Genomic DNA, 61,373 nt, shown 5'->3' with positions numbered 1-61,373 from the left:
TGTCTCTGTTTCCCCCTGTAGGAGGCAGCGGCAGACTGTATCTGATGTCTCTGTTTCCCCCTGTAGGAGGCAGCCAGTATCTGATGTCTCTGTTTCCCCCTGTAGGAGGCAGCGGCAGACTGTATCTGATGTCTCTGTTTCCCCCTGTAGGAGGCAGCCAGTATCTGATGTCTCTGTTTCCCCCTGTAGGAGGCAGCGGCAGACTGTATCTGATGTCTCTGTTTCCCCCTGTAGGAGGCAGCCAGTATCTGATGTCTCTGTTTCCCCCTGTAGGAGGCAGCGGCAGACTGTATCTGATGTCTCTGTTTCCCCCTGTAGGAGGCAGCGGCAGACTGTATCTGATGTCTCTGTTTCCCCCTGTAGGAGGCAGCGGCAGACTGTATCTGATGTCTCTGTTTCCCCCTGTAGGAGGCAGCCAGTATCTGATGTCTCTGTTTCCCCCTGTAGGAGGCAGCGGCAGACTGTCTCTGTTTCCCCCTGTAGGAGGCAGCGGCAGACTGTCTCTGTTTCCCCCTGTAGGAGGCAGCGGCAGACTGTATCTGATGTCTCTGTTTCCCCCTGTAGGAGGCAGCGGCAGACTGTATCTGATGTCTCTGTTTCCCCCTGTAGGAGGCAGCGGCAGACTGTATCTGATGTCTCTGTTTCCCCCTGTAGGAGGCAGCGGCAGACTGTATCTGATGTCTCTGTTTCCCCCTGTAGGAGGCAGCCAGTATCTGATGTCTCTGTTTCCCCCTGTAGGGGGCAGCCAGTATCTGATGTCTCTGTTTCCCCCTGTAGGGGGCAGCCAGTATCTGATGTCTCTGTTTCCCCCTGTAGGAGGCATCGGCAGACTGCGAGACCCAGAACCAAGAGCTGAGCAGAGCAGTGGAGGAGCTCAGCAAACTGGTCAAAGACACTGGGGAGGGTAAGACTCACTCTTTGGTTTGCAATTTTATTTTAGATTTGAATAATATTCCACCTCTAAACCACCAGTGATTTGTTTTCATTCAGAACAATGTAGCATACGGGGCGGCTGTAGCTCAGGAGGTAGAGCGGGTCGTCACTAATCGCTTTGGATGAAAGAGGTCGGTGGTTCGATTCCCGGCTCCTCCAGTCTGCATGTCGAAGTGTCCTTGGGCAAGATACTGAACCCCAAATTGCTCCTGATGGTGTGCCAGCACGCTGCGTGGCACCCTGCCACCATCGGTGTGTGAATGGGTGAATGTACCTACTGATTGTAAAGCGCTTTGGATAAAAGCGCTATATAAATGCAGGCCATTTACCATTTACCATACATGCAAAATATGCACCACCAACCCATTCAGCAAATCTATCAAAGATCAGATGATTCTGTTGAAAGTTACCGGCAGTTTTATCGGACTCTTAAAACCAGGTATCTGGCCTTTAGTTTGAAAACATGATTATATACATGATTGATGATGTCACTGGCCTTGCAGCGAATAAAGCACTGGAGAAGAAGGTGTCTGAAGGGTAGGAGCTAAAGGCACGTTTGGAGGCGGATCTTAGAGAGAAGATCAAGAAGATGGAGAAGGAGCTGGAGAGCGCCACGATGAAGGCTGCTGACAAACGCTGCTGTGAGAAAATACTCAGACACACACTCTCTCACACACACACACTCACTCTCTCTCACACACACACACACACACATACACACACACACACACACACACACACACACACACACACACACACACATACACATACCTAGACATATTTATGTTGTGTGCGGGTTGGGTATATGTTCTTGTATGTTTGTGTGTGTGTGTGTGTGTGTGTGTATTGACTGTATGCACCCTGGACTTTAACTAAATGTCTATCTTCTCGTCTAGGTGTGCCTTCTCTGACTGAGGAGCAGTTGGACTCCATGTGTCCCTCAGCAGCTGCCATAGCGGAGATTGTGAAGCCTGGTATGAAGTTCTTTGAGGTGAGTTTGCTTGGACTTGCTCTGTCCATAAAAGTCTGAAAATGCTTTAAATTATATATAAAAAAAAGTATTACCGTAAATTCCGGACTATAAGCCGCACCTTTTTTCCCGTTTTTTGGCCTTTTTTGGCCCCTGCGGCTTATATAACGGTGCGGCTTATCTATGGATTTAAAAAAAAAAAAAAAAAAAAAAAAAAAATCTCTTTTTTAGCACTCTTTCTAACTATAAATCCACTTCTGTTTTAATTTCCTCTCTTGCCCTCTTTTCACCACACTGTATGACACTGTATGACACTGTATGACACTGTATGACACTGTGTGCACTGTAAAAAACAACACAGGTGGTGTTGTGTTATGTTGTTTTGTTGAAATGTTAATAAATGGGAGCTTCCTCAAACATACATACGGTAATTAAACATTAAAACACAAAAAATAAATTAAAAAAAATACCGGCTTATAGTCCGGTGCGGCTTATATAAGAAAAAAATAGTCAACTTTGCAGGTGCGGCTTATACACCGGTGCGGCTTATAGTCCGGAATTTACGGTAGTTAGTTTCTTACATACATTTAATAAATGCACCCCCCCCTTTTTTTTAACCAATGTTTAATGCAGGTTTATTATCACTGGAGTTTCCTCGTAATGCAACTATAACAGTAGGCAGTGGTTTTGACAGATTCTGGACATTCTGTGATTGTGGTTAAAGCAGAGTTATGTAGTTTCATCAAAAGGTGTGACTGAGCAGCATCACATCTGCTTAAAGAAACGCAGTGGAAATCGCTTATTGATTTTTCAATGTTTCATATTGTGCCCATTCATAGTTTCAGAACATGTATAAGGAAAATAAGCCGCTTTCTATATTTTGCTGTTCAAGTGGTCTTAAATCCAATTCAAGGTGCTAAAAGGGTATTGACCTGCAGATGCCCTATATAATGGACAGGGAACTGTCCTTTGCTATATCACTACGCAGCTATGATAGTGTCCTAATTGTAAGCTAGGTAGGTACTTTGATTAATTCCCGAGGGGAACTTCTTTTGTTACAGCAGCAATACAGCACACAAGCAATAAAATAAGAATAGAAGTAAGAAATAAAGTATGAATAGCATTTAGCTGAATTATACATCCATAAATGTATCTGACAAATACATATTTATGTAACAAATTTACATATTATGTAATAAATACACATTTATGCAACAGATTTACATATTACACAATTATATACAGTATGGACATAGTTATACACAAGTGAATAATATAATACTAATAAGTAATAGGTGAGCCAGTCCGTGTGGGGTGGTGGGGGTGGTTAGCTCAGGGAGGCATTGCAGAGTCTGATGGCTGTGGGCAGGAAGGACCTCCTGTGGTGCACCGGGGCAGAATGAGCCTGGTGCTGAACGTGCTCCTGGCCAGAGTGTGATGGAGTGGATGAGAGGCGTTGTCCATGATGGTCAGCAGTTTGGACAACATTCTCCTCTCAGCCACCACACTCACAGGCTCCAGGCTGGTCCCCAGGACAGACCACCACCACACTCACAGGCTCCAGGCTGGTCCCCAGGACAGACCACCACCACACTCACAGGCTCCAGGCTGGTCCCCAGGACAGACCACCACCACACTCACAGGCTCCAGGCTGGTCCCCAGGACAGACCACCACCACACTCACAGGCTCCAGGCTGGTCCCCAGGACAGACCACCACCACACTCACAGGCTCCAGGCTGGTCCCCAGGACAGACCACCACCACACTCACAGGCTCCAGGCTGGTCCCCAGGACAGACCACCACCGCACTCACAGGCTCCAGGCTGGTCCCCAGGACAGACCACCACCGCACTCACAGGCTCCAGGCTGGTCCCCAGGACAGACCACCACCGCACTCACAGTCTCCAGGCTGGTCCCCAGGACAGACCACCACCACACTCACAGGCTCCAGGCTGGTCCCCAGGACAGACCACCACACTCACACAGGCTCCAGGCTGGTCCCCAGGACAGACCACCACCACACTCACAGGCTCCAGGCTGGTCCCCAGGACAGACCACCACACTCACAGGCTCCAAGCTGGTCCCCAGGACAGACCACCACACTCACAGGCTCCAGGCTGGTCCCCAGCTATCAGTGGATATCTGCTGTGATTGAGTCCTCACCGTCCTCATCATCGTAAAGTCGCCTTTGAAGCATGATGTTCGATTATAACAAACTAGTTGTGTGGCTTAGCCTTCCCAAATGTTGAGGGTCGTTTTTTAGAATTTAATACATAGAATTGGGAACGTTACATTCAATTTCATTCAGACTGCCTGGCACTAATCGCCACCATTTTCCCCTGGAGCTTCCACAGGAGGAGGGGGGTGGGAGGAGCGAGCTGCGCACTGAGTATGTTCTGTTTTGGCCCGCGCAGAGTGTGCGCGCCCTCCTCGGAGCCCCGCCTCCAGCGCGTGCGCGAAGAGTATGCCAGAAGCTTTAGAGCCCACTTTACACTGTTTACACAGCCTGTGATGCTTGTTAAAGCCGTGATCATTGTGGGATTATTACACCTGAGAGACAGACAGACCTGGACTCTGTACTGCACTCACTGTCATTGGCTGCTGCTATAATCGTATACGGTTATTGTTAATTTATTTTTGTCTTGAGATGACAAGTTTTGCACTGTGTTTCGAAGTGATAATAATAATAATTTCTCATGTCATCAGTGATGTCATCAGTGATGATGTCATCAGTGATGTCATCAGTCTGAGAGAGGGAGAGACATTATATTTGCCACAACACACTGGCTCTCATGCTATATTGCTTAATTATAAAACGGCTCTCTCAAATCAAGCAATCTGTTTGGTTCACAGCCATTGTATAAATCCAATAACCCACTCCAATAACCCATGGCCATGGGTTATTGGTTGCCATGGCAACTCTCTTACTAAAAGCCTTTGGTTACCTCAAAAAAAACAAATGGCGGAGACAGCTGTCAGATCCTTGTGAATCGATCTTCGCTTATAACTTTACTAATACTTCGCAGAAAATTATGTTTTGTACAAGAATAGACGCGGGCTAATGTCTTCTTTGCAAAAAAAAGGCTGTTAACCCCGCATTTAACCCCGTAACGTTAGTTGGTGTCGGGCTTTGCAGAAAGCACTCAGCTTCTCAGCAAGCGCCAGGATTGGCCAATGTCAACTTCAGTCTCCAGAACGATCCAATCAAATCACCCGCACGTTCTTGCGGTCCCGCCTTACAGTAGTGTTTCAACTGACTCTATCAGAATGCCATGCCAGTCGGACTTATAGTATTGTAACAGCCCGCTCCCGGGACTGTTAAGTGAGGAGGAGAAGAGGCAATACTTGGTACAGTCTTTATTCACGGTTCACACTCATAGCCCCTAGCTACACACACACAGCTCCTAGCTACACACACGTCCAGTCGGCTTCCTCGTATCTTCAGACTGGCTCCCCACCCGAGACCGGAAGTCCCCTACACACTGGCTGGTCCACTGCCTTCACGTAACGTCGTAATCGCCACCGACATGTCAAACTCTGGGTCGCTACAGTATTATTATTATTATTATTATATTATCATACTTGGAAACCGTTTTATAAAAGCAATATAGCACTCGAGCAGCGTGTGTTGTGGCATATATCCCGCTGCTCAGCATTTATATATATATATATTTTTTTTTGCATTTTTCCCCCCAAATCCGTGGCGGGCCAAAACAAACAGAGCCAAGTTTGGCCCGCGGGCCCCAAATTGGTCACCACTGCTATAAAGTGTTTGCGGCGGGGCAGGCGGTCAGACAGTATGGCATTAGCATTGTAGCTTGTAGCATAGCATTACAGTATATGACATCTTATATCGTTATCTGCAAGCTCTTTTTGCATTCTGTCTCTACAGGTCTGGCAGTGGATTACTTCAACGAGCGTCTGTACTGGGCCGACGCTAAACTCTCGGTCATCGGTAGCGTTCGTCTGGACGGCTCCGATCCCGTCATCGCCGTCTCCGGCCTCAAAAACAGTTGAGTTCTCTCCACGCTTGTGTCTGGGATCTGTTATAGGGTTTGAAAACATGATTTGGGACATGGATGTTAACACTTTCCCTGTGTTTATCTTTTCTCCTCTTTCATTTCATTTATTTAATGTGACTCATTGACCATGATCACATGGTATGGAGCACAAACAAAACATACAAAAACAATAGGCTACAATGGCACAAGGCATGGCTGCATATGTCATTTGAACAGAGGCAGGACATTCTTCAAAAAAGCACCTAATTTACACATTACTTTTTGTCTGTCTGATTGTAGTAGTAAGATCAGTTTAAACATAGATGGACAAGTTAAATAATATCTGGGTAAATATAACTCTCTGAAATTCAAAATAATTGCATTCTTGCATTCAAACAAAACATGATACTCGTCTCCCACACAGTTGTCACTACAGAGGTTACAGATCCTCATACTTCTATGCAGTCCTTTATATCTACCAACAACCTTGGGGATTCTGGTGTTATTAACCCTGAAGTTACAGATTGCATGTCTATGCCTTTGGTTTACATACAGCAGATAATTTTCCAGTTTGAGTTATTTTTTTAATTCTACGTACAAGTCACATGATTTCATGCTTCTGAGCTCACTTTGCCATTTCTGCATAAACTGATCCTTAAGACTTTGCTCAACAATTGTAGCTTCAACCAGTCAATCTCACACAGCTCACGCGAGATCAGGGTTTTCCCACAGAGCCGGCTGCTATTGGTCCGTGATCGGCGAGCTGCGCGATCACTGGACAGGCCACCTGTCAATCACTCCCAAACAGTGTTGGGACTAACGCGTTATTAAGTAACGCGTTACAGTAACTAAGTTACTTTTTGCGGTAACGAGTACTGTAACAAATTACTTCATCAGTAACGTAACGTACTTACAATTATTGCGGTTTAAACAGGCTCGTTACTCTTACTTCACAATTCTGTGCGGGACCTACAGCAGCGAGGGTAGAGAGGAAAATGCCTGGAGTCTGACGGCGGTCTGATGAGGAAGTAGGCTAATCGTGCGGCACTTCTATACTTTCTAATGTTACTGGACCAAATTCTGATAGTGAAATGGGTCATTTTGCGCGAGCTGTGTTGTGTACGGTAGCGGTGTTCACTTCACACAGCTCTGCGAGTCAGCAGCATGGAGCCCTCTCCTCCTCGCTTCTCTCAGGCTGTCTGTCACCAGTGCCCTGCTGCACCCAGGCAAGCACAGCACTCGTCTCTCACTCACAGATTCCCCTCGCGTTGGAGGGTGTTCACGGTGTGTTTTGCGTTGTCATGAAATGGCAAAAAAAATGCCTGCAAGTCTGCTGCCTTTTGGAGATGAACTGCTATTAAAGGCAGCCGCGACGAGCGGCTGCTTTGGGGCTCTGCTCTGTCCCTATCTGCAGGCAGCGCTGGGCTCTGCTGCTGAGTGTCACTCCGCTGTTACCCACAGTGTTTATGTTGTTCAGCAGCCAGGATATTATAGACTACTACTTATACAATTGTTAATTATACACTGCCAAAAGTGTACTGGCTACTTTTTGAAGGCAATAATAAATATGCCTCAATGCCTAAATGTTGTGTTTTCTTGTTCCACTACTTTTCGTCATAGTGATAATGGGTACAATGATCAAATTTGACAGTTGTGTTGTCCCACACTGTGCTACAGCAACCCCAAAATAATGTGTCTGCATTACTAAGAGAATTGAGTTAAAAAAAAGTAACTCAAAAGTAACTTTCCTAGTAACTAGTTACCTGGAAAGTAACGAGTAACTTAAAGTAACTGAGTTACTTTTCAGAGCAGTAACTAGTAACTGTAACTAAGTTACTAATGTAAAGTAACACTGCTCCCAAAACAGTATTTTTTTATCGGTTATTTAGGTTGAGTTACATAGAAATTCACCCCAAAATTGTCTTTTGAACCAGGCTGTAAACATGTTTATTTCTATACATACATACATACATACATAAATACATACATACTGTACCTACATACCTAGTACTACAATCTAAATTGTTGGCATGAAAGTGAGCCACTATGCTGCCTGCTCATCACTTAGTATTTGGGTGGGAAAAGATTTAAAGTTTAAATGACAATGAAATAAGTGCTAATTAGTGGATTCCATGTGTGCTGAATTGAGGAGTGGTTCCTAACAGATCATAATAAAGGTCTGAAGTGATGTTCATCACCATGTATGTTACCTTGTTGCTGAGCAAGTGCAGCTTTAAACTGCCAGATTTTTGAATGGAGTTTGGTGCGATGCAAGAGAGAACAGCTTATATTGGGGGGGCGGGTCAAGTCTCCTGCTGTAGTGAATCCTATTTGTTGATGGTGGTTTCCCCCCTCACTAGGAGCCAGAAGAAGGAGGCTGACCTGGCTAATGCATTGGTCCAGTGGAGGAATATAGAGGCGGCCGAGGTTGCTGACCTCCAGGGCCAGTGGAAAATGTATGATAAACCATACATTTGGTGGCTAACTTTCCTACCTCACAATAAGTCTGTCTTAATATTTCTGTCAAGTCAAATCAAATCAACTTTATTTATCCACCTCCGCTGTAAAATAATTCTGGGAGCAATATCCGGTCTAGAACATGAGCAGCTGTGTGTTTACGTTAAAAAATTACGATACCAGCACCTACCGGACCGGTCCCCTTACACTGATACCGATACCAATAGAGAACTCGATTCGATACCTTTTTCGGCGCCAAACTACCAACTCTCTGTCACATGTGACACACTCGACTTCACCACCACAGACCTTATGAGTTGTAGCTGCTGTGGGAGTGGGCCAATCACACGTTGCATTACATCTAAGAAGACTTGTGGTGATTGGCTGTGAGCAAAACCAAATAAAGAGTTTTTTTTTCTAGATCCGTGTACAAAATGATTGAATGCAGGTATTTGACTGAAGAAGTTTTGATACTACTTGCTACTGTGAAATTATATATATATATATATATATATATATATATATATATATATATATATATATATATATATATATATATATATATATTAATTAAATGATGGATTCCCAGATTTCCCAGCCCTAGACGCAATCTATTGGCAGTTGGCCAACAGCATTATTATTACTAACCATATGCACATTAGTGTTCATGACTTGGAGTCAAAGAGGCCATTTACACCTGGCGTTAACATGCGTTTTCTGCAATCTGATTGCAGAAATGGTTGTCCTCTCAATCTGCATAAAGATGCTGTATCCAGATTGAGAGGACACATTGCATTTACACTTGAGTTCAATGTGTACACAATGCATCCCTGACCACCTCCGGAGGTGGTTTGGCCGATCAGATTGGAATCCTTCTTCAATGCGTTTTGGGGGTGTTTACACCTGGCATTTCAAGTCATAAAACACAATCTGATTGCAATCTGATCACAGAAAACGCATGTTAACGCCAGGTGTAAATGGCCTCAAAGATTCACATGATAAATCCCTGTGTGTGGTGTCCTTTCTCCAGGGCCCAAGGTGGTGTCCAAAGATATCACAGTGGAGTCTATTGAGGAGGTGACTAAGATCCTGAGAAGATCCCCGGTGATCTGGGACAACATCCACGCCAACGATTATGACCAGAAGAGGCTCTTCCTGGGTCCGTACAAGGGCCGCACCACCGAGCTCATCCCTAGGTTGAAGGGAGTCCTCACCAACCCCAACTGCGAGTTTGAGTCCAACTTTGTTCCCATCCACACCCTGGCCACCTGGTACAAGTCCAACATGAACGGGGTGCGCAAGGATGTGGTCATGAGTAAGTATGATGGGAACGTTTACAAACCCATATTATAATTAATATGTGTGTGTGTATATATATATATAATATAATATATATATATGTGTGTGTGTGTGTGTGTGTATATATATATATATATATATATATATATATATATATATATATATATATATATATATATATAAATAAATAGTGGTTTGTTCAAACAGTATGAGGTTGTGCCACACATCATCTGGTATAGTAATAGGACTGTATATTAATGCTGTCATTTTTTCTCTCTCTCCTCCTCCTCTGTCCTCTTCCCAGCGGATGGTGAGGACAGCACAGTGTCCATCCAGATTGGGATACATAAGTTGGAGAACGAGGGCAGCGATGAGGAACTGGAGACAGACCTGCTGTACAGTCCTCAGCTCGCCCTTAAACTGGCCCTCACAGAGTGGCTCGTGGAGTTTGGCGTGCCTCACCAATACAACAGTAAGAGTAGCCCCCATTGTTACCTCCCATACGGCCTGTGTTGTGTCTGTGTGTTGTGCAGTGAGTGTCACAGCTCCATGCTTATGGCTTTTCTGGCATCTTGAAAACAGGCTCATAATATTTCATGGATCGTCTTAAAATGCTATTTTTTACGTTAGGTGAGGGAACACCGTGCCATGAGGCTCTGCTCTTGTCTTCCAGGTCGACAGGTGCCTCACAGCGGTGCCCAAAACTCAACCATAGACGTGTTGTCCCTGAGTGCCCCCCCTCTCTGCTCCCCTACGACAGTCACCACTGTGTTCCAGCAGCCCGTCATGTCTCCAGCCCTGCCCTCCCTCTGCCCCGACCCAGACGCACACCCCATGGCCAAAAGAGGGCAGCTGTCAGGATCGGTGTCAGACATGTGGATCTATTCGCGGGTAGTTGAGGGGCAAGACACTCTCCAAGAGTAGGGGAGTTGTGGAACTTGATAGCTTGATAGCTGGAGCTGCACTGTTCGAGGTTTTGGGAACGGTCGCAGAGATTGCAGAAGTTGCTGGTTGCAGAAGTTGCAGGTTGCAGACGTTGCAGAGATTGGTATGATCCTTGATGTGAATTTATGAATCACTCGCGAGAGCCTGCCGGAACAGGCCCTTATAGATGTGAATATGACATCACCTGTGTTATGACATCACCAGCGAAAGGCATGAAAGAAGCTTATGAATCATGACATCATCAGTGATCGATGACATCATAGTAGGAATGACGACTGTGAATATGACATCACCTGTGTTATGACATCACCAGCGAAAGGCATGAAAGAAGCTTATGAATCATGACATCATCAGTGATCGATGACATCATAGTAGGAATGACGACGTCAAGGTAGGAATGATGACGTCATCCTAACAGTACCCTCCCCTCAACGGACGTCACCTGGCGTCCAATGAGGCCATCAAGGATGGCATCTGGGAGACAAAAAATCCGTAGGTTCTGGTGGAGGTGCTCTTCCGCAGGTGGTTAAACGCAGGTGGTTAGGCCCCAAAGGGGGTGTAAGAGAGTGAGGTGCTCTTCAGCAGGTGGTTAGATGCAGGTGGTCAGACCCCAAAGGGGGTGTAGGACAGTGGAGGTGCTCCTCCCTAATACAGGATATCGAAGCCATAGATGGACCGATACGTAGCCAGAACTTCCACCGGGTCCGGTGGATCCTCTGGGGCCGGCCATCCCCCGGGGCACGATCCAAACACGGGAGGCTGGAGACCATCAAAAGGGTCAAATGCCGCCGTCACCGAAGGCAGAGCCGCAGGGGGATCTGACACAGCGAGGCCTGCCCTCCCGACCTGTAGTTTGGGGGGGTCACCCACCGTCTCCTCCTTTAAACGCCTCTTATTTCTTCTTGCTCTTGACCGAGGGCTGGCGACACTACGGGAGCCTCCCAGCATGAGGCTGGAACCTACGTGTTGGTCAGGGACAGGAATTGGCTGCTGCTGGGGTACGGGTTCAGACTCGGCGAGGGGAAGGTCCACAGGTTGTGCCTCAGGTACGGGTTCAGACTCGGCGAGGGGCAGGTCCATAGGTTGTGCCTCAGGGCCAGCAGACTCGGAGGCCCCCTGCGGGGGGACGGAGCCGATCTGCAGGCAGCGATTGAACTTCCCCATGAGACGATCGACAGTCCTCTCCAACTCCCTAACCCTCTTGGAGACACACTGCCACTCCTGGGTCCTGCAGGGAACGCTACCCAACCGTACAGATTTCTTGGCTGGACACGTAGAGTCTTGATCCACTGAGAGTACCACGGGCCGGCGAGCGGTGGGACCACTTACTGGACGCCGGGGGCAGGCGGAGAGGTAATGCCCGGCTCGACCACAGTACAGGCAGCTCCGGGTGTCCAAACGGCGCTGCCTCTCCTCTGGTGTGATGCGAACCCTGCCGGTCAGATCACGGTACAGATGGCTGCTGGGACTCAAATGTGGCTGCCCCTGCTCTGGGATGACGCGAACTCCCCCCCAGAATATGCCCTTAGCAGCTGGAGGCGGCCGAGAGGCAGAGCTAGAAGCAACGGCCGCAGTAGCGAGGGGGGGGGTAGCAGGTCTGGAAACCTCCGGGACGACAGTGCCCTCGGAAGCTGGGGCAGGAGGAGCGGAAGTCTGCAGAATGACACCCTCAGGGGGGTTTAGTCCGTCGAGACGATCTAGCCGTTTTACCAGGAGGGCGTACCGATCCTCGGCCTTGGAAGCCTGAACTTTCTGGGTGTCAAGCAGGTCTGACATCATGGTAACCACGGCTTGTAAGATCTCCTCGATGACAAGACCCTTCGTTGAGTCGCCTGGTAGGCCACCTGGAGCGGGCGGCGGGGGAACTGGCGTCTGACGAGGAACCCCCCAAGAGGTCGAGGCGGAAACGCCGGGGGGGAAAGCAAACGAGGGGGGCAACAGCCATTCACTCCGGCGCTGCTTCGACTGGTCGCCTAGTGGGTCCTCCTTGATCGCTAAACGGCTAAATTTGCCTGCTAAATCCACTTTGGAGTGATTCATACTGTCAGGATCGGTGTCAGACATGTGGATCTATTCGCGGGTAGTTGAGGGGCAAGACACTCTCCAAGAGTAGGGGAGTTGTGGAACTTGATAGCTTGATAGCTGGAGCTGCACTGTTCGAGGTTTTGGGAACGGTCGCAGAGATTGCAGAAGTTGCTGGTTGCAGAAGTTGCAGGTTGCAGACGTTGCAGAGATTGGTATGATCCTTGATGTGAATTTATGAATCACTCGCGAGAGCCTGCCGGAACAGGCCCTTATAGATGTGAATATGACATCACCTGTGTTATGACATCACCAGCGAAAGGCATGAAAGAAGCTTATGAATCATGACATCATCAGTGATCGATGACATCATAGTAGGAATGACGACTGTGAATATGACATCACCTGTGTTATGACATCACCAGCGAAAGGCATGAAAGAAGCTTATGAATCATGACATCATCAGTGATCGATGACATCATAGTAGGAATGACGACGTCAAGGTAGGAATGATGACGTCATCCTAACAGCAGCAGCAGGAGGAGGAGGAGGAGGTGAGCTTTACACACCCCATTAGAGCTGCCACCATTCATTGATTAGTCGATCGACAGAAAATTAATCGACAACTATTTTGATAATCGTTTTGAGTACAATTTTAACACGTTCACTGCCAATGGCGAGTTGACTCGTCAAAAAAATCCAACGGTTGACTGCCATTGACGAGTCAAGTCGTCAAAAAAAAAAAAAAAAAAAAAATTGACGGTGGGACGTGGATCAACGCCCCCCACGTCTCCTATAAAAATATGGGAGCCACCGAACGTGTACAACCCATTCCACCGACCCACTAAGGGGCGACAGTGCTCTCCAGACTAGAAAAAGCAGAGCCAAAACTGCAGGGGAACGCGCGAGGAAACCATTCTCATACTGTAAAATGGATTGGCGGAAACGCTTTCGCTTTCACGCTGAGAGCTGGCGGTGGGGGATTGCAAATTTGCATAATAGATTATGGGTGCAACACACTTTGAAACACCGGCAGAAAGCCCACAATCGCACGCAGCTTCATTCCAGCTGAGCTCAACCGAAAACCCAGAAACGAACGAGCCTCATTCTCATACTGTAGGCGAAAACGCTTTCACGCTGGTGCACAACGGTGGCGCACAACGGTGGGGGGTTCCAAAAATAGACTCGGTGCAAAACACACTTTGAAACACGCAGCATAAAGCCTAGAATCGCACAAAGCTTCATCAAAGCTCTCAACCGAAAACCCAAGAAACGAGCAAGCCCCATCCAGACTCGCCAGGGAGGGAGGCTGCTCACTGCTCAGACAGGCAGCAGAAACTCGCTTGTGACAAACGCTGCTGAAAGCCACCAGAGACACGCCCACGGAGGGAGGAGTTTGAAGGAGAGGGGGTGCGGGTGCTGATATGGAGGAAATTACTGTTCAGAACTATATTGTTTAGATGTCTTATGTGTTACTGATGCCAAAAATAAATGGTTAAAGTGACTGTTTGATTGAATTTCACAAAACTGCGATTATCTCAGCTTTCTGTCTCAGACGCTGAAACCATGCTGTACTCAACGGCTAATATCTACATAACTACTAACTCTACAAACTAACTCTTTTAGACAGAGAAAGCACACATTCTATTAGTACTTTTTAGATATTTTGTGTTCACAAAGTCCAAGCAGAAAATAATCCTCGGCTCTTGTAAGATGAGCCAGAATCCTCAAAAAAAACCTTTGGCAGAAGCTACCTACAGTAAAAAAAAAATGGCTGGCAGTGAATGTGTTAAGAGAAAAGGTCTAAATTCTCTGATTCCAGGTTCTTAACTCATTCTCTGCCAGGGTCATTTCGGTCTGTGTGCTCCCAGTGCCAGGATTTTGAGCATATTTCCTGATCTTCCAGGACCCACAGAATATTCTGTGCTAGGAATAAAATTACACAACATATCTCACAATAAAGCAGAGACTCTCTTCTTACCCCTTGTAAAAAACTGAAACTCTACCATGTTTCCTTGTTTAGTTACAAGCAGTGGAAGTTAGCTTGTTTTCACTAAAAATGCCCTCCTCGGAAGAGAAATAGGAGAAAAAGAGGTTTTTAGTGAAGGACACCGTTTCAAGCAGAATTCTCTTTTGAGCCTTTTATTTTTTGCCTCAGTGACACATCAGACATATACAGTATTTGTTTTCCCAAATAAAAAAATAAAAAATAAGAGAATGTATTTGAGGGAGCTGTGTCGGTCCATCCCGCCCAGTGAGCGGCTACAGAGAGAAGGCTCTTTCACACACAGATCGCGCAAAAATTGCCGTTTAGGAGTCCCGCAAAGCTCGCACCCTCGCCACAGAAATTGCTTTCACACAGCGCCAAGCAGCACGGCCACTTTCCCGTGCTGTGGTGTACTTTCAGGTGAAATCCCCTGCTCCCGGATTGAAAGGCGAGCGGAGGGATTTCCAGCTCCTCCTAGCCCAAATAAATATTTTCATAGGTTAGTGTAGCCTAGGCTACTGTATGATGAACGAATTAATTCAACAACAATACTTCCCTCCCTTCTCCTAGTCCGCTGAGCTGGGAGAGGATAGGTGCACTCGCATGGTGGGCGGACTCGCCAAAACGGGCTCCGCCGCCGCACTCGCAAGGTGGGCGGGCAGATCGATATGGTGTCCTACTAAAATTGAAACGATACACGACCGCCCGCATATCAAACAGCTGCAGTCTGCATAACGTTCGTCGGGGGAATAGTATGGGCTATAAATGCACATGACTAATAACGTTAGTAGTTTTTGTAAGGGAATGCACAGAGCTGATTTCGAGAGGGAATAACCTGGTCTGAGTCAGACCAACTCGCCACAGACAGCTATAGCCCTCTGAAGCTTATTATTATATCCGTTAATTGTAGCCTACCTACTAATGTCAACATCGTTTGAGCATAAAGCCTAACCGCACGGAGCATTCCTCCTGGCGTCCCTGCAGTCATGATTGTATAGGCTACTTTTTTTACTTTCACTCCTGCACTTTTCTTGATCACATGAGGTGATTTCCCCTGTAATTTTTTTATGAATGAGCTGACCATTCCCACCTTTTCCGGCTCGCTGCGACGACCTTTCAAGTGGAGGCGGGTTGCCAGGTAACCCGGCACTGTTACTACCTCCCGTCGCGGGACAAAAGGCGTAAAACAATTGTCCACCAAAGCGCATTCACGACTTTCACATCGGAGGCGCGAATCCTATTTTCCGTGCATTTTTCGGCTTTCAAGGCCGGTGTGAAAGAGCCTAGAGAGAGAGAGAGAGAGAGAGAGTCTGGCCCCTGGGGTTTCTTGACAAATGAGGCTTGGCCGCAGCCTCCTTGCTACAGTATTGTCAGTAAAATGGAAGAACCTCAGAATAAGTTGGAACCTATTTCGAGACATGGTCTTTCCGAAATAGGTGGTGTAGGACTACACACAGGACTGGGACTAGGACTGGACTGCGCCTCCATCGACTCAGAGTCTGAAAACACAAAATATCAAAGTATGATAAATATGTGCACAAAATCAAATAAATAATTTACTTTTACAGTTGCCATGTGGATTTTTAGCTTAGCTTGATAAAAGCATAAACAAATGGAACCAATGAACCCTTATGTGGTCACACTCACACACTCTCTCTCTCTCTCTCTCACACACACACACACACACACACAGGAATAACGAGTGCTGTAACGTTACCTGCTGTCACGTTACCTCTCATAACTAACGTTACTTAGCACAGAAGATCACACAATAGCTACGTTAGTGCTGTAAACTTTGAAATGTTTATGTGACACAGACGGCTGTGTGTGATCATTTCATCTCAAACGCGATACAAAAAATAGGCTATTTCTTACCATCGTCATCGCTCTCTCGAAGTGGCACCCATTCCCTCCTCCTCCGATTCATCTGTGTCAGACGGATCAGAACGCTGTGAAGGGGAGCCTTCGTCGCCCTGACGCTCCGTCGTGGAGCAACAACAAAATAAACACTGGCGTCTTCCTCGCCATCGTCGCCATCCGAGAACTCTGGGTCGGACTCTGTTTCGACCACAGGCTCCATCTGGACCCTGGGCAGGGGCACGGGACGACGAAGCCCCATGGTCTCTTCGATTGTCCGCTGGCGTGGACCGCGGTGCGTGCTGGAACTGGGCCCAGGGGAATCCAAGTGTGGGCCTTGAGGACGCCCAGCAGTGCTGCGGCTGCGGCCACGCCGGCGACCGCCTCTCTTCATCTAGCTACTGCTAAATAGATTACTGCTAAATGGGTGACTATACTATAAATACTAAACTAGCGGGTTCCTTTTATCAGTTTGACTTGAAACAATGTCACAGGCTGGGAAAGTGTCTGATGTAATGTAAACAACCAAAATATGAAAGTACGTCCGAGTACGTCCTTGGCACAGAACGCCATTGTTAAAAGTACGTCCGGGTACGTCCTTGGCAGAGAATGAGTTAAATGTGAATATTTTCTGATTTCTTTACTCCTGTATGACAGTAAACTGATATTATCTTTGAGTTGTGGACAAAACAAGACATTTGAGGATGTCATCTTGGACTTTGGGAAACACTGATCGTCATTTGCTACCATTTTCTGACATTTTATAGACCAAACAACTAATCGATTAATCGGGAAAATAATCGTCAGATTAATCGATTATGAAAATAATCGTTAGTTGCAGCCCTACACCCCATAGAGAGTCACTGCACTGTGCTCACCAAGAGGCAACTTCTGCTTACTCAGACAGGTGTGACATTGTTCACTCTGTCCCTGTGTGATATTACACTTGAGAAAACATATGGCTACAAATAATGTCTGTTCTTTATTGGGTAGTATGTAATTAATAATAGGAAATAAATAAAAGAGACTTTCTCCCCCCAATTTCTGGATCCCCTCCCCACCCCACATGCGCTGTGGGTCTCGACAAAATCTTTTCTGTGTGCATCTGTGGAAAAGGTTATGAGAATTATTTTTGACATTGTTCCCGTCTGTTGTGGAGGTGGAGAAGAAAGATTCCGATGAGGAACCCATGGAGATGGTGGTGGAGAAGCTGGACGAGACAGAAGCCGAGGCTGACGCAGAGGGCAAACACGTTGTCATCCTGGCCGACAAGATGGCTGAGGACCTCAAGCCCATGGATACAGACAAGGAGAGCCTGGCAGAGTTCAAGTCTCCTGAGGAGTGCATCCAGGAAGACTGTGGAAGTGATATCGCTCCCATGCAAACAGATGAGCTGCTCAAACAGCCTCAAACAGCATACTTAGTGACTTCATCCTCTTCGTGCATGATAGCACAGAACGCCAATGCTTCCTTTCTCCTGCCCAATGCTGCACTTGGGCCCCAGGTCCAACCCATCGATACAGCATAGTATCGTGATATTTTGTGCTGCAATATATTGTATCGCACGAATGCCAAGTATTGCAATATTTTATCATTTAAATTATCAGGTGCATGCAACATTTATGACGTGTTGGTCAGTCTGTCTGCATGGCAATTTTGTTGCAATAACAATGATTGAAGTGAGATGAACAGACTGGAAACTTTATCTTAGATAAAAGAGATGTTGACACAAGGTTTTCCTTTCGTGACATAATTTGCAGTCGACAAAAGATAATAAATCACAATATATCACAATATTGCAGTACTCAGTATCGTGATAATATCGTGTTGTTGGACACCTGGTGATTCCCCACCCATGTGTGCATCCACTGCAGTTGAATACAAAAACGCCTTTCTGCTAGAAAGTCCCACGATGGCTTGTTTTTTTAGTTTCCTCAGGATCTGTTTGTTCCTGGGCCCGATGAGAAGCCCCTGTTCACAGCAGAGCCCCTCACGCTGGAGGACCTGGGTCTGCTGGCGGAGCTCTTCTACCTGCCCTACGAGCACGGACCCAAGGCCGTGCACATGTTGAAGGAGTTCAACTGGCTGAGGGCCAACAGCAGCATCGTCAGTGTCAACTGTGAGGGCGAGGAGCCAGAGAAGGTGGGTTTGAGCCTCATCCCTCCCTGAGAGAACTGTTACATTATTTTAGAACACGGCTCTCTTGAATACTCGATTCTGATTGGTCAATCAGACAATCAACAAGATTCACCGGTCATTATTTCTCAACAAACGACCGCTGCTCTGCCACACCTGGATTAATCAGTTAATAAGAGCTTTTTGTCAGCAAACACTACTAATTAGGCCAACCAGTTGCAGCTGTGGTGTCTTGTGTGCCAATTACGAATGAAACCGCTTTGTCGTTGAAAACGCTATTAAAAAATCTATTTGAATAATTATTTTTGTCAGAAATAATGACCTTCAGGTGAATATTAAGCCCTCCGCTGCGCGTCGGGCTCAATCATCACCTGTCGGTCATTATTTCCCCCGTAATCACCGCCTCAATATACATTATCCCTTACATATATATTTTTTTAATATTTTATTTTGCAATTTTCAAAACGTGAAGAACAAAAGGCTCAGACACAGAAAGAAAGAAAAACAAACATATAATTCACATTCCAATACTACAGCTTGGCACTACCAGCCGCGTAAGGTGCCTATGTGCCTGCAAGATCCGTGGGATCCCACGTAAAGGGTCCATGAGAGGTCAGTTAGGCGAGTCACGTATCGCTATTAACCTCGACCAAATAGGCCAGAAACGGGTCCCAGATAACCAAGAACTTCCCAAGCGAATTGCTAGAACTGTTCCATTATTGACAAGGAACTTATTCAGGCCTGGGGATGGTGCTAGGCACTACAATATACTGCCCATTGGGTGGTGTGCTTGTGGCGGGAGATGAAACATAACGAGCTTCATGTTGTAGTAACTGTGTATTGGGTAAATAGATTAGCCCAGCCATTAAGCCCAGCCACGTAAGAATGCCACGGCCCACTTTGAAATGTGAAAATCTTCCGGGGCCCACCCAACCCTTTTAATCACAACTCTGATCAACACACGAGACTTCAGATGAACTATATCCCGATATTTTTTTATTCTGTTAACAGAGCATGTGAACGTGCTTTTGAGGCTCACCTGGTAGCACGTGTACCACGGAGGTTCGGTCTTTCGCGCGACCGACGCGCGTTCGAATCCGACCCGAGGTCCTTTGCCGCATGTCATCCCCTCTCTCTCTCCCTACCTTTTATGTCTGCCCACTGTCCTATCTAATAAAGGCAAAAAGGCAAAAAAAAAAAATCTAAAAAAACGAGCATGACATGTGAACTTGAAATTAATAATCCATCCACATAAAACATTTGACAAAATACCCAAAAGCCAGATTGCCAACATTTTCTCCTCGCTTACTCATCAGAACACATTTGTTGAGAAAACTGTACAGGGGAAAAAAAAATCAGTCCACAAGCTATGAATGCTGTGAAAAATGCTACCTTATCTGTAAACAGGAGACTCATTGGAACCCATTTTCATTCGGATATCTTGGAGGTGAGAGGTCAAGGGACCCCTTTGAAATAGTTTTTCCCTCACCAAGATTTAGCCTACATTTGCAGCGTTATTTATCCCTCTTCCCGACAAGCTAGCAGGACATGGTCGGTGCCAATGGATGTCTTCTAGTTTCATAGGATCCAGGATGGCTTTCCAGGCAGTACCTCCACGGGCCACACTTTGGGAATCACCGGATTAGACCGTTGTCCCTCTGTCGCCCGTTATTTACATGTACTCGTATTCCAACTGTTTTTTTCCACAACTTTTCCCCTCATTTCCAATCACTGTTTTGTGCCGCAGGTGGCAGAGTGGCAATCTAGGGCCGAGCAGTTTGAGGAGATCTGCTGCTCCGTCATCCACATGTTCACAAGTCTGACCAACTCGCCCAACCGGAGCATCCTGTACGACCTGTACACGTACATCTGGGGCATCAAGAGCATCATTTCTCTGGTCAAGTCTTTTGTCCAGTGGCTTGGTATGTATGAGCAGGAACACAGGGCCCTTACCCCCCCCTACACATGAGAACACAGGGCCCTTATTTACCCCCTACACATTAGAAGTATAGCAATAGTGTGATTGGATCTGGGAATACTGACCATAGTCAGTCTCAGAGACAGTCACACACAACATCACCATATCGCTATTTCTTGTTATTATTATGGATATTTATGATATTCAAAATATCTAAAGAACACGGCTCCCCTCCGGATGAAGTCACATTCTGCGCAGCGATTTAGCTTTGAGTGATAAGTCTTAACTCCCAAATGTTTCTCTCTGACAGCTTCTCTCTAACTTGTCATTTGTTTCTATCAGTAGGCTCATACAGTAGAGATGGCTCAGACCAGCCCCGATGCACCTACTCAGGAGAACTCACACCTGGCTTTTGACATTTGACCGTGACACATGATCGTCATTCTTCTCACAGATAGCTTTAACTCTATTCACCTTATGTTCAGGCGCGGGGGGCGGGCCAAATTCTTCCGGGTCGTGTTAACACTTCCAAAAGAACGTCAGAAGAAGAGAGTTGTGTTTGTAGCGGACAGTGCAGGGGGTAAAACAAAGAACGTAGCCTACTACCTTGAGCTCGGTCCACAGCAAGCAAGCGGAGTATCCACTGTTAACCAGGTCAGATAACGTTATCGTCGACAATGACGAGCACTTTCTTGTAAAACATACCTGGACTCCAACAAAGAAAGCTTCAGATAGTTTTCTCTCCTCCGAGCGCAGCTCGAGCCACTAACGTCAATAAGACCCGCAGACGTTAACGTAATTCCCTGGAATGCGAGAATTAACGAGCCAGTTACATGGCTTTGCTTTCTTAGACATTGCCGTTTGCTTTTATTTTGTATATTACATACAATTGGCTAAATTATTAGTTAATTCAGAGTTAGATGATATTGGAGCAGCCGTCATTTTTCTTTTTCTCTTTCTTTGCCGGAAGTCATCACACGACCACACAACCGGTCACACAATGGGCGTGGCTACATAAGGTGAATAGTTATGGTCAGTGTGCTAAGCCTAGCACAGATGTTTGGTTGGACCAAGCAAGACCAAGAGTTGTAAGTCTGCTGCCTAACGGTGGCTGCATCGAGAAGACTAAGCAGGCTTGGTAGATCATTCATTTGGAAGTATCCACTGAGAAGCAATTAATTGTTAGTCCCTTATTTCACTTGGGAATGCTGAGGGAAGCCAGTTCTGAGTTCCTCCCCCCTGTGGGTGCATCTTGTGTGCTGTGCTGTGCCAGCTCTCATCAGAGGAAGTGTCTTAAGGCATTAGGGTGAGGTTGATACTTGAAAGCAACAGTGCTAGGTGTCATACCCGCGCGCGCTGCATTTGTCTGGTCACATGACAGGGCGTCCCCGTCACCACTGTTACACAGCCATTCCACCTTTGTAGCTGTAGAGAATTTGTGACAAGCAGCTGCTGTAACTTTGCTAGCAGCAGCACTACTATACGTAGTCACAATGAACCCAAGTGTTTTAGATATCCTCCTACCCAGGCTGGGTCCCCTGCAGCGTAACAACCCATCTCTGGGCTGTCCTGGTCGTGGCTTTGCATGAGAAGATGAGAGAGGCCTCCTGATACAAGGGGTGATCATCATACTAACCTCTCATTCTGTCTTCCTGGTTGGATGACGCATGCTCCCTGGTCATGTGACGAGGCAGACACCATGACAATGTGACTTCACACGAGTGGGTGAGATGAGTGGGGTGATGGCAGCTGAAGCTTACAGCTTTAGACTTTGAGTTGTGTGCTTTTGGCTTCCGATATCCACCATCCTGCTCAATATTGATGCTCTTCAACTGAAGCAACTTGCACTTACTGAAACATCAAGGCACACCCATTATGTCCTTATATGGTGTTAAAATGGCGCCCTCTCTTTGGTCATTGTCCCTCTGCATGAATGAGCTAGATTCTTGCAAGACCATCATAACATAATTATGAAGCTTTTTTGTCCTGACACTTTTTCATTGACATATTAGTAAACTAAAGCACAGGGTAAAAAGTCATTTGTTTTTAAGTGATTATTTTAAACATACTGTAACGCGGGGAGATGGACTTGGGGAATTGGGGAGGAGTGGGAAGGACGTTACTGTGTTCGGAGGTTCTGTTTGGAGGGAGGTGTGTCCGTATGGGTATTGGCCGGATAGGAACGGGGTTGGAAATACGGGGAAGAGTTAGAGTGGGACTCCAGGATGTTGTGACCGGTCTGACAGTAGAGCATGTCACTACGTTAGCTGCTGAACTGGAAGTGAGCTGATAGAAGCGGGTCTGACGCTAACGACAGCTACCGGCCAGCTGTCACGTTCGCCCGGCACACCTCCAACTCCGGGGTTAGACTGTACGCTGCGGCAGGTATTAAATACGCTCGGCTGAGCTAAAGTGAATGTCTGTCTCCTGCCTACTTTCTGCTAGCTTGTTAGCCACACCGCAATGCTACATTGGTGCCAGAAGTGTGGATTTTTTTACACACGTCGCCTGTGGCTAACAGAAAGCAGATAAGGAGGAGGGAGTGTTAAAGAATAACGAACATTTAAGAAGAAAGAAAGAAAAGAGAGGAAGAAAAAGAAAGTATCAGTAAATTGGAGGAGAAAGAACGAGGCGTGATTTTTTTTTCTCTTCCATGGCCACGCAACCAGTGGCTGAGAGAGGGTGAAAGAGGAAGAAGGAAAGAAAAAATAATAAAATAAAATAAAAATAAAAACGAAGATAATAAATATAAGCAAAGAGAAGAAGAGGAGATAGAAGAGGAGAGAAGAAAGCATGGCGGGATATGGAGTACCGTCATCTGTTCAACCAGAACCCAGAGTGAAGCTGCTGGATGCATCACGGCCGGCTGGCCTGGAGCGGGGTGAAGAGGAGGAATGGACGGAGGAGCTACGTGCAGAGGGGTGGAGTGTGGAGGTAGGGGAGCGGAGAGGAGCTTCTCGAGCGAATGATAACGGGGATGCAGAGAATGGACATGAGGGGGGTATGTTTGGACATTCGGGGGGGGTGAGATATGGTGCGGGGGGGAGGCCTGGCGGCTTTAATATTCACAGCACACCCGTGCAGCCTGTGTTTTATAGCCCGGTTGTTAGCCGAGCTGGGGGCCCTGAGACTGTCAATATGAGCTACACCGTTCCTCCGCCTAACCAGCCTGCCTGTTCCCACAACGGGCAGACAGACAACACTACGATGTTGACTAGTGCATTCACCAGTGCGCTGGCGGGGGCTCTGGCCGGGATAATTCCGGCCACCGCCGCAGCGCCCTATCGGGGGGGGGACACAGTGAGAGTGGGTCGTTATGATGGTGGTCCGGGGTGGGAGACATACTGGACACAATTCCGGCTCATAGCCAGGGCTAACCGGTGGAGCGAGGCTGAGAGCGCGGTTCAGTTGGCTGCAGCCCTGGAGGGGGAGGGGAGACGGGTCCTGTTGGATCTCTCTGAGACGGAGTTGGCCAACCCCCAGGCAATAGCGAAGGCAATAGAGCGACAGTTTGGGGAGCCTACATCCAAATCTGCTGCCCGCCAACAGTTCAACGAGAGGAGACGCGGGGATGGAGAGAGGCTGGGCGTGTATGCAGCTGATCTACGCCACCTGGCCCGTAAGGCATTCCCAGAGTTCAGCGAGGAACACCGTTTCATCCTAGCCAAAGAGGCTTTTATCAGTGGACTGACCCCTGACAGACTGCGGGAGCAGGTTCGCCTCAGCAACCCTCTCTCGTGGGATAGCGCATTGGAGCGCGCACAGGAAGTGGAGCAGGTACTCACTGAAGGACGGGTTAGGAGACCCCAGCAGTTGCCCCCACCTAGACCCCCTGCACAGGCACGGTTCCCTAAAAGCCTCAGGACGGACGGAGAATCACAGTTTTTCCCTGCTAGACCCCCTGCACAGGCACGGTTCCCGCAAGCCCTCAGGACGGACGGAGAATCACTGTTTCCCCCAGCTAGACCCTCTGCACAGGCACAGTTCCCTCAAAACCCCAGAACGGACGGAGAATCGCAGCGTGGCTGGACAGAGGCACAGGACCGTGTCTGTTATAGATGTGGTGAGAAGGGGCACATCCAATACAGCTGCCCCTTAGCCATGGACTCCAGACTCCAGCGGGAGCACCCGCCGGGAAACGAGAGGGGGGCGGAGTAGGAAGAGGTTACTCCGCCCCGGACCTGACACATTCTCTGCCGTCGCCGGGCCTTAACAACTGTCTGGCTGAAGAGTGCACAGGGGCCCCTCAAGGGCCTGAAGTAGCAAGGGTGAAGGCTTCAATCAACGGGAGGCATGTTATGGCCTTAGTGGACTCCGGGTCTTCGGGAACATTCATTCGCACAGATCTTTTAGGGGAGGAGCTGCAAGTGAATCCTAATGTCCGCCCCTTCCTCACAGCGACGGGGGACAGGGCTCTCACACTGGGTCAGCATGCAGTGGTGGTGCAGGTAGGGGAACAGAGTTTTCCATGTCGCATGTGGGTGGCCGATATCCGTGAACAGTGCATTCTGGGGTTTGATTTCATGAAGGTTAATGGGGGGGTGGTAGATTGGCCACGGGGGACAGTGACATTTAAAGGCGGCACACCACTGCCTATGTTGTGGGGGGGGGGCCCGGGACGCAGAAACGGGGGATGACGGGGATTTAAGAGAGTCAGCCTCAATGGGGGCGTGTCCGGGGGAAGCACAGACAGAGCACGTAGCGGATATAAAGGAAAGGCCGTTGCAGCCGGTGGGGGAGCACGATGCTCTGATGAGGGACCAAACACATGAGGGGGGGCTCAATATGTCCCCTCCAGAAGAGGAGACCCCTGCAGAGCCCTCATGGGAGGCCCTACCCCAGCGGAGGCACCGACCGATTGGAGTTCCTGCGGCTGAGACAGTGGCCGTGTGCGGAGCGGTGGTTTCCCCCACTCCCGACCCCCGGGAGGAAGCCGTAAAGACAATGTGGGAACAGAACAGAGAGGGACTCTCGGAGATGGAGCAGCGGCAGTTGCACGATGTGCTCTGGGAGTATCGGTCCGTTTTCTCCACCTCCCCCACAGACTTGGGCCGGACGCAATTGATTGAGCACGACATAGACACGGACAAGGCTCACCCCATCAGACAGCGGCCGCGACGTATCCCGCTGAAAAGACAGGCAGCAGCACAAAAGTGTTTGGAGGAAATGCGGGCGGCTGGAGTGATTGAGCCCTCAAACAGCGCATGGGTCTCACCGGTAGTCATGGTGCCAAAGAAAGATGTGGATGATTTGCGTTTCTGTGTGGATTTCCGGCCAGTGAATGACGTGACCGTCAAAGACTCCTACCCCCCACCCCGAGTCGACGATGCACTGGATGGAATCAGGGGCTCCGCTTGGTTCTCGTCGTTGGACCTAAAGAGCGGATACTGGCAGGTGCCACTGTCAGCTGCTGCCCGGCCCAAGACAGCTTTCACCACAGGCTCGGGATTATGGCAATTCACAGTGATGCCTTTCGGGCTGTGCAACGCGCCAGCGACCTTTGAAAGACTTATGGACAGAGTTTTGGCTGAGGTGCCCGCACAGAACAGAGAGATCTACCTTGATGATGTCCTGATACACGGACCGGACTTCCACACCGCTCTGGGGGCGCTTCGCCTGGCCTTCTCCAAGATACAGCAGGCGGGGTTAAAATTGAACCCGGGGAAATGCAAGTTCCTGCGCAGAGAGCTCATCTTCCTCGGCCACAAGCTGAGCGGGGAGGGAGTGAGTACAGTGGAGAAGAAGACTTCTGCGGTTCGGGACTGGCCAATGCCAACAAGTGTATCAGAGGTTAAGTCGTTTGTGGGTCTGGCGGCCTACTACAGACGATTTATTCCGGGGTTCTCGACGGTGGCGGCGCCCCTAAATTTCCTGACCAAGGATCATGTACGCTTCACTTGGGGCCCCGAGCAACAGCAGGCATTCGACGCACTCAAGGCCGCTCTGTGTCAATCCCCAGTGCTGACGACTCCGGATCCTGATGGAGAGTATCTGTTGGATACAGATGCGAGCAGAGATGCCCTGGGAGCGGTGCTCGCCCAGGTCACCCCTGAGGGGGAACGAGTGATCGCTTATTACAGCAGGGCATTCAATAAGGCAGAGAGGAACTACTGTGTGACCCGGAGAGAGCTGCTGGCAGTGGTGGACGCAGTGAAGCATTTCAAGTACTACTTGTGTGGGATCCACTTCACGGTTCGGACAGACCACGCATCGCTCAAGTGGCTCATGTCCTTCAAGGAGCCGGAGGGACAAGTGGCGAGGTGGATAGAGAAGCTGCAGGAGTACAACTTCTCTATTGAGCACAGAAGAGGAACCGTCCATACCAACGCAGATGGGCTCTCGAGACGGCCGTGCGGGACCGACTGCTCTCACTGCAATCGTGCGGATGCAAGGGAGGGGAGAGCAGAACTCTGTATGGCTCTGCGGCTCGACGACCCGATACACTGGGCCGGGGAACAGGACGCTGATCCGGAACTGAGGGTGGTGCTGGGGTGGTTGGCGGAGAATCGGAGACCAGAGTGGCCCGACATTGCAGCCGCAGGTCCTTCATTACGGGGGCTGTGGTCACAATGGGAGGGGTTGGCGCTGAAGGATGGTGTGCTCTGCAGGCGGTGGAAGGAGCCGAGTTCGGGCCGGGAGAAATGGCAGGTGGTGGTGCCTAAGGGCCGGCAGGAAGAAGTGCTGCAGTTCAGTCACGGCCGTCCGGGGGTGGGACACTTCGGGGAGAACAAAACGCTCAATAAGGTCAGAGAGACATTCTATTGGAGCACTTGCAGGAGGGATGTGCAGGCATACTGCCAGAAATGTGACCCCTGTGTGGCCCGCAAAGGTCCCACGGGACGAAGCAGAGCTCCATTACAGCAGTATCAGGTGGGGGCCCCTATGGACAGAGTGGCCGTGGATGTGCTCGGGCCTTTCCCTCGCACCCCGCGGGGTAGCCGGTTCGTTGTAGTGGCAATGGACTATTTCACAAAATGGCCCGAAGCCTATGCTGTTCCTGATCAGGAGGCAGCTACAGTATGTGAAGTGCTGATTGAAGGGATGTTCAGCCGGTTCGGGGTCCCCACTGAGCTACACTCGGATCAAGGGAGGAATTTTGAGGCGAAACTGTTTGCAGAGATGTGCAGACAGTTGTCCATACACAAGACCCGTACGACACCACTCCACCCTCAGAGCGACGGGTTGGTGGAAAGGTTCAATCGCACCCTGGGGGTACAGCTGGCCCTGGTGGTGTCTAAAGATCAGAAAGACTGGGACTTACAGCTGCCGCTGGTCCTTCTGGCATGTCGCTCGGTAACCCAGGAGACTACAGGATGTACCCCCGCCCTGCTGATGCTGGGGAGAGAACTCAGAACGCCGCCAGCGTTGGCATATGGACAGCCGCCGGACGCGCCTCAGGTGCCCGCAGGCGTGGAGTATGCGTCTCAGCTGAAGGGGAGATTGGAAGTGGCGCACGAGTTTGCTAGGAAGCAAGCGGAGATGGCTGGAGTGCGGCAGAAGAGAGGATATGACCTGCACACTAAGGGAACGCATTTCCGGGCAGGGGACTTAGTGTGGGTATATGGGCCGAAGAGGACGAAGGGGAAATCACCCAAGTTGCAAAGCCACTGGGTCGGGCCGTGCTGTGTGTTGGAACGGATGGGGGAGGTGACCTACAGGACGAAGATGGCTCCGCGGGGGCGGGTGGTGGTGCTGCACCGCGATCGTCTGGCACCGTACCGAGGGACGGGCCAGGCTGCTGATGGGAGGCCAAACAGGACGCCGCCACAATCACCGGGGGAGGGGGGTCAACTGGCGCCTCAACAGTCCCCGGGGGGTCTGCAAGTGGCCCCGGAGCCGTTGCAAGTGGACAGTCCGAGTACGGGTCTGGGAGCGGGGACGGGGGAAGTGGACACTGGGGGGGAGGGAACTTCAAGGAGGGCCAGGCCCAGGAGAAGGAGGAGGCCTCCCCCGCGTTTAGGGGACTATGAGGTGGATCTCCTCGGGGGCGAGGAGTATTAAAAGGGGGGGGCTGTGTAACGCGGGGAGATGGACTTGGGGAATTGGGGAGGAGTGGGAAGGACGTTACTGTGTTCGGAGGTTCTGTTTGGAGGGAGGTGTGTCCGTATGGGTATTGGCCGGATAGGAACGGGGTTGGAAATACGGGGAAGAGTTAGAGTGGGACTCCAGGATGTTGTGACCGGTCTGACAGTAGAGCATGTCACTACGTTAGCTGCTGAACTGGAAGTGAGCTGATAGAAGCGGGTCTGACGCTAACGACAGCTACCGGCCAGCTGTCACGTTCGCCCGGCACACCTCCAACTCCGGGGTTAGACTGTACGCTGCGGCAGGTATTAAATACGCTCGGCTGAGCTAAAGTGAATGTCTGTCTCCTGCCTACTTTCTGCTAGCTTGTTAGCCACACCGCAATGCTACAATACGAAAAAGTATTACAAAAAAATGCATTAAGCCTAAATTAGATTAGATTTCCCCTGAGTTGCACACGTAAGCTTTAGTTGCTTAAATCCATCCACACAAAAAGAGAGGTTACAGCCAATGTTTTTGGCGCCGCATTTTCTAACGGACTTTTCTATTTGGATTTCTTTCAGCGGCTGCCCAAAAGGAGATGCTGCTTTTCCGTAGCACACACAACAGCGCAAGCTAGCATGACATCTCATTTCTTTGCAGGAAAGCACAGCACACACACACAAACCCCCCTCCCCCCCCAACCCTTTGCATGCGCAAGCACGCGCATCGCACCGCGCCAGCGAGAACGCAAGCGTGTTCACAAGTGGAAAACTCTATGAACAAACAAACACACTAATTGTACCAGCACTAAAAATTAATATCTCCAACTTTGGAGAGTAGCAAGACTCATTAGTGGCGATCGATCGATCGATCGATCGATCCGCTATGAGGGAATGATCTCTGATAAGTCTTATTCCATTGACCTCTTTGGCTTTGTTCCTGGAGTTCTCTCTGTCTTCTCTGCGCACGCATCATGACTTTTCTCAACAGGGGGGTCCTGCCACCTGCGCAGCGAAATCTATTGTGATGCTTTAACAAAAGGGAAAGGAGCATCTCCTTCAGCCAGGAAAAGCCTTACTCAGACCAAAGCGCTACCCTCATTTTCATTCATTTGATTTGACAAAGAAATGTGGATTGCCTGTTGTCCTCTGTTCTTTTAGCAAAAGTCAGAAAGGTGTTGTGTGATGTTTGCTGCTGTGGTCCACTGTCAGATCAACAAGGGACATGGGTCATTTTATGTTACATCTGTATATGATGATTTTTTTTTTTTTTTTTTTTTTTACAATATTTCTCAGTCCAGAGCGACCGTTTTCCCCAGTTTCCCCTTGGTCTGATAGTAGCTCAACTGCAGCAAATAGGCTGTGAGGCAGTCAGCCAAGGCCAGCACAACACCTGCTCACCTGGAAACTGAACCGCTCTGTTTTGATTCCCCACAGCGATTGTTACCAATAGATGGGGCAAATGATCTTTTCTACCAACCTCCACCCTCAACGCCAACCTCCAAAATCTATTCCATAAGGCCATACTTCCCCAGAGATCAGGTGAGATATGCGGGTGTTTGTGTGTGTGTGTGTGTGGGGGGGGGGGGTTCCTTTGTTTTTGAGTATCACAAAGCAGAAATGCTTAGAAGCACTGCATGATTTACATGTATGATTGCTGAAAGTATGTCGTCAGATGTATGTGCTGAATAAAGAGAGCTTTAGCTAGCTTCTTGATGTAGCATTTTCTGGGCTTGGCTAATCTGACGTTAGATGCACTGTTGGAGGCCATAATGGGTTCAATTATTATATATACGTTGTGTCTGTCTTTTTGCAGACATCTGTCTATAAAATCTGCAAAGAGATGTACTCTGAAGGAATCGAAGAACTTCCTTTCCCTGAGCAGGATCCTGACCTCATAGGAGACCGGTAAGATATGCAGTTATATTCTAGACTAGTAAATGTTCTAGGGCTGCAACAACTAATCGATTAAATCGATTAAAATCGATTATTAAATTCGTTGGCAACGAATTTGATTATCGATTCGTTGCCCTTTTGGCAATTTTTTTTTTTTTTTTTCCATATTTCATTTGAGTTAAATTCAGATTATTGAAACTGGATTAGCCTGACCAGTTCTACTTGTTTAACAAGCTGAAGCATATGCTCTGCCTGTAATTCAAGAGAAGTCTGCCTTTTAATTTCATATTTAATTTTAGTTCAATTCAGATGATTGAAACTGGATTAGCATGGCCCCAGTTTAATTAAAAGTTATGACCAGTTTAACTAAAAATCATATAATAATAATAATTCATTTATTTTATATAGCGCTTTTCCAGACCCAAAGACGCTTAACAGAGAACAAGAGACAAGCAACAGGGAACAAAACAGGCAACAGATACAAGTAACAGGCAACAGTTACAGGGAACAGATACAGATGACAGTGGCGGTTCAGGGCAAGGTAGTATGGAGAAGCAGAGGGGAGGAAGATAACAGGAGGGAGGAAGAGGGGGGAGGATGGGGGGGGGAGGGTGATGGTTTGGAGCTATGGTTTGGAGGAGGTGGTCAGGGGTAGGGGAGGTTGTAGGCTTGGGAGAACAGGTAGGTTTATATATTATTATATAGCCTGCCTGTGATTCATTTTTATTTCATATTAGTTAAATTCAGACTATTGAAACTGGATTAGCATGACCAGGTTAACTTGTTTTATTATTATTATTATTATTATTATTAACTTGTTTAAAAACATATAGGCATGTAATTCAAGATAAGTCTGCATTTTATTTCATATTTCGTACAGTTCAAATAAGACTTTCTGAGCATGACCAGTTTGACTTGTTTAAATTTAAAAACATATAGGCCTGTAATTCAAGTCTGCCTTATTTCAATTGGTTTTTAGCCCTAGTTGCACTTCTGTTGCACTTTTTTGTTCATTTGAAGTTTATAACAGTGCATGAAGGCATTGTGTATTAAATTAATGCGCTATTTTTTGTGCAATTAATTTGAGTGGTTCAAAAAAAATCCGAAATTTGGGTCGCGACTTCATGACAAGGAAAATAGTGGGTCCTGAGGCTACACCAGTTGAGAACCACTGCGTTAAAGCACTTTATTTAAGAAGATATGAAGATATCTTTTGCACTTACACCATACATTTGTATGTATTTTGTATTCGTTCATGCCCTGTCAAAGCTATTTGATGTAGCAAAGCCCGGTGAGTTTTTGTTTAACAAAAAAAAAGTTGTTTTTCAATAAACGGATGGAAACAATATCAGTGCATTTTTTAATCCGATTAATCGATTAATCGACAACTAACCCTACCGATTAATCGATTATCAAAATAATCGTTAGTTGCAGCCCTAAAATGTTCACAGCAGTGTTGTTGTCACGTCACTATATCTCAAGGCCAAATCGAGTCTTGAGTCCCCAGTGCTCAAGTCCTGATCACCAAAAAAGAGACAGTCGAGTTTGAGTCAAATTATTAGGGCCTATTACAAAACAATAGCAAAAACAACTAGAGGGCACTCGGTAGGGTACATACCTCCACCAACTCTGTGGCGGAGGTATTTACAGTATATATAAAAAAAGGCTCTATCAACACATCCGAGTCACCAACTCCCGAGTTCAAATGCATGAATGCTCGACCCCAAGTCCGAGTCATCAGTGCTCACTGCTCAAGTACAAGTCGAGTCAAATCAGTCCCGAGTCCGAGTCCTGGACTCGAGCACTACAACACTGGTCCACAGTAGCTGCTCACCAGAGCCTCGCCTGCAGCTTTTCTCTGCAGTGCAAATCAATATGGCTGACTAAATGTTCACTATGTGTCGACAGGTTAGTAGGAGGTTTCCTGACTTTGAGTCCAAACTACGGCTTTGTGCTCGAAGACGAGGAAGGGATCTGCGGTTACGCTCTCGGTACCGTGGACGTCCGGCCCTTCCTCAAGAAGTGCAAGTTGAACTGGATCCCCTTCATGCAAGAGAAATACCTCAAACCGGACTGTGAGAAGGACCTCTCAGACGCTGAGGTAGACTCCAAATGCACCTCTCTTACCTCATCGTCTTCATACTCTTGAATTCACGCCATTATTCAGTTGGACATGACGATCTCTTGTCTTATCTGTCCTCCTTGTAGAAGATGATGCTGAGTTTCCACGAAGAGGACGATTGTCTTCCAGAGTCGTTCCTCTCCAACTTCCCCTCTCTCATCAAGGTCGACATCCACGCCCAGGTCACTGACCCCAGTGTGGCTAAAAGCATGATGGGCTGTCTGCTGTCTTCCATCAAGGCCAACGGTAATGAGCACTACTGCTGCTGCTTTTTACCATTGTTGAATGAATGAATGAATGAAAGTTTTATTTACGTGTCAGGACAAATTACATGACCCATCCCACATGGGATTATCAGACACATCAACATAAAGTAATTACCATATCGATTCCGGTGCATAAACAATACAAAACCATACAAACACACACACAGCACACGCGGCATGAACAGCAAAACACCGATTTAACTACAATGTGTAGTAAGTAAAATATATGAATTATCTATCATATGTCATCTTTTTCCTCCTATCCCACGCATGAGAAATGTATTCGGAAAAAGCAAAGATGTTGTCAAAGAGAAATTCAAGTATGGCACCTTCTTCAAAATCTAACAAGTTTAGCTCAGGGGAGTGAACTTTTTTAAATAGTATCTCTCGTAAGTCATGATACAATGGGCAATACAAAATAAAATGAAATTCATTCTCCACTTCCTTCAACTCACAATATTCACAAATCCTATCCTCCTCCGCCGTCCCTCTGTATCTGCCTGTTTCAATATGTAAAGGCAATGTACCATTGTTGCTACTACTTATTACTACAACTACAGGAAGCGTGTGTGAGCAAGACGAAGAGAGAGATCAACCGGAATCAATTAGATAGATATGTTTTATTACATATTTTTCTTTTTGAAAATGGCCACTGAGTCAGTAACTGGAATTGATGCCAGTGTTAAAATCCCTCTGCCCACCCTCTTTTGCTGACTGGCGTTTGTTTCCGTCAGTTTTTTTTGTCTTTCACTTCCAGGGTCGCACGGCGCGTTCTGCGAGGTGCGTCAAAGCGATAAGAGGATGTTGGACTTCTACAGTAAGCTGGGCTGCTTTGAGGTCGCCAAGATGGAGGGCTTTCCCAAAGATGTCATCCTTATGGGACGCAGCCTATGAGGAAGTGTGCACTGATAACAACAACCCGCTCCAAACAGACCCGAGAGAGAGAGAGAGAGAGAGAGCAAGCAGCAGTCAGCAGTCGACGTCGAGGCTGATGAACATGTTTGCTACCGTCATGAGACAAACGTCCACGATGATTTTATACTACGTTAGCATCTGGGCTAGCCCCGAGAGAACCTGTTTTTAAGATTGTGTACAGAAGCACAGCAGTTGCACAGTTTCCCCCAGTGCTGTTGGATTCAGAGAATCCAAAAGCTTTAAAGGGCCAAGACGTGATCTGTAGTCTCGATAAGTGCGTTGATTTGAGCCGACATGGAAGAGTCGTCCTCCAGCATTGAGTTCTAGGCTCCTCTGGGCTTCTTCCCTCGTTATACCTCCAGGAGGCAGGAGGTGACAAGTCCATAAACAACAACTCCACTTTTCTGATTTAGTCGCCACACGGATTCTGGCCCCCGCGTGCCATAAGGTCAAGTGTCTGAATGTGACACGGAGAGAGCAGAGCTGTGTCTCACGTAGTGCCTTACTACCCTCTTAGGTCCTGCTGTTACCAAGCTGGGACAAAACCAGGACACTACTACTATACGGGTTGTAAGGTGTTATGTGAGATGTTGTCTTTCATCATCACACCTTATGGTATGTCCATTGGCTCTTCAACAGATTTGGGGAAAGACGAGGCCTTAAGTATACCATCACCATATTCTCCTGATTTTTGAAGAGGCGTGTCTCTGACAGAATGATTTGAAGAGGCATGTCTGATAGAATGACAGAATGATTTGAAGAGGTATGTCTCTGACAGAATGATGTGAAGAGGCATCACTCTGACAGAAAAATCTGGCATGTATATGCCATAAGACACCAGGTGCATGCATATGGAGGGTGACATATATGGCTTTTGTGGTTTGCTACAGCCCTAAATAGTTGGTAGTGACAGACCAGCAAAGTGCAGCATCTGTTGAGACTTTTGAAGACTCCAATAGAAATCCTCAGATTTTGGGAAGTGAGAGAAGCTTCTTCTATTGGTTAATGAGCATAGTTCTCAGCCAATCCCTTTCCAGCACTTTGCTTTTGGCCATACTTTTTCCCTTTTCTTTTAATCGGCAGTTTTTTCCATTTATATTTGCTCTTAGCTCTTGCCTTTTGGTTAATTGCCTTTGAATTTTAGTTGATGTTGCAGAGTCCAGTGTTCAGGGGCTTGTTTCTGCTTCAAGGCGTTCTTATCTGTGTCAATCAGTTACAGCGAAAAGATTTGTGGCTCAAATTCTGGCCGTGCAGCCTGCAACTCCCTGGCATCAGCTGTCAAATGTCTTTATCAGTAACCTACCTGATCTTATCAGTAACCCACCTGATCTTATCAGTAACCTACCTGATCTTATCAGTAACCTACCTGATCTTATCAGTAACCTACCTGATCTTATCAGTAACCTACCTGATCTTATCAGTAACCTACCTGATCTCACACTCCAGCACAGACTGAAAAACTCAGATGGTGGAAAATTAATAGAAATTTTGACATTTTCTAAAGGTTCTGGAAACATTGTTTTTTTTGTTTCATAAATGGGTTTTTGATTGGTAAAGTAGTTCATGTGAAACTTGCTCATTGGTATAGCTCGTTACCTTTTGAAGTCAACGAAAAATGTCCTTATTACAAAACCCAACGTGATAGCAGTGCCCAGTGGAAAAGTGCATCGAGACATTCCGACCAGCTATTTAGCAGAAAAATGTAACATTTGAAATGGGAGGCTGGTAAATATTCACATTCTTAGTAAAAAAATGTGTAGGAATCCCGTCGACAATAATGAGTAAGCGTTCAACCCTCCCACTAACCCAAGACCTGAACCACAAAGCAGGTGGTCATCTGGGGGTATATTCAAGAGATTGCAGTGTTAGCACATGTTCAGGTGTTGCTGTGCTAAACTATATATTTTTCTTGGCACGGTAGTAAGTCAGTCATGTCACATCTCTGGGTTGCATTTGGCTGCGTTCCTTCCTGCGCCGTTTACAACATTGCTGCACACTCTTGAATGTATGTTCTCTCAGTGAAGCCTTGGCCAGCGCACTTTGGACCGCTGAGCTTATTGAGTCCTGTCACCAAAGTGGCACTGACTCCCACACCGTTGTACTAATTGTGGGGGTTCTGGAATCAATATTCCCGGGCCTTTTCTTATCTCTGTTGAATGTTTTATACTCGGACGCATTTTCCCATTTCTTTTTGTAAATCTAGAGAGTTTAAAAAAGAAAAAGAAGAAAAAAACGGATCATCTGTTGCTCATGCTTTTCAGTAGCTGCCTGCCAATGTGATGCTTTGATACTGTGTACATTTCTGATGGGCATGATGAGGTGTATTGGGGTTTGCTGTGGGCAGCCATTAGAATAACCTCATCGTATCCCGCATAGGGGGAGGAAGCATGCCACGCACCTCTGTGCATAATACTCTCATACAGTACATACTGTAGACAGTCTGTAAACACTGTTGATCATAGTGTTATTATTTTGTATATCTGTCTGTTGAAGTTATATCCACCGTTCTGTTTTTCTTAAAAGGATGCCCCACTGCCCTGTTCTGTCCAGCCCCGCCCCCCTTCCCTTCCCAGCTGTGAGGTGTTAAACTCAACATCACACCTGCTGTTCATCCTGGCTCGTTTTGAAATGGTTCTTTTTGCAGTTGGTGTAGAGCTTTCTCCTCTGACAACTTGATTTCATAGACATATAGGCTGTAACTGAGAGAAATATTCGATTCGGTTGTATATTTTTGATTATACATTGTTGGAATTTGAGTTCGGGGATGGGGGAGGGGAGGGGGGGGTCATAAAAGTAACAATTTATGTAACATTTGTATGTAAGATAAGATTCAAAACGAATAAATGATAAGTGTTACTGCCTTGCTCTTCTTATCGGTGCTGCACAGAATGTTCTGTTTGGATTGAAGAGGTTAAGATATTTGTCCCGTTCACATGATCTATTTAAACCTCCTTACAAGGGTTCCCACAGTCATGGAAAACCTGGAAGTCGTAGAATTTCAAAATCATATTTTCCAGACCTGGAAAAGTAATCGAAGTAGTTACATACAAAGTTTTGGAAAAGTAATTGAATTGTGTTGTGTGTAATGACACATAGGACACACCTCTTTTTTTTATTGTGTTTTAGCGCTTGTATTTTATGGGAAATTCAGGATTCATTAGTTTCCATGTAATCATTACTGCAAAATTTCAGAAGGTGGCCGTAATGCACGAAAAGCTCTGCCAACCGCCATAAAACGAGAAAACAGAAGAAGACAGCTGATTTTCTTTCACGACATTGGGGCTGGTTTTGGACTCTCCGTATTTGCAGATGATGGGGCAGTCTGGAAAAGAGGCAGAAATATTAAACACACAACAGAGAATGCAGGAAGCACTGAATCAAATAGTTGATTGGGGAAGCAGGTGGGGATTTAAGATATCAGTGGAAAAAACAAAGTATGTTGTATTTGGTAATAAGAAAACTGAGTGTCAGGGTTTGTTTATGTATGGGCAGACAATTGAGAGGGTAAAAGAATTCAAATGTTTGGGAGTGCACCTTGATGAAAGGTTAACATGGAAAAAGCATATAGACAGCATAGTCACAAAGTGTGAAAAGGTAGTCAATGTAATGCGGTCCCTCTCAGGAAGTACATGGGGTGCAGGTCAGGACGCACAATTAATGATTTACAGAGCAATGATAAGATCAAGAATAGACTATGGGTGTTTATGTTATGGAACAGCAGCCAAATCATCTCTCAAGAAATTGGAGGTAGGACCTCCTACACATGCTTTGGAGCTGCCCCGTGATTGAAGAGTTTTGGAAGTACGTTATTACATTAACTTCAGAGATAGTAGGCTCTCAAATTGGACAGGACCCAAAATTATGGATATTGGGGGACATGAGCTCTGCTGAAGTGAACCAGTACAAGAAATACTTTATCCTACTTGGTAGTACTGCAGTTAAAAAATGCATACTGATCAACTGGAAATCACAAGTATCTCCATCACAGAGACACTGGATTAACGAGCTCGTGTCTTACTGTACTCCAGAGAAGATATTGTATAATGTAAGAAAGAAACCTGCAACCTTCCAGAAAATTTGGGGGCCCTTTATCGATATGCTACCGTCTCTAAGAACAGGTGACCATAGCTAATTAGCATCTCTACCTGGACCAAACCTAATTTTAATGAATGCTAGAAAATGTTTGTATGTATGTATGTATGTATGTATGTGTGTATGTATGTATATATATATGTATGTATGTATGTATGTATGTAGAGATCCATACAAGGGAGATGGGTGGGGGGAGGGATGGGGTTGGGATTTATTTGTTTATTTTGTTTGGTTTGTCTTGTTTTATTTTACGCAATGTGCGTGTGCTCAAGCAGAGATGTTTATGTAATATTGTCAACGAATGAGCAACTGTACAAAAAATAAAACAAATCTTGAAAAAAAGAAAAAGAAAGTGGAGGTCGTGCAGGGCAGGCAAAGGCACTGAGAGTTTGCTGTGGGGCCTTCCGTACCTCTCCAATTCCAGCTCTACTTGTAGAAATGGGGGAAACTCCATTGGGAATACGACGAACAAAACTAGCAATGCAATATATAAGTAAACTAAGGGGACACCAAGGGGAGAACTTCAAAGTTAATAAAGAGATGGAAGAGCTGGAGTCGGGACAGGTAGGGGTGGCCCCTATAATTCACTGGTACCACCGTGGCTTTTGCCTACACCAGAAATAGATTTCACTGTTTTAGAAACGATAAGAAAACATGAGAATACAGATTATAGTAAAGTAGTGGGGGGAAGGCTAAAAAACAACTGGGAACATTATCTCCAAATTTATACAGATGGGGCCCAAGATCCCAAAACTGGAAAATCTGGATTTGCATTTTACATTCCAGATTTGGAAATTGTGAAATCTAGACCAGTGGTTCTCAAATGGGGGTCCGTGGCACTTTGCCAGGGGGTCCGCGAAAAGTTTTCAGGTAAAACCCCCCCCCCCCCCCCCTTTTTTTTTTTTTTTTTTTTTTTTACTTATTCCTTCTCAAACTACTTCCTACATGGTGCTAGTCTATCAAAATATCTTGGCTGTAATTGATTGTGTTGCATAGTGGTTTTCTGTACTGTTGACAAATTGTGATATTGTAAGTCGCTTTGGACAAAACAAAAGCGTCTGCTAAATGACGTAATGTAATAAAAAAAATAAAAAAGAATGTGTGTGTGCAAAATCTTCATAGTTCAACGAAAATAGCTTATGCTTTAAATCTAAAATGGTTCATGGATTACATTCTAATAACAAACCTATCAAATTAAAAGTCAAGCACGTTACCGTGGAAACAATTAAGCTTAGCCCAAAATCACAAATCAGAATGAGGGGGTCCCCGGTATATTTTCTATCTTGTAAGGGGTCCTTGGCTGAAAAACATTTGAGAACCTCTGATCTAGACGACTGTCTGAGGGGGTTTCAGTGTATACAACAGAACTAATTGCTATAATATGGGCATTGCAGTGGGTGGAGGAGGTGAGGCCGAGCCAGGATTCGGCCTCAGTTCTGATGACTTTGAGGGGAGGAAGCCTGGGAGCCCGCTCAGATCTTGTAGTGGAGCTGTTGGTTCTGTTGTATAGGATTGAGCATGCTGGAGGTTCAGTGGGGTTTCTGTGGGTGCCAGCCCATGTGGGAGTGGAAGGGAATGAGGTAGCTGACATGGCAGCTAAAAAGTCCCTGAAGAAAGCTGTCGATCTGAGAGTGCCCATTGGGACGTATGAGTGTAGCTCCATTATCAAAAGAAGAATAACAGCTGTGTGGCAGAAAGAGTGGGAAAATGAAAAGAAGGGGCGGCACTACTTTGATATACAAAATAGTGTAAGAAAAGAGCATTGTTATTTAGGGAGTGAGAGAAGACACACAGTTGTGATGACTAGATTGAGACTGGGGCACTGTGGACTGGCATGGGACTTGGCAAAGATGGGAAAACATGAAGATGGATTGCGTGCGACATGCAAAAATCAACAAACTGTGAAACACGTACTCATGGAATGTAACTGTTACACACAAGAAAGAGAAAGGCTGTATGCTGCTGTATTAAGCCCAATTTCTGCTTCGTCTCCACCACCTGAGGCCGACCAACACAGCACTCCAACAGAAGCTGGGCCTGTGGAGGGTGGGGGGGCAATGTTACATAAACTGTATTTTTACGTTATCACAAGTTCTTGATGACTCACAAGAACAGAATGGAACCAAAGACTGTATTTTTCTTTTTATTGAAAAATGATAGAAGATACTGGGGGAAATGTCAAAAATCTCACACTGGATCGCAGTTAGAATTGATAAAGTCAAAGTTTATTGTTTTGAAGAAATCAAATCTATGAACTAAAATATATTCTATAAGGTGCTGCCTCACTAGAGCTGCATATGATTCAAGCCTGTTCTTTTCTAACACCTGTAGCTCTTACTGTTATACAGCAGTTTTTATCAGCACATTAAAGTACACAGGTGAAGTCACTCTAACCTGTACCTCTTACTGTTATACAGCAGTTTTTATCAGCACATTAAAGTACACAGGTGAAGTATCTCTAACCTGTAACTCTTACTATTATACAGCAGTTTTAAATGGGACATTAAAGTACACAGGTGAAGTCACTCTAACCTGTAACTCTTACTGTTATACAGCAGTTTTTATCAGCACATTAAAGTACACAGGTGAAGTCACTCTAACCTGTACCTCTTACTGTTATACATCAGTTTTTATCAGCACATTAAAGTACACAGGTGACGTATCTCTAACCTGTAACTCTTACTATTATACAGCAGTTTTTATCAGCACATTAAAGTACACAGGTGAAGTCACTCTAAGCTGTAACTCTTACTGTTATACAGCAGTTTTAAATGGGACATTAAAGTACACAGGTGAAGTCACTCTAACCTGTAACTCTTACTGTTATACAGCAGTTTTTATCAGCACATTAAAGTACACAGGTGAAGTCACTCTAACCTGTACCTCTGTTATACAGCAGTTTTTATCAGCACATTCAAGTACACAGGTGAAGTCTCTCTAACCTGTAACTCTTACTGTTATACAGCAGTTTTTATCAGCACATTAAAGTACACAGGTGAAGTATCTCTAACCTGTACCTCTTACTGTTATACAGCGGTTTTTATCAGCACATTCAAGTACACAGGTGAAGTCACTCTAACCTGTACCTCTTACTGTTATACAGCAGTTTTTATCAGCACATTCAAGTACACAGGTGAAGTCACTCTAACCTGTACCTCTTACTGTTATACAGCAGTTTTTATCATCACATTAAAGTACACAGGTGAAGTCACTCTAACCTGTAACTCTTACTGTTATACAGCAGTTTTAAATGGGACATTAAAGTACACAGGTGAAGTCACTCTAACCTGTAACTCTTACTGTTATACAGCAGTTTTAAATGGGACATTAAAGTACACAGGTGAAGTCACTCTAACCTGTAACTCTTACTGTTATACAGCAGTTTTAAATGGGACATTAAAGTACACAGGTGAAGTCACTCTAACCTGTAACTCTTACTGTTATACAGCAGTTTTAAATGGGACATTAAAGTACACAGGTGAAGTCACTCTAACCTGTAACTCTTACTGTTATACAGCAGTTTTAAATGGGACATTAAAGTACACAGGTGAAGTCACTCTAACCTGTAACTCTTACTGTTATACAGCAGTTTTTATCATCACATTAAAGTACACAGGTGAAGTATCTCTAACCTGTAACTCTTACTGTTATACAGCAGTTTTAAATGGGACATTAAAGTACACAGGTGAAGTCACTCTAACCTGTACCTCTTACTGTTATACAGCAGTTTTTATCAGCACATTAAAGTACACAGGTGAAGTCACTCTAACCTGTACCTCTTACTGTTATACAGCAGTTTTTATCAGCACATTAAAGTACACAGGTGAAGTCACTCTAACCTGTACCTCTTACTGTTATACAGCAGTTTTAAATGGGACATTAAAGTACACAGGTGAAGTCACTCTAACCTGTAACTCTTACTGTTATACAGCAGTTTTTATCATCACATTAAAGTACACAGGTGAAGTATCTCTAACCTGTAACTCTTACTGTTATACAGCAGTTTTAAATGGGACATTAAAGTACACAGGTGAAGTCACTCTAACCTGTAACTCTTACTGTTATACTGCAGTTTTTATCAGCACATTAAAGTACACAGGTGAAGTCACTCTAACCTGTAACTCTTACTGTTATACTGCAGTTTTTATCATCACATTAAAGTACACAGGTGAAGTCACTCTAACCTGTACCTCTTACTGTTATACTGCAGTTTTTTATCAGCACATTAAAGTACACAGGTGAAGTCACTCTAACCTGTAACTCTTACTGTTATACTGCAGTTTTTATCAGCACATTAAAGTACACAGGTGAAGTCACTCTAACCTGTACCTCTTACTGTTATACAGCAGTTTTTATCAGCACATTAAAGTACACAGGTGAAGTATCTCTAACCTGTACCTCTTACTGTTATACAGCAGTTTTAAATGGGACATTAAAGTACACAGGTGAAGTATCTCTAACCTGTAACTCTTACTGTTATACAGCAGTTTTAAATGGGACATTAAAGTACACAGGTGAAGTCACTCTAACCTGTAACTCTTACTATTATACAGCGGTTTTTATCAGCACATTAAAGTACACAGGTGAAGTCTCTCTAACCTGTAACTCTTACTGTTATACAGCAGTTTTTATCAGCACATGAAAGTACACAGGTGAAGTCACTCTAACCTGTACCTCTTACTGTTATACAGCAGTTTTAAATGGGACATTAAAGTACACAGGTGAAGTCACTCTAACCTGTAACTCTTACTGTTATACAGCAGTTTTTATCAGCACATTCAAGTACACAGGTGAAGTCACTCTAACCTGTAACTCTTACTGTTATACAGCAGTTTTTATCAGCACATTAAAGTACACAGGTGAAGTCACTCTAACCTGTAACTCTTACTGTTATACAGCAGTTTTTATCAGCACATTAAAGTACACAGGTGAAGTCACTCTAACCTGTAACTCTTACTGTTATACAGCAGTTTTTAAATGGGACATTAAAGTACACAGGTGAAGTCACTCTAACCTGTAACTCTTACTGTTATACAGCAGTTTTTATCAGCACATTAAAGTACACAGGTGAAGTCACTCTAACCTGTAACTCTTACTGTTATACAGCAGTTTTTATCATCACATTAAAGTACACAGGTGAAGTCACTCTAACCTGTACCTCTTACTGTTATACAGCAGTTTTTATCAGCACATTAAAGTACACAGGTGAAGTCACTCTAAGCTGTACCTCTTACTGTTATACAGCAGTTTTTATCATCACATTAAAGTACACAGGTGAAGTCACTCTAACCTGTAACTCTTACTGTTATACAGCAGTTTTTATCATCACATTAAAGTACACAGGTGAAGTCACTCTAACCTGTACCTCTTACTGTTATACAGCAGTTTTTATCAGCACATTAAAGTACACAGGTGAAGTCACTCTAACCTGTACCTCTTACTGTTATACAGCAGTTTTTATCAGCACATTAAAGTACACAGGTGAAGTCACTCTAAGCTGTAACTCTTACTATTATACAGCGGTTTTTATCATCACATTCAAGTACACAGGTGAAGTCACTCTAAGCTGTAACTCTTACTGTTATACAGCAGTTTTTATCAGCACATTAAAGTACACAGGTGAAGTCACTCTAACCTGTAACTCTTACTGTTATACAGCAGTTTTTATCATCACATTCAAGTACACAGGTGAAGTCACTCTAACCTGTTCCTCTTACTGTTATACAGCCGTTTTTATCAGCACATTAAAGTACACAGGTGAAGTCACTCTAACCTGTACCTCTTACTGTTATACAGCAGTTTTTATCAGCACATTAAAGTACACAGGTGAAGTCACTCTAAGCTGTAACTCTTACTGTTATACAGCAGTTTTTATCAGCACATTAAAGTACACAGGTGAAGTCACTCTAACCTGTAACTCTTACTATTATACAGCGGTTTTTATCAGCACATTAAAGTACACAGGTGAAGTCACTCTAACCTGTACCTCTTACTGTTATACTGCAGTTTTTATCATCACATTAAAGTACACAGGTGAAGTCACTCTAACCTGTAACTCTTACTGTTATACAGCAGTTTTTATCAGCACATTAAAGTACACAGGTGAAGTCACTCTAACCTGTACCTCTTACTGTTATACAGCAGTTTTTATCATCACATTAAAGTACACAGGTGAAGTCACTCTAACCTGTACCTCTTACTATTATACAGCGGTTTTTATCAGCACATTAAAGTACACAGGTGAAGTCACTCTAACCTGTACCTCTTACTGTTATACTGCAGTTTTTATCATCACATTAAAGTACACAGGTGAAGTCACTCTAACCTGTAACTCTTACTGTTATACAGCAGTTTTTATCATCACATTAAAGTACACAGGTGAAGTCACTCTAACCTGTACCTCTTACTGTTATACTGCAGTTTTTATCATCACATTAAAGTACACAGGTGAAGTCACTCTAACCTGTAACTCTTACTGTTATACAGCAGTTTTTATCATCACATTAAAGTACACAGGTGAAGTCACTCTAACCTGTACCTCTTACTGTTATACTGCAGTTTTTATCAGCACATTAAAGTACACAGGTGAAGTCACTCTAACCTGTAACTCTTACTGTTATACAGCAGTTTTTATCAGCACATTAAAGTACACAGGTGAAGTCACTCTAACCTGTAACTCTTACTGTTATACAGCAGTTTTAAATGGGACATTAAAGTACACAGGTGAAGTCACTCTAACCTGTAACTCTTACTGTTATACAGCAGTTTTAAATGGGACATTAAAGTACACAGGTGAAGTCACTCTAACCTGTAACTCTTACTGTTATACAGCAGTTTTAAATGGGACATTAAAGTACACAGGTGAAGTCACTCTAACCTGTAACTCTTACTGTTATACAGCAGTTTTTATCATCACATTAAAGTACACAGGTGAAGTCACTCTAACCTGTAACTCTTACTGTTATACAGCAGTTTTTATCAGCACATTAAAGTACACAGGTGAAGTCACTCTAACCTGTAACTCTTACTGTTATACAGCAGTTTTTATCAGCACATTAAAGTACACAGGTGAAGTCACTCTAACCTGTAACTCTTACTGTTATACAGCAGTTTTTATCAGCACATTAAAGTACACAGGTGAAGTCACTCTAACCTGTAACTCTTACTGTTATACAGCAGTTTTTATCAGCACATTAAAGTACACAGGTGAAGTCACTCTAACCTGTAACTCTTACTGTTATACAGCAGTTTTAAATGGGACATTAAAGTACACAGGTGAAGTCACTCTAACCTGTAACTCTTACTATTATACAGCGGTTTTTATCAGCACATTAAAGTACACAGGTGAAGTCACTCTAACCTGTAACTCTTACTATTATACAGCGGTTTTTATCAGCACATTAAAGTACACAGGTGAAGTCACTCTAACCTGTAACTCTTACTGTTATACAGCAGTTTTAAATGGGACATTAAAGTACACAGGTGAAGTCACTCTAACCTGTAACTCTTACTGTTATACAGCAGTTTTAAATGGGACATTAAAGTACACAGGTGAAGTCACTCTAACCTGTAACTCTTACTGTTATACAGCAGTTTTTAGCAGCACATTAAAGTACACAGGTGAAGTCACTCTAACAACATGGCAAGAGCATATCTTCTTCCTTTTTGCTTCCTACTTCACAGTACATATATGGGTGTAGTATACATTTCCTTCAATAAAAAAAAAGTTTAACAAAAAGGTTTGTCTATATATATATACATACATGTGTATATATATATATACATACATGTATATATATATGTCTACATTTTAGTGTAATATACATATGAAGTGTACACCTTCGTGCTTCACATGACATGCACACATCCAGCTGGGTCTGCCTACCAGCTCACATGACATGCACACATCCAGCTGGGTCTGCCTACCAGCTCTGCGAGGAAATGTGAGGATTTTGTGAGGATGTGAGGATCTTGAAAAACTGCTGCGTTTGGCTTTTCTGGCTCTGATTCTCTGGAAGAAAGCCTCGCGCTCTCCGTCATTGGCAAAGTGAAATGGCCGAGCCGTCTCCTGGTTCTCTGCAGACTCCTTCAGCGTCACCCTCACAGGTTGGGTCTCCTCTTTCTTCAGCGTCACCCTCACAGGTTGGGTCTCCTCTTTCTTCAGCGTCACCCTCAGAGGTTGTGTCTCTCCTTTCTTCAGCGTCACCCTCAGAGGTTGTGTCTCTCCTTTCTTCAGCGTCACCCTCACAGGTTGTGTCTCTCCTTTCTTCAGCGTCACCCTCAGAGGTCGTGTCTCCTCTCTCGGAATCCACTCAGCCGCTGTGAATCTCTCCGCGTCTGCCGTCATCTGATTGGCTCTGTCCTGAGCTGAACTCAAGGGATTGTCCATCAGAGGAGCAGCCATCTTCTTGATGACTTTACTGTTGAGCTCAGGATGGAGGCTGATGTTCATCAGCTTGCTGCTGGCATATTTGTTCTTGACAGACTGGAGGGAAACACAAGGTGTTATTAGCTCATGCTAAAAACAACACGTCATCTTATAAGTTAAGTTAAGTTAAGTTATCCTTTATTTATCCCCTTGGGGAAATTCATAATAATAATAGTATTGAGACATTATTAGCTCATGCTAAAAACAACACGTCATCTTATTGAGACTGTTGCACTGTTGGAAACCAACTCACCAGGAACTTTGTTTTTCCCTCGTTCACAGTCACCACATTTTTTGCAATGAGCTGCATGACTGGCTTGAGGTGGGCCTCGTCATAGTTGGAGAAGTGCTGCTGTAGAGGAGTCTGCAACACAACAAGAGAGGAGAGATCAGTCCTGTCATTTACCTTCTGAACTCATAACTCAACCTTTGAATCCATCTGTAGGCCTATATAGACTTCTCACCCATGAAAGGCCATCAAGGAGCAGCTGGGAGAGGCAGAGGGAAGCTGCAGCGACCTCAGAGGGATGGTACTGCACCATGTTGTAGTCCATCAGAGTTAACTCCAGGAGGTACTCTGCCACCCTCTCTGTCTCTAAAAAGGACTAGACATACAGAAGACAGTCACTTTAATTGCCTTGATGACATCAACTACATGAAGACAGGAGACGAAATATATATTTATGGTGGTTGGCATATATATATATGTACTCACGCTTGCAACCTTTGAAGCCCGCCTAAGAAAGTCCAGTGGCAGAGGGCGTCCCAGGTCAAAATTGAGTTTCCTCAAAATCCCCTGCTCCATCTTGAGAATCTGGGCCGTTGTGAATCTATTGCCCGTGCTGCTGGCAAATTCTGCAAGCTCCGGACTCCAGTTCTCCTCGTACTTTGAGGCGAGCCACAAGGCCGTCACCCCGACAAGCTGCAGCTCGCTACGAGGCACCTCCTGGACCTGCAGCACATAATAAGAAGAGCGTTAGCTAGCTGCTACTGCTAGTTCACAGAAGATGAAAAAAAGAAAACATTTTAAAACAAGTTTGTACCTGTAGAAAACGATCAAAAATGGCGATTGAGAGATACAACGTCTCCTGAACGAGTGGGGAGCGGGAGTGGACACGGACCATCCAATCAACTGTACGAGCTCGCATGTGTGGAGTGATTTTGTAGCCCTTCATGTACTCTGCTCGCACAGCCTGCTGAGCCTGTGGAGAGTGAGACAGAACCACTTGTCATAGAAAATACACACTCGAGCATGGCAGCTCAAAATAGACTAATCAGGGTGGTATTAGATTATATATATATTTTTTTAAATAATTTTAGTTAATTATTATATTAATCAAGCAATCAATCAATCAAAAGCAGAGTATTACCTCAATGAGGTGCAAATAGGCATAGATGTCTTTGACATACTCCGAGCAGAGCTCTGGAAAGTCGGCATCGCACTCGTCAATGTCCTCAATGGGGCGCGTCTCTGAGAAAGCCTGGCACATCATTTCCTCCTCCTCTGTCATGGACACATCTGTCACAGCGGGGAGCGGCTCTTCTTTGACTGGTCCAGTCTTCTGAAGGAACAAAGTTCACTCAGAGTCAGGCATACTGTTTGTTTTTTTATATATTATTATTTCTGATTTCTCCCCTATTTTCTCCCCAATTGTACTTGGCCAATTCCCCCTGCTGCCCCGGTTGCTGCCCCACACCCTCTGCCGATCTGGGGAGAGCCATAGACACACACATGCTTCCTCCGAGACGAGGGGAAGCAGTTAGCAGCCGCTTCTTTTCACCTGACAGCGGGGAGCTTCACTGGCAGGACATGGCACGTGGGAGGATCACGCTATTCCCACCAGTTCCCCTCCGCCCTGAACAGGCGCCCCCGATCGACCAGAGGAGGTGCTGCTCGTGCAGCGACCAGCAAGTCAGGCATATAGACCCTTCTCACAATCATGGAAGTTGGAAACCCTCATTAGTGTTTTGCTTGCACCTGTGTTTACCCTGGCTTCTCGACACAAAATGGCCCCCGTGAGAAGGGTCTATTGTCAGCTAGTTCAACACAAAGCATGTTGCTTCATAGCTTTACCTTTGCCTTAACTGCTCTGCGTGGGCAGTTGGTCAGCTCTCCAAGGACAGCTTTGCTGTGACCAGCTGCTGTAGCTTTCCCCCTATGTACAGGATCCGCACCCCTAGACTGTTAGGAAGAACAATTCAAAACAAAGCAATCAAAAACACTGTAAGGAGGATCTGGCAGCTGTTCTCCACACATACCATGTTATGGTATATGACACACACACACACACACACACACACACACACACACACACACACACACACACACACACACACACACACACACACACACACACACACACACACACACACACACTACTGTATATAGAGACACTGCAGAGCACGTCAGTTTGAAAGCCACGCCCACCATTGGGGAAACCTGGATGGCTTGTCAAAGGTAAAAGCTGCCGTGGAAATATGAACAGATATGGACAGTAGTCTGACGAGGTTTATCCTGTTTTCAAGCAGACAAATGTGTCAAAGAATGATTTCAGCACACTGCCTCCCACAGAGAGGAGAAGGTACATTGACAAAACAAACTGTCCAATTTCATTATTGTTACTCCAATAAAGCTGGATATAAATGATCCCACACAGTGGCCTGACGTGAAATACTTTGACATTTTCACCAGCAAGATAATATCCTGATATTAATTTGACTTCATATTTAAACATCTGAAATGCAATATGCTTTTCAGACTAGTGTGACTGACTGATTGTATGGATTGATGCTAAATTAACTCTGATATGTTAGATAACAATTCAGTGAGATTTCACGTGACTTTTGCACCTTGTAGCCTACTGGCAGTCAATACAGAGCAAAATATCCTGAAACTCATCACACATGAACACAACTCATCTGTTTTATAGAGGAACTGGCTCAGTCCTCTCTCCTTGCAGCCTAGATCCACATGTTTCTTCTCAATGGCTTTCCTGTTTTGCTCAGGAGTGTAAAAAAAAAACTTTAATTGGTGATTTTTTACATTTGTTGTCTGCGCAGCCCACCACACAACTGCTTTTAGCCATGTTTAATTCAAGGAAAATGACGCTGGTGTGTATGGAGGTGAATGGAGAGCTTTCCCCAGTGATGGACGTGGCCTATTTCCTGCAGGGGACTGCCTCCATCTTGCTCTGCTGGTGGTGACCACCCTGCACTGTGGTTCTCTACCTGCTTTCAGTACCTCTGTGTGTGTGTGTGTGTGTGTGTGTGTGTGTGTGTGTGTGTGTGTGTGTGTGTGTGTGTGTGTGTGTGTGTGTGTGTGTGTGTGTGTGTGTGATCTCTACCTGGCTTTTGAGAGCTTTTTTCTTAGCAGGTTGGTCAGCAAAGGACTCATCACTGCGTCTCTTCATGGCCTGCCTAGGGGGCCCAGAGGAGCTGACGGAGGAGCACACAGCTTGTCTCTGATGAGGAAAAACAACAGCAATGACAAACAAGTCCACTCCATTACTACTTTTCTTCTGCCCACCAAATACAACCTTGCCCTCTGGTACCCATCACAACACGATTCACACTGTCTACTGCACAATAATCAACAACCGGAATCAGTTGCTCACATTATGAACAGCTGCCCCGCTTTCAAGGGACTGTATACGGCACGCCACGACCGTATCGTGGATTTGACGTGGATAAAATGTGTATGCGATGACTCCAACTTGCTGGACTGGCAAAAAAAGCTGCAAAACAGTTGGCCAAGTACTGCTCTGTGTCTGCCATCATTGGCAGTCATTTCATTTGGAAAAGACGCTGTCACTTATACCCATAGTCTTAGTCTAATGTTTCTTTTTTGATCTGCCTATGTCTATAGCCTACAGATAACATTGTGAGCATGATCTTGTATTGTATTGCATTGACTCTTGCTACTATTGGGTTTTGATACGATTAATGTCTCTAATCGAAAATCCAATAAAGAAATTAAAATGTGTGTGTGTGTGTGTGATCTCTACCTGGCTTTTGAGAGCTTTTTTCTTAGCAGGTTGGTCAGCAAAGGACTCATCACTGCGTCTCTTCATGGCCTGCCTAGGGGGCCCAGAGGAGCTGACGGAGGGGACCACAGCCCGTCTCTGATGAGGAAAAACAACAGTAATGACAAACAAGTCCACTCCATTACTACTTTTTACATTTCACCTAGTCTTCCTCACAATAAAGCCTTTCCACTTACATGCATAGTAGCCTATGAGGCCATACAAAGTTAATTTGGCCTAAATAAATGAAAATCACTCAAAATAAAGTACATGGCCTTAAAGTGTATTACTATAAGATGGCTGAAACCAGATCCCCCCACATACAATATATGGATTCAAAAAGTGTGGGATATTTACCAGATGGAGCAAATCACTTACACACTAAGGCTTCAGAAACCAATTTTTGTTAAAAGATGGGGGCCTGTCATGACTCTAATAATGCAATGACTACCCAATGCTGTACGCCCCCCTAGTCTAATTTCCATTCTCTTACACATTTCTGATAGATATCACATACATACATAGGGGAGAGTGGGGTGAGTTGTGCCACTTTTTACTTGAGGTGTCTTTAAAGTGAGGGCATGACAGTAATGCCTCCAACCACAATATGTAAATATATTTCAGGATGTTGTGCACCACTGGGAACACTCCCTTTGGATCTTAAATAAACTGTTAAAAAAATATGGCTATTCTTAAAAAAGTGGTCTCTTGGCACAACTTGCCCCCGGTGCGGGGTAAGTTGTGCCTTTGGAGAGAATACGTTGGGGTAAATTGTGCCATTGATTACTGAAGTAAAACAGAACATTTTCATCTCATATACTGTAATGCTATATCAAAGCAAGACAAAATAAAGATAACACTAAAGTCCAGTGTACTATAACAGGGTTAAACAAGGCTAAACGGTAGCAGCAGTTGACCTACATATTTAACATTTTCAGAAATAAAAATGATGTTCAAAATGAACAAAATCAACTATCACAGAGCCAGGCTACACTTGCCAATACTGCAATCTTCTTCAACAAGGTCTATTTAAACATTTAAGAACAAAATGAAATAAAATTTCACTAAATCAACTGCAACTGCACTGGCACAACTTAACCCAGGCCTTTTGGCACAAATCACCCCATCCCCACCATTTTAACAAACTTGTATTATATAGCTGGTTTGGAGCTAACATCATGCTAACAGTATAGCCTCATATTGTAGCTTACTAAAACACTAACACATGTGTGAAATGTTTTCAAGCTTGTCTATAATTGTTCAGACACAACAATAAATAAACCTTGATCATAAAAAATTTACTTTGAGAGGCAAAAACAGTTTTTTGAACTTAAATGTGCTTAGCTCTTGTGCCATCTGCCTCCCTTCTTTGCAGAGTGAGTAAAATGGATGCCTCTTCGAAAATGTGTGGTCAAATGACCAATTTCTTCTATGGTTTTCTAGATACAAGGGGTGGCACAACTTCCCCACTGGCACAACTCACCCCACTCTCCCCTACATACAATCACTAGTTCCCCCGAAGTAAATTTCTCTCTTCTCTCTCTCTTGCTCTCCCTATCTATGAAGCGCTGCTGGACATATGTATATGATGGAGTGGAGGTTTATTATTTTTTATTTGTTTGTTTTCAGTTTTGATGGTCATTATTATTGTCATTACAAAGCTATGAGTGTATATACATTGATAATGTGTACAATAAGCACACTGCTGGAAAAGGAAAAGGAAAAAGTAAACAACTGTAATCGAAGGAATACAATGATGTACAATGTTGATGTAAACCAAATAAAAATTAAGTTAAAAAAAAAAAGAAAAAAAACCCAATGAAAGTAGCTACAATACTATTAATTGTATTTGTATTCTTTGATTTGGAGGAAACGATCTCTATTTAGATAGAGAGATAACAAAAATGTCCTAGTCATTCTTCTAGTGTGTTAACTTGTTGTAAATAAAATGGTGAAGTTGAATTCATCATTTTGCTGGGGACCCCCTGGAACTCCCTCCAGGACCCGTGGCGGTCCCCGAACCCCAGTTTGTCAAATTGGAACTGGGGTCCGGCTTAACCGTGGTTATCAAACAACCACGGTTGTATTTTACATTATCTACATCATGCTATGCTAGCCTGTAAGAAAGAGTTTAGCTAACCTCTGCTAACGTTTCAATTTAAAGATGTAAAATATCGCTGAGTCAGCAGCCTACTCACGGTCAGTTTGAAGGTTGGTGGTGGGGTGAAGACGGTCTCTTCCTCCAGGTTCACCGAGACCTTCGGCTGGAAGAACCTCCTGAACTCTGGAAGTGATAAAAGCAGGGAGTTAGCAGATGCTAGCTGAGCAGAAGCTACATTACACCTTAACGTTAACGTTAGCGCCAATGGCCGCGGACCCGCCGGGGCCAGGCGGGCTGCAAAGATGGCCTTGTTCACTGTAATCAAACCTAGCTGATGTGCACCATATCCTTCATCAAACCCACTTAACTGAACATTTTGAATTGTGGGTACATTCAGTTATGTGTATTTTAATGTGTTTGAGTTGATTAACCGCTACTTACTGCGGCGACCGGCCGGGCAGTCCACTCCAGTCTCCATCTCTCCACACTTCGGTCGAAGTTATTATTTAGTTCGCTAACACCGGGTGAACACGGACCTATAATCAAACTTACTTCGCCGCGGTTAAAGGAAAAAAACTAAGTATTTACACTTAGCAGTTTGTCTCGCTTGCAGAATTGTGTTAGCAGTCAGTCACGCAAGTTGCCGAACGTAGCCTGGTCATCTAACGTTAACTCTCCTCACTGCTCTGACGTCAACTTGTGCCAAGCATACCCGGTGCCACATAGGTGCCAACCAGGTGCCTACTGGCTGTGCCGCCTGTCGTTTGAATCTGCGTTAGCCAATTAGGAAGCAGCATGTTCAATTGCGCTTTATAATCAGCCAACCAAAAAGCAGCAGGGGGTTGTAGCCAAATATCGCTTTGATTACGATAACCTGGCGGCACCAGGCTGTACGTTTATTTACGCCCACTTTCGGTTTAGGCATATACTCACCAAGAGATTTTATCCGCCATTCTTTTTTCCATCTACATTTCGTAAAATGCTTATAAAATAGTTTTGCTTGGGCAAACGATTCAGCTAGGCTATATTTGGAATCAAGAGAGACCATAGAACATTTCACTAGGGAAAAAAACTGATCAAAAAAAAATCTACCGTGCACATGGTGAAGCATGAAGTGACGTCGACTTTGGCTCTCTATATTCGTTCTTGGATGTACAGCTGCTCACTATCCATCCATATTCCAATTGAAACTGTCCATCGTTCCAGGCTAGCAGAGAGGGTTTTAATAGGCCAGAATAAGATGTGAATTATCTTCATATTTATTTAGTCTTTGGCTAGATAGACGGAGTCCTTATCCATGATGGAGGTAATAATTATAACGGTTATGAGTCTTGCATGGCTGGAATCAGAACAGCTCAGACAGCTTGAAGTCCCATGATAAAAATGACTTTATTAAACAATAAAATGTTTTATTGACAAAAAATACTGATGTCATGAATGTAGGCCATTATCAGCTCTATATCTGCTCCATTACATCATAATGTGTTGATTAAAAAAAAGTAATTATGTTATATTTCTCTGTCCAGTTTATACTTTGAGCAGCATATAGACTTTAAACTTTTCTTACTCGGAGACAAACATGTACAGTATGATTCAAACTCATACATACAGTATAATCCTTTATGCCACCTTTATAGTATGAGGAGCTAAATCAACCCATATGAATGGGCGAGACAAAATTCCACAGAATAAACAATACTGTATAAACAAACACATACTATCATGAAAGTAATCAATGAAAGATTCAAATATATAACATGCACACTGTTAGAGAATGAAATTCCACAGCCAAAAGGTAAACAGTGAACCACTTGAAGAAAACCAGTTGAAATGAAATGGAGCCAGGAGTCAGAAGAAGTCGTCTGATATGATGTATTTAACATAGATCTTGGCCAAGAGATGCACTCTTGTATATTCACGGATGGATACACAGGCTTACATACATTGAACAGAAAGTCAAAGATATAGGACACACATCAGATTACATCAGTCTTGACGTACACTTGAAGGCTACTCTGTAGTGTAGACTCAACCAATCTGTTATTCTGGCCCTGTAGAGGGCACCGTGGCACAGTGTGCGATAGAGAGGAGCTGCAAATGCAAGGTACAAGTTATCTAAATACATCTGTCTGTGTATGTACACAGGTTATCCAAATATGATGTCTATCTGTGTATGTACACAGGTCATCTAAATATGAAGTATGTCTGTGTCATAACTATATGTAACTAAAATGGAAATGTATATGAATATATTAATAACTAGTGATTGTCCAAATAAAGGCTAATGTGATGTAAATTTTCTCTATCACACACTATTACATCAATATATTGAGCTTAGACTAGACTTGTTATTACAAATGGGATCTGGTCCAGTCAGTGTGCTCCACCTCTGATATGATTATATGATGCAGTTTGATTGATTCCATCAGGGCTTTTCAAAGTGGGAGGCGGGCCTCCTCCCCACGGGGCTCCAAGCAGTTTCAGGAAGACTCAGTGAATGGCAGTGAAAAATATATGACATTAGTTATTACATACGGTAACTTATCAAAGGTCACATAGAATAGCCTAAATGTGTGTGATTTGATTAAAGAGATAGTTCAAAGATACAGTAGTTTTGGGGAACAAATATATGCCTTCAGACAGACTTTTTTTATATAGGCTATTGGGTGTATCTGAAGTATGTCAACAGCAATACCAGGCTATCTTGACTCAATTGCTGAGTGGCCAACTGGCCATGGGATCAAATAACATCATTGTGATGGGGGAGGGCATCTGAGGAGAGGCCCACAGTCGTGGACCCCTGGAATACAGATTCCACGTGTAGAAGTGATCAATACTACACTGGTTGTCTATGGGAAGACATGAACCTGACCCGATTCAGATCCCACACAAGTATGCAACAACATGGATTATTTCAGAGGCTTTTTCACCTTGACAAGAATATAACGATTGACCAAACACTGCATATGTTGAAGGTTTTTGAGGGGGGGGGGGCATAAAAAAGGTTCAATACAAAAATATCGATGTTGTGTCGGCTTTCAGAAGCTCCTATTGGTTGAACCCTAATAATACATATCTCCACAATACATGGCAGTTTTTTTATGAGTTAATAAAGGTGATGGGGAAAGGCACATGACAATCCAGTTCTAGACGGTCAGACACTTTATTTTCCACAGCCGAAGCTCACAGTAACAGTCTTCTCATCAGCAGCAGTTTCTGCTGGTGTCTTTGGCAGCGGTCTGCTCCGGGTTGGCCCGATCCGATCCTGGTGACACAAACAGCCACAAAGATCATCACACTTCACATCATCGATAGAGAATAAATTCAAGTAAGAGTTCTTGAGATTCGGCTTACTTGATTATATTTAATATGATTGAAGGTCTCATGAGATGAAGAGAATGCCACTAGCACAAGAGAGAGCCAAAGTGAAACGTCACTTCCTGCTTTCTCCCTGTACCAGCGCTGAAAAAATTATGAATGGCGGTGGACGGAGAATAACGTTTACTTTTTTGAATTGTGCCACGGGGTGCCAACGTTAATCTTGTCAATTTACAACAGATGCGATTTAACATCTATGTTTATGAAAACAAAAACAAGAACGAATGTGAAACAGAGATGCATCTCAGTAAAAGGGGTGAACCTGTGGAACAATTTTGATGATGAAATGAAACTGTGCAACTCACTTAAGACTTTCAAAAATATGTATAAATGCAAGATTATAGATAAATATAAAACAGTGGTATAGCCATATTATATATATATATATATATGTATATAGATATATGTTTATATCTATATAACATTATATATTATGGAATTTCGATGCTTCTTAGCCGAGACAACGCCAGTTTGAGTAACATTTTTTATTTAATTTTTAATTTTTCTTTATTTCGTTTCTTTCATTCTCTAAATATTTTATTTTGCACTACAAAGGCTTTTTGAGACTGTGTTAAAAGGGTAGACATAATAAGCCCCGGCTTCAGTCTACACCTTTTGGTCCTGTTTGATCCACATGAAAATTCTTGTATTGATTATTGATTTCTGGAACAATATGACCAAATAAACTAATCAATCAATCAATCAATCAATCAATCAATTTAAAGCATAGACGTTTGTGTTTTCTATGTCTGATCACAAGAAAACACAAACGTCTATTTATAAATGAAGACATGATGAACATCATTGAACTAATTTAAAGCATAACTTTACATGTCAAGAAAGTCGCAGTTTGTGGTCAAACTGAAACGTAGGGGTTAGTTTCGTATAAAAACTACATAGCTCGTGGAAGCTCGTGGCATGTCGCCGGGTCTTCAGCGTTGCCGGTAGAGAAAGTGACGTCACCTAGGCGACAGTGTATGTAGTCTTTCTGATTTATAACTTCTAGTGCAACAGTTTGGAACAGAACTCACAGAAAACATCCAAACCTTTGACTGGTGGTGTGTGTCATGATGTGAGAACTCATGGACCACACTAGTGTGGCAAACATCTCTGCTTGTTATGAGATGAAGGTGATTCCTTACTGATACCGTTTCCTTGTCCAATGCTGGTGGGTGTGACTCCTCCCTCCATGTCCTTCAGTATGGAGTCCTCAAAGGCCAAAGCTGCCACTCTGAAGAAAAACTCCTGCACATTCTCCCCTAAGAGGGAAATATGTTTGATTTGATCTCCGATATTGGGTTCATGATTTGATACAACCACGATGCATTGTAATCAATAAAAGTTAAAGAGCGTGGTGCAGGTTAAACATTTGTATGAATTAACATTTTGGGCTCATGTTTGATTAGTATGAAAATACCCCATAAAACAATTATGGACAAAAAGGTGGCATTCTTATAATTAAGCAATAGATCAGGACAGGCCGTGGTATATGCTTATTTATACCCGATGGGCCGCATAATGACCAGGTATGCTATATAACATACACATCATAAAAATATTCACTTAGGCTATTTAAAAGAAGGAGATGTGTGGAAATTTAATTTGAGCCTATCACAATTCAAATTGTGTTTAGAGGGAAATAATTTCACTGGACTTCTTGTCTGGGAGATTTTAACTTGTCAGACTTTGATTAAAGCACCCCCCCCCCCCTTCCCTAACTTAATTTAATGTAACTTAATTATGAGACTTAAAGAGAGTGAGCATACCTGATTTGGCCGATACAGCCCAAAACTCTGCCTGCATCTCTGTTGCCATCCTGATGGCGTCTTTCTCTGTCATGTGCCGTTCCTCTGAGAGCTGAAGGAGAAGACAATGAGGTCAAAGCAGAAAATGATAGAATCTGCTCAAACGAAAATATAAAAAACTGGTAACATTCATTGCAAGTGATCAAAAATCATCCATACACTCACCAGCAGGTCACTCTTGGTGCCAACCAGGAAGATGAAACACGATCCAGGCTCATTTTCTCTCATGGCCTCCTCTAACCACTGCCTGGGTGGATGAAATCAATTTACATTTCTGGATTTCAAAACTCACTTTCTGGCCCATCCTCAACAAGACATTTCAGAACCATCATCAACCAAAAAGCGTGTGACAGTGTACCCTCTGACCCTTGACACCTGTCACATAAGCCACGACTTTTGAGAGAGAGAGAGAGAGAGGATAAGAAGAGACGAGAGTGAAACAGACAGAGCAGTGTGTGTGTGTGTGTGTGTGTGTGTGTGTGTGTCCAGGTGATTGGCAGCTGCAGCATGACGTCAGGTTGCATCCCCTTAAAGAAGCATCACCCTGTACTCTCTCACTGAAGACTGATGCATGCTTTTCACACAGCCCCCTGCTGCACCCAGTGTTGGAGCCTGATACACTGACTACCCTCATTGACTGCGTTTACATGGACTTGAGTATCCCGGTTATGAGGCTTATCCTGGTTTTGATCATATTCGGGATATGGCGTTTACATGGAAGAGAGAGAAAGCAGGTTACTCATATCCCTGTATACATGATAAGTAGTAGTATCCTGGTTATTGATCACTGCATGCTATTTGCGCAGGCGCCTGTGATCGTTACAATACAAACCGGGGTCATTATTATTATTATTATTTGCTTATATTGGGTGCGTGTGACGTGACGTCATTCACCTTTTTTGGGCAAAGACGTGGGATTCCCTTGGATTCCGTCTTCATGGTGGAGTGTCCCTGTTTGCACGCAGCGCGCGGCTTTGGCTTTAATTTGAGTCACAACACCTTCGTCCTGTAGTCTGTATACTACAGACTTGAATAGGGCAGCATTTTGATGCTTTCTCCTATCTAAGCCAGAGTCCTGCACCGGGTCGGGGTTCCGCGGGGCCCCGCCGGGTACCCGCAAAAAACCGCGGGGGGCGGGTAAAAAATACACTTCTGTAAATTGGTGGGTCGGGCGGCGGGTAAAAATTAATAAATGCGGACGGGCGGCGGGTGGAACAACGACAACGTATGAGCCTTGTATGTTTTTCTGTTGCACTCAGATGGAGGCAGGGGGTGTGTCTGGCAGGGGGGGGTGTGTCTGGCAGGCAGGGGGTGTGTCTGGCAGGGGGGGTGTCTGGCAGCTGGTCTGACTCGAACAGGAGAAAAGTTTCTGACCACGTTTTCGCAGTTTGTTTACATAACCGGCATCGTTTCAAGTATGCGCATACTGTGCAATGTGTGACGCTATATGGACTGCACAAAACATTCAAAACTCAGCTGCGGTCAAGGTGATTGATTGGAGACAATACGAGTCGGACAGATAATATAGTAGGCTAACGTTAGCTTCCAGTCAAACATACACACTGGCTGTTTTCATAGCAACAGGCAAGAACATGTCATGGATGGATAGCGTGAAAGTGGAGAGGTCTCATCCCAACGTGGATTTACGTTCCTCCAACAGCAATCATAAAGGCAGTATGGATTATACCGGACATATTGGAAATAGCTGGTAAGTCACTTTGCTTGCTGTAACTGTCTGTGTGTCTGATAGCAGAGCTATCCAGCTGGTTAGTGAGCTAGCAGCTGCTAAAAGCTAATTAACGTACATCAGCTGACGAGTCTCGGCCAGAAAGACTGCTGTTCGCCTCTCGTGTGAAACGGTGGCAGTTTCGTTTGGTTCACTACAAAATGTTTGCACTGCAGATTAACGGTTATTATATATATGCGGTTCTGGGTCGGGGGGCGGGTCTCATGTCTGCGGGGCGGGGTGGGTTGCGGTACTGATTGATCATATGTGCGGGTTCGCGGAGCGGGGTCGGTACTGCACGTCGCGGGGCCGGGCGGAACCGGGTCTTGAAAATCAGACCCGCGCAGGACTCTGATCTAAGCTGCCAAGCATTTAATTCTTTCATCACCGAAATACAAAACTCGGCAAAACTCTTTCCTCATCGCTTCAGAAGTGAGACTTTTAAGTCGAATTGCACTGACATTTGCGCGTGAGTATTTCCAGGTAAAACGAGGTATGTGCGGGACCGACAGCAGCGAGGTTAGAGAGGAAAATGCCTGGAGTCTGACGGCGGTCTGATGAGGAAGTAGCCTAATCGTGCGGCACTTCTATACTTTATACTGGACGAAATTCTGATAGTGAAACGGGTCATTTTGCGCAAGCTGTGTTGTGTACGGTAGCCCCTCGCGTTGGAGGGTGTTCACGGTGTGTTTCGCGTTGTTTGGTCATGAAATGGAGGGGGGGGGGAAATGCCTGCAAGTCTGCTGCCTTTTGGAGATGAACTGAACTGAAGCCGTGCCTGCGCAGGAAGTCTGCTGCGGTCAGAAAGCAGGATAAGGTGTATACATGCAACAGTATCCCGGGTTCTTTCGGAGTACTCCACCTCGCATAACCGGCTTTCTCAAAACCGGGATAAGGGCTTATCCAGCTTTCTGAAAGCGGGATATGATGTTTACATGCGCAAACACAAAAACGGGATACTCCAAAACCCCGACAGTAACCGGGATACTCAAGTCCATGTAAACGCAGTCATTGACTAAGAATGGACCGTGGGGGAGGGGGAGGGGTTGCAGGCAGGCACATATAGTGCACTGTAAAGAACTCAAGGCAGCCCGGCTAGCTCAAGCTTCTGGCATACTCTTTGCGCCCAGCCAAGCGCATAGGGCGCACGGCGATTATGACGACATCGCACGGGGCGTGTCGGGGGGCGAGGCCTGAGCGCAGCGCAGCGCGTCCATGGAGATTTTTCTATCAGCGCGTCGGTTTTGCTGCCTGTGCCTGAGATCTCGTGGTAGGCTATCAGCGGATATCTGCTGTGATTGAGTCCTCACCGTCGTAAAGTCGCCTTCAAAGCATGCTGTTCGATTATAACGAACTAGTTGTGTGGCTTAGCCTTCCCAAATGTGGAGGGGTCGTTTTTTATAATTTAATACATAGAATTGGGAACGTTACATTCAATTTCATTCAGACTGCCTGGAGCCTGGAGCTGCGCACTGAGTATGTTCTGTTTTGGCCCGCGCAGAGTGCGCGCGCCCTCCTCTGAGCCCCGCCTCCAGCGCGTGCGCGAAGAGTATGCCAGAAGCTTCAGTCTGTAGAGCATGAGACTCTTGAATCTCAGGGTCGTTGGGGGCTGATTTTGGGGAGCACAATGGAACGAAGTCTCAACTTTACTGTGTTAGCGGCCGTGTAGACACAATGCCCTTATTTGAGCTGCCAGCGCCTTTCTACAATTCATTCTCTATGGTAAGGAAGCACGTTAAACAATATATAAAATCCAAAATGAAGGCAGGGTCCTGTCAGCAAACAGGAAGAGTTGATGCCAAGATGAAACACCCAAAGCCCAGCGACAGAGAGAGAGAGAGAGAGAGAGAGAGAGAGAGAGAGAGAGAGAGAGAGAGAGAGAGAGAGAGAGAGAGAGAGAGAGAGAGAGAGAGAGAGAGAGAGAGAGAGAGAGAGAGAGAGAGAGAGAGCAGACACACGGGGAAACACAGCAGGTGGAAGCAAAGCCCCAAATACCAGCAGACACCAATCATGTTGCAGATCAAATGACATCAGAGGAAAAGTAACGCACACTAAACGCTGCAGTGAGGTGCTGATCAGCGGAAGCAGACT

At 45.1% G+C, this 61,373-nt stretch overlaps 2 protein-coding genes across 2 annotated transcripts; one reads left to right on the top strand and one right to left on the bottom strand.

The window, feature by feature from the left end:
- Positions 1-1,522: 1,522 nt before the first annotated feature.
- On the top strand, positions 1,523-33,709 carry LOC310770715 (protein O-GlcNAcase-like; the record flags this gene model as incomplete). The annotated part of the gene is made up of 14 exons (XM_083663442.1): positions 1,523-1,574; positions 1,830-1,907; positions 5,796-5,915; positions 9,392-9,676; positions 9,965-10,132; positions 10,334-10,524; positions 17,631-17,876; positions 18,410-18,613; positions 20,355-20,533; positions 29,899-30,073; positions 30,348-30,439; positions 32,336-32,528; positions 32,636-32,795; positions 33,573-33,709. The coding sequence occupies 14 exons, from the start codon at positions 1,523-1,525 to the stop codon at positions 33,707-33,709; spliced, it is 2,280 nt and encodes a 759-aa protein (XP_083519568.1).
- A 1,822-nt stretch (positions 33,710-35,531) lies between these two features.
- On the bottom strand, positions 35,532-52,851 carry LOC310770714 (uncharacterized protein; the record flags this gene model as incomplete). The annotated part of the gene is made up of 12 exons (XM_083663441.1): positions 35,532-35,567; positions 37,003-37,052; positions 45,749-46,307; positions 46,504-46,614; positions 46,715-46,855; positions 46,966-47,202; positions 47,294-47,452; positions 47,621-47,812; positions 49,595-49,711; positions 50,255-50,371; positions 52,471-52,556; positions 52,815-52,851. The coding sequence occupies 12 exons, from the start codon at positions 52,849-52,851 to the stop codon at positions 35,532-35,534; spliced, it is 1,842 nt and encodes a 613-aa protein (XP_083519567.1).
- Positions 52,852-61,373: the final 8,522 nt, after the last annotated feature.

This window comes from Poromitra crassiceps, assembly GCF_964638095.1.
Source record: "Poromitra crassiceps genome assembly, contig: HAP1_SCAFFOLD_191, whole genome shotgun sequence".
In the NCBI taxonomy this organism is placed as follows: Eukaryota; Metazoa; Chordata; class Actinopteri; order Beryciformes; family Melamphaidae; genus Poromitra; species Poromitra crassiceps.
Note: the sequence above shows the minus strand (reverse complement) of the source record. Positions and strands in the feature narration are given on the sequence as shown.